The sequence below is a fragment of the Somniosus microcephalus genome, chromosome 3 (genome assembly GCF_052327205.1).
Source record: "Somniosus microcephalus isolate GS21.2 chromosome 3, FLI_Smic_1.0, whole genome shotgun sequence".
NCBI lineage: Eukaryota > Metazoa > Chordata > Chondrichthyes > Squaliformes > Somniosidae > Somniosus > Somniosus microcephalus.
This window is the reverse complement of record NC_140989.1, coordinates 338,288,671-338,360,759: the sequence shown is the minus strand read 5'-3', so window position 1 is coordinate 338,360,759 and position 72,089 is coordinate 338,288,671.

The following is a 72,089-nucleotide window of genomic DNA, read 5'->3' as shown; positions in this document are numbered from 1 at the left end:
AATGTGCAGTTGGGGTACGACCATGTCCATCACATCATGATGCCCGGTATCCTGGCAGCAGTCATGATACCTTCATCCTGCTCCCGTCCGGAGTGCCAGCAATCTTCCAGCCACCATGTAGAACCCGAGGGTGGCTGCTCGGAGACAAGGGCTATCCGCTCTACACCTGGATGATGAGTCCCCTCTGCAACCCCACCACTCGTGGCCAGCAATCATATAATGAGAGCCATGCTGCCACGAGGAACCTCATTGAGCACACCATCGGGGTGCTAAAACAATGGTTCCACTGCTTGTCTGCTTGGAAGGAGCCCTCCAGTACACGCTGGAGTGGGTGTCCCATTTTGTAGTGGTCAGCAGCATTCTCCATAACTTGGCGCAGCCCTTGCCACCATGGATTCCGCGACCACCTCAGGAGGAGGAGGAGGACGAAGAGGAGGAGGAGGAAGAGGAGGAGGAGGAGGAAGGGAGGAGGCAGGCAGCAGACCCCCATTCTGAATGGTCTGTCCATGAGCGCCTCATCAGATTCCAGTTCCCCTGAATGAAACCCCAGATCCCCATTGCCCAACATTGCCCCACCTTATCATCCCTTTGTCACGGAACATCACAGCATCCTCTTGGGCACAAAGCTGAAATGAGAGCCATCACAAATAAAACATTCCAAGCATAATTTATGAATGAATCAATCCAATAACAAAGTCAACTAATCACCCTTGTGCATTCCCTTAGTGTATGTCTTTCCTGTTCCTTTGCCTATTTTAGTGCTCCTACGCAGTGCTACCCCAGTGCTTGCAGCATGGCTGGTAGAATGCTGCCTTTCCATGGGGGACACTCCAGATGGCCTTGGAGGACCACCTTGAGCAGCTCTGGGCCTAGAAGGCCCGGCTGTAGATTGCACCATCTCGGCATGGGTGGCAGCAGTCTGGGCTGGCTGATTGACAGGCAGCAGCAAGGGCAGGGATGGGAGTATGAATGCTGTCATCCTGAGAGAGCACAGCAGGTTCGTGCTCCACAGAGCCACTGCCACCCCCCCCAGGGTGGTACCTCAGCATTCCTAGCCAGCTTTTGGAGCACAGATTGCTGGATTGCTGTGAAACCCTGCAAGCCCCTTTCCTCACTCGTAAACCCAGCCACGATGACATCAGCCTGAGCTTGCATGGCAGCAAACTGATCCTGCATGAGAGCAATCTGAGCTTTCAGTACAGCTCTCAGACTTTGGGTCACTTCCGCTTGTGCTGCAATGAAATCTGCGACATCGCTCATCACACCTAACATCATGGGTCCACAAGTGCTCTAATGGAGTTGCCCATCACTTCCATCCTGAAAATCAAGGACTCCAAGCTCCGCACAAGCCCCATGCAATGTTGGAGCTGAACTCCTCCTTGCTCCTTGACACTGACAAGAGGCTCTCTGGCAGACCTGTCATTGCACTAAGCCTTTCTGTGTGCATGCCCTTCACTCTTCTTCTGATGGCCACCCCATCGAAGAGCTCATCTGAGTCCTGTGCAGCAGAACCCGTGTGTGAACTCGGCCTCCAGGGAGCTGGCACCTGAGCTACCATTTCCCCCCGCCCTGGTTGCAGCCCACACATGCCCGGTGACTCACAACAGGCAGATCCCACCTCTATACTACGCTCTAAAGTACGCACAGTGCCATTTTCTAAGCTGGTGCCTGGGACTGTCAGATCGAGTGACGGTGCCTCTTCTTCTCCATCACTCTAGTTGGTAATGGACTGGCTGAGCTGCTGGCAGTTGTTGGGTATCTGAAAGGAGAAAGGCACAAGAGTTGGGTTGTGGTGAGGTGAAGGGTGGAAAGCAAGATATACATGCTTACACCATCAGCAGCTTGTAAGTGAGAAGAGATTGTGGGATGGGGGTGAAGTGGGATGTGAGGAGGAGGATTAGGTATGAGCAAACAGTCATCAGCAATGCTTTCAACCTCGCCGCTCACCACGGCCTCAGTGACGGCCCCTCCAATGATCTCCAGCACCGTCTCCTCCAGCACAGTAAGGTCTTGAAGACGTGCTTCCCCTCTGCCTGCTGCTGCTCACAATGGTTCTGAGTCAGCTTGGCCTGCAAGAGAAAGGGAAGTGTCTGTGTCAGTGAATGTGGTGCAATGTGTTTGGGTGATGTTCTTGTCATGGTTGAATAACTGACATTGTGTGCAAGGTGTGAGATGTGGGTGTAGGGTTTGCAGCAGTGGTAAGTGTCTAAGGGCGAGGTGAAGCTATGATTGTGAGGTACGAGTCGTGATTGCTAGAGATTGTTGGTAGACGAGTGATGGGGATCTGGTGCATTGAACAGTGTGTGAGGCTAGTGGTGCAGTTGGTGGGATATGGCATTTGAAGATGCATTCACTCACCTTGACCACTCGTGTGACCTCATTAAACTTCTTGCGGCACTGGATCCAGGTCCTGGGGGCAACACACGTGGCACTGACGGCTTGTGCTATTTTCTCCCACTGCCTTCTGGTGTTCTGCCTGGAAGGCCTCCTGCCCTCCGACGGGTTGAAGACTGTCTTCTTCTGTGTACCCCCAGGACCAAGGCCTCAAGTGCTGCATCAGAGAAGTGCCTTGCCCTTTCTCTTCCCTGTTATGACATGACTGCATCCAGAGAGACAATAAGAACATAAGAACATAAGAAATAGGAGCAGGAGTAGGCCAATCAGCCCCTCGAGCCTGCTCCGCCATTCAATAAGATCATGGCTGATCTGATCCTAACCGCCAATCCACTATCACAGAACCATCTCCTGAATCTAACAGAATTAGACAAACGAAATAGGAGCAGGATCAGGCTACACGGCCCCTGGGCCCGCTCCGCTACCCACAGGGCCATGACCGATCCGAACCTAGACTCATGTCCAAATTCCTGCCCGCTCCCCGTAACCCTTAATTCCCTTTACTTCTAGGAAACTGTCTATTTCTGTTTTAAATTTATGTAATGATGTAGCTTCTACAGCTTTTTGGGGCAGCATATTCCATGGACCTACCACCCTCTGAGTGAAGTAGTTCCTCCTCATCTCAGTTTTGAAAGAGCAGCCCCTTATTCTAAGACTATGCCCCCTAGTTCTAGTTTCACCCATCATCGGGAACATCTTCCCCGCATCCACCTGATCCAACCCCTTCACAATCTTATATGTTTCAATAAGATCGCCTCTCATTCTTCTGAACTCCAATGAGTAGAGTCCCAATCTACTCAACCTCTCCTCATATGTCCATCCCCTCATCCCCGGGATTAACCGAGTGAACCTTCTTTGTACTGACTCGAGAGCAAGTATGTCCTTTCTTAAGTATGGACACCAAAACTGTACACAGTATTCCAGGTGCGGTCTCACCAATACCTTGTACAACTGAAGCAATACCTCCCTATTTTTATATTCTATCCCCCAAGCAATGAAAGCCAACATTCCATTGGGCTTCTTAATCACTTGCTGCACCTGCATACTAACCTTTTGAGTTTCGTGCACCAGGACCCCCAGATCCCTTTGTACTTCAGTACTTTCCAGTTTCTTGCCATTAAGATAATAACTTGCTCTACGATTTTTCCTGCCAAAGTGCATAACCTCACACTTTCCAGTATTGTATTCCATCTGCCAAATCTCTGCCCACTTACTTAGCCTGTCTATGTCCCCTTGCAGGTTTTTTATGTCCTCCTCACTCACTACTTTCCCTCCCATCTTAGTATCATCTGCAAACTTTGATATGTTACACTCGGTCCCCTCCTCCAAATCGTTAATATAGATTGTAAAGAGTTGGGGACCCAGCACTGACCCCTGCGGAACACCACTAGTTACTGATTGCCAGTAACAAAGCACCTTTTCTTATATTTGTTTTTATGGGATGTGGGTGTCGCTGGCAAGGCCGGTATTTATTGCCCATCCCTAGTTGCCCTTGAGAAGGTGTTGATGAACCGCCTTCTTGAACCGCTGCAGTCCGTGTGGTGAAGGCACTCCCACAGTGCTGTTAAGGAGGGAGTTCCAAGATTTTGACCTAGCGACTATAAAGAAACGGGGATGTACTTGCAAGTCAGGATGATGTGTGACTTGGGGGGGAACTTGGAGGTGGTGGTGTTCCCATGTGCCTGCTGCCCTTGTCCTTCTAGATGGTAGAGGTCGCGGGTTTGAGAGGTGCTGCCGAAGAAGCCTTGGCGAGATGCTGCAGTTCATCTTGTAGATGGTACACACTGCAGCTACAGTATTGTCATAAATCTCATCATCGAGAAACTACTCGTGAAATAACACTGGACGGCCAGCTGGTGGCGCCGTCCGAGGAGTATAAATACTCGGGCGTTGGCCCCAGCTTGCCAGCGACATTTTGTAAAGACAAAGGAGCTAGTGGATACAACTAGACTTCCATGTTCTGAAACAAGTTGATTAAAGCCTTGCTTTATGCTCAAACCAAGTGCATAGTGAGTTTTATTACGTCAAGTATGCTGGTGGTGAAGGTAGTGAGGTGGTGCATGGGGTGCCAATCAAGTGGGCTGCTTTGTCCTGGATGGTGTCAAGCTTCTTGAGTGTTGTTTGAGCTGCACTCATCCAGGCAAGTGGAGAGTATTCCATCACACTCCTGGCTTGTGCCTTGTAGATGGTGGAAAGGCTTTGGGGAGTCAGGAGGTGAGACACTCGCCACAGAATACCCAGCCTCTGACCTGCTCTTGTAGCCACAGTATTTATGTGGTTGGTCCAGTTAAATTTCTGGTCAATGGTGACCTCCAGGATGTTGATGTTGGGGGATTCAGTGATGGTAATGCCGTTGAATGTCAAGGGGTGGTGGTTAGATGCTCTCCTTTGGAGATAGTCATTGCCTGGCACTTGTGTGGCATGAATGTTACTTGCCATTTATCACCTCTGCTTTAAGAAGTGCAGAGATCCTAGACAATATTTTATTGGCCAATAGACTGCACCTGATATTGGCCCCCTTTTTGAGCACTGAGCCAACCAGCAGTGCATTTAGCGCTGAGCTCAGCACTCCAATCATTATATAATGAGCAGGCGGCACGAATTTTGCCTGCAGCCTGCACTGTGAGGGAAACACCATATTTCAAAAAGATACACCATAATATGAACAGAATACTGTTATTATTAATACATAATATACTGGGTTTAAAAATCTAAATCCTCGGAGACACAGGCTGCAAACAGAATACAGGCTCCTGAGATAAAGATCAGTTGATAAAAAAGTTGTAAACAAGCTTTGAAAAGGGAATTAGTTAAATATACTAAAACAATGAAAGATTGAAGCAAACCATTGGTGCTTCCGAAATGTCTAGAGTGTGGAGGGAACACAATGAGAAGGCCCAGTTTAAAGTGTTAAGAACTAACACGTAGAACAGAAACACAAACATTAAAAGAACCATGTGCCTTTGAAAAGATGACATCAAGTAAAGAAACACCTGTTGGTCAAATAGTTTTTATGTTAAACTTGGATGACAGGAAACATAAGATTAAATATGCAACCAATTGAGATAGCTAGAAATGCATGAACCACTCTGGTCAAAGTGTCTTTAATATATACATAGTAAAAGTCATACCAACAAGACTTTGAAGATATGACTTCAATAGATACACCAAGCAATTGCATTGTGTTTGTATTGAACTTGGAGCAGTAAAGGGAGCCACAATGTCTGCTAAAAATCAGTAAAGCCAATATTAAGAATTGAATGAAGAATCTTCGATAAGAATGGCATCAAACAGAAAAGATAGCTCACACGTTTTTATGATGGTTTTTGGAATACCTAAAGGTAGAGAAATAATTATGCATGCAATAGTTGAATTGACAGTAAGATAGAAAACATTTGAAAGAGGTATCAATAAAGACAATTAGCTGACATCAGCAGAGAATATCAAAGAAGAAACCACTGCCAAAAGGGTATAAAACATAGACCTTTTCAACAGAAAGGCAGAACTCACTGAATGGGCAAAGTGTTTCTCAACTCTTCAGAGGCATCTCTGTAAGTCTTTAACTATGAGTCTCGGGAAGTCAAAGTAATTGATTTTGGTGGATGTTCTGGATTTAGAAATAAGTAAGAAATGTAGAAATGTAACGAAGTAAAGATTTGAAAATAAGCATCTCTGAGAAATAAGAAATGTAAGCTATCTGCATTTTGAATTGTTAATGTTGCGACTGATTCAACAGCTGCTAACTGAATGTCGGTTCTTAAATAAAACGATATATTTTTAGAATTGTCTCAAAGAGTAATTCTGTATAAACTCGTGAACCCAAATTCTGTACACCCTTTTGTAAGTAGTTGCAGAATCCTGGGGGGTATTCTGGACCCTCATAATATCCAGAAGGTTACAGTCTAGTTCAACTTATTAAAAGTACTATCTGGAGGACGGTAACATCGTCAGTCATTCCTTTCCTTTAGGGAGAGATAGCCTAAACCTTTAGACCCATTTAAGCGTCTATGGAATTCGGCTATCTCTAACTTAAGTTGAAGGTGAATGTCTGGGAAATATGCCTGATCTGGGATAGCCCAAAAGGGCTAGGACTGTAATTATCCCTTCAGAACCACTTTGAACAGGCATGGGCATATCGGGCTTCATGCTCCCTCATCCGTTTTCGGGCCCAATCCAATTTTAACCCCATTCTATCATCTGAAATGGCTGAGATCTGACCTTGGCAGGGCGAGTCTGTTAGAGTGTGCGAATTCATGGATAGTTTCAGCATTTTCTTTAAATTGCATCTGGCCCCCCCCACCCCACCTCCCACCACTCGACCTGGTCCTCTCCTGGTTATTTTGAGCCTACATGTCCTGCAGAAAACAGCGAGAGAGTTAATGAGTGGCTGTTGAAATGGATTGTTCAGACATGTCGGTCATATAGAGTGCACGCTGAGCGGGAGAAGCAGCAAGTTGCTAGCAGGATGGGGAGGTGGTCAGGCGTCAGAAAGTGGATCCACTGTGAAACGAGAAAGCAGTCAGCAGAGGAGCGAAATGCTCAGCAGTTGCTACCAGGTAAAAGCAGAATGCTGTTAGTGCCTGTTGTGAGGACAGCAGCAACAGGTGAGTGTATGATTGGAATGAGAAGGAGAATTGGTACACTGAACCCTTATGAACGGTGAAAAAGCATGTGGTGCGGAGCAGGGATTTGTTTCGAGTGCTGTGGGGGGTGGGGTAGTGCTGTGAACAGGTATAATGCAGAAAATAGAGAGAGGAAGACCTCATGCTGTCTGGGTCAGGTCACTGAAGCACTTTGAGCACTGATTCCACATCCTGGGGTGTGATGCTGCAGAAGAATTGAGTAGCATGCAGCTAGAATATACAGTACCATTTTGGGGCTGTACAGCAAAAGCCTTCGGACTGATCCAGGCATAACAATCATTGTTTAAGCCGTCTAATAATGTGCTCTATTTGGCTGCTGGCAGAGGCATGTGACTCATTGGCCGGGATTTTCTGTACCTAGGCGGGTCAGGTGTGGGCGGTCGCAGTGGCAATGCGACCCCGCTCCCCATTCCGCTCCTGAGGTAGCGCCTATTAAGGCAGCCCTGCGCGTTGCCCGGCTCTATTAAATGGTGCGGGTCTGATGACGTCATCGATGACGTGTTTTCAGCTGGGATATTTAAGGGGGCCATGGCCACATTGCATTTGAAGGTTCGTCTAGGATTGTGCAGGCACTGCACTGCACCATTGGAGTGTTGGAAAGACTAGCAAACATGAATGCACAGCGACAGAGGGCTACACCCAGGTTATCAAATGACTCCCTCCATATGCTTGTGGAGGGAGTGAGAGCATGCAGAGAGGTCCTCTTCCCTTCGGATGGGCGGAAGAGACCTCCCCAACAGACCAAAGAAGCCTGGCTCCAAATAGCAGAGGAGGCCAACAGCAGGGATGTGGTCAGGAGGACCTGAGTGCAGTGCCTTAAACATCCTTACTCACACCAACATACCTTGCACGTCCACCCATTCCTCTCTCTCTATCTATATTATCACATCCCCATCTCACAAGCCACTCCTCACACTCACCCTCATCCTAATGCAATCATACCAACTAACACCACAGAAGGAGGCCATTTGGCATTGGCACCCACTCCATCATAGTCACCCTCTAAAGATGTAGCCCATCCATTCCTTACACTCATTCCATCACTTGCACTCAACCGTCTCTTCTTTCCCTCCTGCCAGGAGAAGAGAGCCCACCAAGTTGGATACTGTTGAGGGGGATGACTCACCAGGGGAAGGCAGCAGCAGCCAGCTTCCTGGCACCAGGGACGCTTCTGCTGCTCAGAAAGGGAGGAAAAAGAGTGGGAGAGCAATAGTGGTAGGGGATTCTATCGTAAGGGGAACAGATAGGCGTTTCTGTGGCCGCAAACGTGACTCCAGGATGGTTTGTTGCCTCCCTGGGGCCAGGGTCTGGGATGTCACTGAGCGGCTACAGGGCATTCTTAAGGGGGAGGGTGAGCAGGCAGAGGTCGTGGTCCACATTGGGACCAACGACAAAGGAAGGAAGGGGGATGAGGTCCTGCATCAAGAATTTAGGGAGCTAGGTAACAGATTAAAGAGCAGGACCTCAAAGGTTGTAATCTCTGGATTACTCCCAGTGCCACGTGCTAGTAAGTATAGGAATGGGAGGATAGAGCAGATGAATGCGTGGCTAAAGAGTTGGTGTGGGGGGAGGGTTTTACTTTCCTGGATCACTGGGCCTGCTTCTGGGAAAGGTGGGACTTGTACAAGTCGGACGGGTTGCACCTGAACCAGAGCGGGACAAATATCCTTGCGGGGAGGTTTGCTAGCACTGTTGGGGGGGGTTTAAACTAACTTGGCAGGGGGATGGGATACAGAGGGGAGCTGAAATAGGGGGTGATGTGCTGCCAAATATAGAGAAAAAAACAAGTCAGCTTGGTAGACAGGGCAAATATATAAGGGCAAGGCTGGATGGCATCTATTTTAATGCAAGGAGTCTTGCAAATAAGGTGGATGAACTGAAGGTGTTGATAAACACATGGGAGTATGATATTGTTGCTATCATGGAGACATGGTTGAGGGAGGGGCAAGACTGGCAGCTCAATATTCCGGGGTACAGAATCTTCAGGCGAGACAGAGGGGGAGGTATAAGAGGAGGGGGTGTCGCAATATTAATTAAGGAGTCAATTACTGCAGTAAGGAGGGATGATATATTAGCAGGTTCCTCTAATGAGGCCATATGGGTGGAGCTTAAAAACAAAAAGGGGGCAAGCACTTTGCTGGGAGTGTACTATAGGCCTCCAAACAGTCAGGGGGGAGATAGAGGAACAGATATGTAGGCAAATCTCAGAGAAATGTGCAAATAATAGGGTAATAATAATGGGGGATTTCAACTTCCCCAATATTAACTGGGATAGTCAGAGTGTGAAAGGCTCAGAGGGTGTAGAATTCTTAAAGTGCATCCAGGAGAGCTTTTTGAGCCAGCATGTAGAAAGTCCTACAAGAGAGGGGGCGGTACTGGACCTAATTCTAGGGAATGTGGCCGGCCAAGTGGAAAAAGTGCTAATAGGTGAGCACTTTGGTGATAGTGACCATAATATGGTAAGATTTAAGGTGGTCATGGAAAAGGACAGGGATGGGCCGGAAATAAAGGTTCTAAATTGGGGGAAGGCTGATTTTAATAGGATAAGGCAGGATCTGGCCAAAATGGACTGGGATCAGCTACTTGTAGGAAAATCCGCATCGGAGCAATGGGAGGCTTTCAGAAGGGAGATTGAGATCATACAATGGTAACATGTTCCCGTAAAGGTCAAGGGTGGTTCCAAAAACCACAGGGAACCTTGGATGTCAGGGGATATACGAGAATGGATTAGGAAAAAAAGGAGGGCTTTTGGTAGATACAAAAGGCTAAAGATGGAGGAAGCCCAAGAGGAGTACAAAAAGTGCAGGGGGATACTTAAAAAAGAAATTAGGAGATCAAGGAGGGGCCATGAAATAACACTGGCGAGCAAAATAAAGGAAAATCCTAAGATGTTTTATAAGTATATTAAGGGTAAGAGGATAACTAGGGAAAAAATAGGGCCCATTAGGGACAAAAGTGGCAATCTGTGTGTGGAGCCGGAAGATGTAGGAGGGGTTCTAAATGAATTTTTTGCATCTGTTTTCACTATGGAGAAGGACGATGTAGACATAGAAATAGGGCGGGGGGACTGTGATATGCTCGAACATATTAACATCGAGAGGGAGGAGGTATTGGCGGTTTTAGCTGGCCTAAAAATGGATAAATCCCCAGGCCCGGATGAAATGTATCCCAGGCTGCTGTGTGAGGCAAAGGAAGAGATTGCGGGGGCTCTAACACATATATTCAGGACCTCTCTGGCCACAGGGGATGTGCCAGAGGACTGGAGAACCGCTAATGTAGTACCATTATTCAAGAAGGGTAGTAGGGAAAAACCGGGGAACCACAGGCCAGTGAGCCTAACATCAGTGGTAGGAAAATTATTGGAAAAAATTCTGAGGGACAAAATTTGTCTCCACTTGGAGAGGCAAGGATTAATCAGGGATAGTCAACATGGCTTTGTCAAGGGAAGATCATGTCTGACTAATTTGATTGAATTTTTTGAGGGGGTGACTAGGTGTGTGGATGAGGGTAACGCAGTGGATGTGGTATACATGGATTTCAGTAAGGCCTTCGATAAAGTCCCGCACAGGAGACTGGTCAAGAAGGTAAGAGCCCATGGAATCCAGGGTGCCTTGGCACATTGGATACAAAACTGGCTTAGTGGCAGAAGGCAGAGGGTGATGGTCGAAGGTTGTTTTTGTGACTGGAAGCCTGTGGCCAGTGGAGTACCACAGGGATCGGTGCTGGGTCCCTTGCTGTTTGTGGTCTACATTAATGACTTGGATATGAATGTAAAAGGTATGATCAGTAAGTTTGCGGATGATACAAAAATTGGTAGGGTGGTAAATAGCGAGGAGGGTAGCCTCAGTCTGCAGGACGATATAGATGGGTTGGTCAGATGGGTGGAACAGTGGCAAATGGAATTTAACCTGGAAAAGTGTGAGGTGGTGCACTTTGGGGGGACTAACAAGGCAAGGGAATACACAATGAACGGAAAGACCCTAGGCAAGACGGAGGGGCAGAGGGATCTGGGTGTGCAAGTACACAGATCCCTGAAGGCAGCGGAACAGGTGGATAAGGTGGTAAAAAAGGCATATGGGATACTTGCCTTCATTAGCCGAGGCATTGAATATAAGAGCAAGGAGGTTATGATGGAGCTGTATAAAACACTGGTTAGGCCACAGCTGGAATACTGTGTGCAGTTCTGGTCGCCACACTACAGGAAGGATGTGATCGCGTTAGAGAGGGTGCAGAGGAGGTTCACCAGGATGTTACCAGGGCTGGAGCGCTTCAGCTATGAAGAGAGACTGGGCAGATTGGGTTTGTTTTCCTTGGAGCAGAGGAGGCTGAGGGGGGACATGATTGAGGTGTACAAAATTATGAGGGGCATAGATAGGATGGATGCTGAGGAGCTTTTTCCCTTAGTAGAGGGGTCAATAACTAGGGGGCATAGATTCAATGTAAAGGGCGGGAGGTTTAGAGGGGATTTGAGAAATAACTTTTTCACCCAGAGGGTGGTTGGAGTCTGGAACTCACTGCCTGAAAGGGTTGTGGAGGCAGGAACCCTCACAACATTTAAGAAGCATTTGGATGAGCACTTGAAATGCCATAGCATACAAGGCTACGGACCAAATGCTGGAATATGGGATTAGATTAGACAGGGCTTGATGGCCGGCGCGGACACGATGGGCCAAAGGGCCTCTATCCGTGCTGTATTACTCTATGACTCTATGACTCTAATAAGAGGTAGAGGGAGAGAACCGGAGGTAGCCCTCCATCATTGGCCACCTTCACAACAGCAGAGGAGGTTGCCTTGGATGTGTCAAGAGTCGCAGAGCAGCTGGAGGTGGGAGACGGAAAGGGGGGCATCTCAGCAACTTGGTGACAGAATTACATCTCATATAGCCACATGGCATACAGCAGTCACTCATATGGGCACTGATGTCAGCAGCCAGTGAATGTTCATCATGTACATAATGGTATTGTTACCCATTCTTGATATGACATATCTAACTCATCTCCTTACTGTCCCACAGAGCACCACCCCCCCCTCACTGTCCAGGAGGAAGAGGAATACGACTCCTCAGAGGAGTCTCCAACCTCTGAGGGTGCACCGTCACCAGACATACGCCAACCCAGCACCAGCGCAGATACGCACATCTTGGTGGGTGCCACGCAAGATAGAGTAGTGTTGTCACCTGGTGTCTCTCGAGTCACAAGTGAGCAAGAGGAGATAGTGGAGACAGGGTCAGCAGTGGAGATTCCTCGCCGGAGGGCACAGGACACTCCCAGCTCTGCTCAGCTGCATGCAGACGCAGAGCCTCAGAGGCCATCCAGAAACAGGGTGATCCTGCAGGTGCAGCAAGAAGTGCAGGAGGCTTTGACAGGTTTTGCGAGCATGATGTCTGCAAATGTGCAGAGAGTGGCGGAGTCCATCTCCAACATGATAACCACCAGGCGATGGCGACTCTAGGCTCTTCCATGGATAGGATGGCCACCTGCATGGAGCAGCTAATGTGCCACTCACAGGAGCACATGGTCTCTATGGAGAATAGATGGCTATCTATGGAGAATAGATGGCAGACGCTCATAGACCTCCTGTCTAGGAGGGATGTCAGCATAGACATTGCTTCTCATGGCTCCTCTACTGTGCTAGCAGGGAAGTGTGGGTAGCTTATGAGAGGGATAATGGTGAGAAGGGCCTTGGAAGAGGGCTCCTCTCAAAGCGCTCACACTTCTCCCCTGTTGCCCCCCCTCCCCCCACCAATCAGAGCCCCAGATGGCTCCTCAGATCTTGATGGCTGAGTCTGCCCCACATAGTTGCAGGAGGAACAGACTTTGGCGGGGCCATCACAGGCTTCAAAATCCAGAGGACATCCACCAAGATTGTCTATGCAGTCACAGCAGAGAAGTGAGCAGGCTGCCTCTACCTCTGCTGATGCCACAGGGGTAGCACCTCGTAGAAGCATGCGTAAGAGCAAGATAAAACACAAGTAGATGCACAAGGGTAGCTACTTGGGTGTTTTAATAAATGTTTGTGTAAAATTTCTGTTACTGTGATGTCACAGATAAAAATATTTATTTTCAGCACTTTCTGGTCATGGACAAATTTGTGCGCAACTTTGGAAGTGGCTTAGTGAGTTGGAGTGAATGGTGAGACATAGCGTTACCTCCAGCAAAGGTGGTCAGTGTGAAAGGAATGGCTTGGTCATTGTAGGAATGCTTTATGGTGTTGGGAACCTGGTGCAACATATGGCAGCCATTTGGGTGTAATGCGTGAAGTTAAGTAAATCTGGCCATGATGAGCTCATCCTTGGCCTCCCGGGCAGCTATGTGCTCGGGTGCTGGTGGGATCTGGACCGTAGGTTCCTCCTGCTCCCCCTCCTCTTCAGCTTCCAGCTAGTGCTCCTCCTCCTCCTCCTCTGAAGAGGCTGTGTGCTCAGAGCCTTGCTCCTCATGCAGCGCTTGTTAAGTCTGTGTGTTATAGTGAGAATTACTACACAGACCACAAGAGTAAATTCAACAGGTCTTTACTGGTTGGAGGTCGGACTATACTGAATACAATATTATTACACTGTGCTTATATACCGGTGTGGTCACCACCGGTATTACGTATACAGCAGCCAAAGAAAGTAGTACCTTTCTTAAGGTGGACCAGGCTTAAGTTCTCTTAAGGTGGAACAGGTTACATACACCACAATCCTCCCTTTTTAGCTTAACAGTCATATCCCCAAATAAACATAACATATATACATATATAACTTCAGGTATAACAGTTCAAAGGTTCAGTCTCTCAGGAGGCTTTCTGATTCGGCTTGGATAACGCCTTTCAGTGGTCTCTGATTCTTGTTGTTGAGGTGCCTCCTCTAGTTGGTTGCCAATGTATTGGGTGTCATCATCATCAAATACATTCTCGGCCGCGGTAGATGCTTTAGGTTCATGAACGTCTTCCACAGCTGTCTCTGTCACAACCATGGGTTCGACCCTTGCTCTCGACTCTACCAGTTGATCCGCATGATGCCTTATCACATTATGACCAATATCTACGGTGTACATCAGAGGTCCTTGTCTGGCCCGGATTGTTCCGGACTGCCATTTGTCGTTTCCATAGCCCCTTGCCATCACTGGTTGTCCTACGTCGAATGTTCGAGTGGTCTTGCTGTTAATATGCCGAAACTGTTTGTTTTCCACTTCCCTCCGCACATTTGGTTTTAACAAGTCCAACTTGGACCGCAACCTCCTGTTATAAAACATCATAGCAGGACTTTGGTTAGTCATGGCATGATCGCCGTTTCTATATGACATCAGGAACTTATCGACCTTGTGTTGCAGCGGAATCTGATCATCATTCATGGCCTTAATAGCCTTTTTGAATGTCTGGACAAATCTTTCAGCCAACCCGTTTGTCGCCGGATGATATGGGGCAGAGGTATAATGTTTAACTCCATTCTTCTTTAAGAATTGTTGGAATTCTTCCAATACAAACTGTGGTCCGTTGTCCGAACAGATCTGTTCTGGCAATCCGTTCCTTGCGAATATTGTTCTTAACACCGCAATTGTCTTTTCTGAAGTAGTGGTATTCATCTTGATGACTTCTGGCCATTTGGAATGTGCGTCCACCGCGATTAGGAACATGGAGTCCATGAATGGACCAGCAAAGTCAATGTGTACGCGTTGCCATGGGGCTGAAGGCCATTCCCATGGGTGTAGCGGTGCTATCGGAGGTGCATTTTGCACTTTTTGACACCCAGCGCAGCTTTTTGTTAACTCCTCAATCTGTTGGTCAATACCCGGCCACCATACATAAGCCCTAGCAAGACTTTTCATTTTAACTCCCCCCAGATGACCTTCATGTAGTTCTTTTAAAACTCTTTCCCTTAACTTGGGAGGAATAATCATCCTTGTCCCGTACATCAAAGTACCATGGCAGACGGACAGCTGGTCTCGCCTTGCCGAGAATGCCGGTAACAGAGGATCACCCTGTGTTGGCCATCCTTTCACTGTCACCTCGTAGACTCTGGACAGTGTCGGGTCATTCCTGGTTTCTCTTTCAATACTTGCGTTGGTGACAGGCAAACACTCGATAATGGTCGAATGAAATAACTCAACAGGGTCAACTTCCATCGTGTCTTCATCTTCAGGTAGTGGCAGGCGCGACAGGCCATCAGCATTGCCATGCTGTTTCGTACCTTTGAATTCTATCTGATATTGATGTGCCCCTAAGAAAAGAGACCATCTCTGGAGACGCTGTGCTGTCATCACCGAAACACCCTTCTTAGGGTTAAAAATGGACACCAACGGTTGATGGTCCGTCAGAAGTGTGAATTTTTGGCCCTGTAGGTAATGATTAAACTTCTTCACTCCCCATACAAGGCTAAGGGCCTCCCTATCGATCTGCGCATAGTTGCGCTCAGCGGAGGTCAATGATCTGGATGCAAACGCGACTGGCCTTTCCGTGCCATTTGGCAATTTATGTGAGAGTACTGCCCCAATACCATATGGAGAAGCATCACAAGCCAACCGAATAGGCAGTGTCGGGTTGAAGTGAGCCAACACTTCCTCTGAGGTGATCAATTCTTTGCTTTTGCGAAATGCCTTCTTACAGTTTTCGCCCCAGTCCCATGGTACCCCTTTCTGTAAAAGAGTGTTCAATGGATGCAACACCGTGGATAGATTTGTCAGAAATTTATGGTAGTAGTTAATTAATCCTAGAAACGACCTCAACTGAGAGACATTCTCCGGAGCGGGAGCCTTTACAACTGCCGCTATCTTGTCAGGAGACTTATGAAGCCCCTCCCGGTCAATGACATGACCACAGTACGAGATCCACTTCTGGAAGAACTCACATTTCTGCAGATTTACCCTAAGTCCATACTCTTTCAGTCTGTTGAGCACCAGTTCCAAGTTAGCGAGATGCTGTTCATCACCATCACCTGTGATCAGAATGTCATCCAGGTAACATTGTGTGCCTGGAATTCCCTGTAATACCTGCTCCATGGCCCTCTGCCAAATTGCTGGAGCTGATGCCACACCAAAAACCAGCCTATTGTACCGGTACAACCCTCGATGCGTGTTGATCGTGAGGTATTGGCGTGACTCTTCTTCAACCTCCATCTGCAAGTACGCCTGCGCCAGGTCTATCTTGGTGAAGTGTTTCCCGCCAGACAGTGAAGCGAAAATATCCTCAATCCGTGGAAGCGGATACTGCACCGTGTGAAGCACCGGATTAACGGTGATCTTGAAATCTCCACAGATGCGAACCTTCCCTGGATCTCCTGGCTTATTGTTCGCAGGCCGTTTCATAATGGGAACAATGGGCGTAGCCCACTCACTCCAATCTACTTTAGACAGTACCCCTGAACGTTTTAGTGCTTCCAGCTCCGCTTCAACCGCAGTTCGTATTGCATAGGGTACCGGTCTGGCTTTAAAAAATTTTGGTTGTGCATGTTCATCAATCTTGATGTTTGCCGTAATTCCTCTCAGTGTTCCCAGTCCCGGCTGGAACACCTCTTTAGCCTCATCCAATATTCTGGACAATCGTTTAGGTTTGACAGCTGTTTCCCCGGAATCTACCGTTAGTGCTTTCAAGGAGTGCCAGTCCATATTCATTTTCCTAATCCACTCCCGTCCTAGTAGTGGTGGACCTCCTTCAGGTAGCACATATAAGTCCATTACTTGGCTTCCTTCGCCCTTGTGGACCACTTCTACCTCTATTTTTCCGATGGGGTACACTCTTTGCCCCGTGTACGTTTTCAATATAATCTCCGTATCCTGTAAGGGAATATGTTGGAATAACCTTCTGTAATCTTTCTTATTCATGACCGTCAATGCCGATCCAGTGTCCAATTCCATTTTTACTTGGACTCCTGCTATCTTAAGAGTGACCCAAATTGTCTGGAGGTCTGTATCCTTACCAACGTTGTGTATTCTTAAGCTATCCAGTTCATTACTGCTAGCGTCTGAATCTGACTTCTGTTCAGTCAAACTGTTCTTTGTCACCTTGTGTACCTTTGCATATTTTCCTTGCGGTGACTTTTTATTGCTGGTCTTCTTTCCTGACCGGCATACTTTAGCTATGTGGCCAAACCTGCCACACGTTCTGCATTCTTGGTTTTTAAACCAACACTGGTTCTGATCGTGCGTTGTCTTTCCACAACGATAACATTTGACAGAACCCAAACCCAATTTGTTTGTACCGAGTTCCGGTGGCCGTAGCTGCATTACTGCCGTGCCTCTCGCTGCGGCCTCGTGTGCTGCTGCCATAGTGACCGCCTTCTCGAGAGACAGCTCATTCTCCTCGAGCAGTCGCCTTTGTGTATCCTGTTTAAATAAACCACACGCAAATCTATCTCGAAGTGCCTCTGTCAGTCCCGTTCCAAACTGACAATATTTTGCTAGCTTACGTAATTCCATCAAATATTCAGCATTGCTTTCATTTTGCCGCTGTCTTCTATCATAAAATTTAAATCGTTCCGCTAGCATCAGCGGCGTGGGGCTAAGATGATTTTTTAGGACAGTAACAATCTGTTCGAACGTCTTATCCGCCGGTTCATCTGGTGATAACAGGTGTTTCAATTGCCCGTATGTCTTCGCACCCATTAAGTTTAGTAATGTTAGTGCTTTATCTGTCTCAGGAATTTTATTTGCCTTACAGTAGTTTTGTATGCGTTCTACATACATAGCCCAGTCTTCTATATCACTGTCGAAGGCATTAATGTTCCCATGTTTAGGCATCGTAGCAATTTATCGTATTTTTAATGTTATCTAAGATGGCGGCTTCCCGCTCTTGCCGTCGTCCTCCGCCCACAAAATGGCGGTTTTCCCACGCTTGGCGGTCTTCACCCATCCCCCGACGCTGTCTCCGCTTCACCGCGGCTCTCGCGCCTTCAGTTTCCCCAGATGCTGCGCCTTTAGCCCGAATGCAGCCCTTATCTCCGGTCGCGATCGATGTCCCGCGCTGCGCCTCTCGCTCGAAAGCGGCCCGGCCCTTATCTCTGGTCGCGATCGACCTTACCGCCCTTATTCCTCCGTCTTCCCAGCCCCGTCTGTACAGCCAACGCGGTTGACTTTCTGTCGCGTCGCTGCCCGGCTTACCCACCACGAGGTAGTAGAAGAAGCTGACAGTCGCTGATGGAGGCTTCGAGGTCAGGATGTCTTCTGCACTCCGGTTGCTCGATGCCTGCCGCTCGACGTGTCTTCCCGTAGGTGATGAGGGTGGAAACCTCTCTTCGATGTCCTGTCTGTGGACGAAGTCGCCGTGGAAATTACTGCAGCAGGGTAAGAATCGGACTCGTCGCCACTGTTAAGTCTGTGTGTTATAGTGAGAATTACTACACAGACCACAAGAGTAAATTCAACAGGTCTTTACTGGTTGGAGGTCGGACTATACTGAATACAATATTATTACACTGTGCTTATATACCGGTGTGGTCACCACCGGTATTACGTATACAGCAGCCAAAGAAAGTAGTACCTTTCTTAAGGTGGACCAGGCTTAAGTTCTCTTAAGGTGGAACAGGTTACATACACCACAGCGCTAATCCTCACTGCTGCGCTATGTTGTGCAGGGTGCAGCAGGCCACGATGATTCTGGAGACCCTGGCTGGTGCTTACTGAAGGGCTCCTCCAGATCTGTCCAGGCATCTGAAGCACATTTTTAGCATGCCTATTGTCTGCTCTATGACACATCTGGTGTAAATGTGGCTTTCAATATATCTTTTCTGGGCCTCAGTACTTGGCCTCCTCAAGGGTGTTCTGAGCCACGTCTTCAGTAGATAGCCCTTGTCTCCAAGCAGCCAGCCGGAAAGTCTGTTTGGAGGAGCAAAGAGCCGAAGGAGGGTGGACCAGCGCAGGACGAGTCATGACAGCTGCCAGGGAATTCGACGCATACATGCATGATGATCTTACTATGGTTGCAGATGAGCTGCACATTGAGGGAGTGGAAAACCTTGCGATTGACAAAGACTCCTGGGTGGTGATGGAATGCCCTGATGGCCTCACGTGTGCAGTCAATGACGCCCTGCACCCATGAGAAGCCAGCCAGAGTGGCAAAGGCCAATGCCCGCTCAGTGACACTGGCTTCATCAGTGGCAACGTTGATATAATTGGCTGACTTGTCAAAGAGGGCATCGGTGACCTCTGTGATGCATGTGTGTGTGGCCGACTGCAAGATACCACAAAGGCCTGCTGCAGATCCCTGGAAGGAGCCTGAGGCAAAGAAGTTGAGGGCGCTGGTGACTTTGACAGCTGGTAAGGCATGTCCACCCGCTCCTCTGGGCTGCAGGTCTTGCTCCAGCAATCTGCAAATGTCTGCAATGACCTGGCATGATAGCCTGAGCCTCCTTTGGCACTGCTGCTCAGTCATGTTGAGGAAGCTCATCCTCTGCCTGTATACCCTGTGTTTGGGGTATCAACTCCAGCGCGGTGCATCCCTGCGCTGATGCCCTCTGTCCTGTGTTGCATCAGGTGGTTGAGGAAAATGTTGGTGGTGTTGTTGGTGGTGCTGCTGGTGTGCCTGGTGCTGCTGGTGTTGGGGCTCATCGTGGTCTGATGCTGAGGACCAAGTTGAGACAGTATAAATGGTACAGATGCTGATGTAATAGATGGCAGGGCAAGTAGAGATGACAGAAGCAACCTGTCAATGGTGTGATAGGTTCTACCAATGAGATGACAGTGGATCCCGACTTTGCTGAAAAGATTTGCAACCTCGAGAAAGCTAAATCTGTGCTGACAATGCACTCAGCAACAGCATCTGCCTTAGGAAAGTGGCCAGCTGTCAAGTGGGAGTTTTTATTGTACTTTTCATGTTGTGCACTAATGAGCAGGATCAATGGCCACTTAACTTCTGCCTCAGGTTGACAGACGTGGTTCCCGAGCTGCGTGATTCCCGTGGCCATCCAGGGAAATTTGAAAGGTAGGCTTAAAAAGAGGTTTAAGGGCCTGATAAGTACCTAATAATCATCTAAATTACCTCGGCCACCTCTGCTGTTTGGATCTCTGCCGCACTGGCAAATGCACCCGAGGGAAAGGCGCGAGGGGTCGGGATGGCGGTCGGTTTCCGACCCACTCCAAGGTATTTCAAATTTCCCACCCGACCTACTTCCAATCCCGCCTGCAAGGACCCCAGAAAACTCCGGCCATTGTATTTTCTTTCAGCTAATGCTCTAGCATTCAGTGCTGGGGTCACCAACCAGAGCTACAGAGGATATCCCTGGTCTCCAAGGATCTATCTATTTAAGTTAGAATGACCTTGAAACAATGGTGGGGCTGCAGACTGCCCTAAGATGAATGAATCTTAGCAACTTCCAGAGTACCTGGCATCTACCTGCATGATGCAGTTCTGATGATCACATAGTGACGTAAGAAAACTACTAGGCACTTGGTCAGAGTATTAAACAAGAGTTTCACAACATGGAAGTCTAGTTATCCTTCACTAGTTCCTGTTTACAAAATGTCCCTGAGCAAGCTGGGCCCGTGCCCGAGTATTTATACTCTCCCTGAACAGCGCCACCAGCAGGCTGCCCAGTATATTTCATAAGTCCTTTCTACATGAATGGCACGATTTATGTCACATATGAACTGCACATTAATAGAATGCAATCCCATAGTGTGTATTAATGCCATGGCATTATTGCAAGCTGTCCATATTGCACCTTGAGGAATCCAGCTACTCTGAAAAAGTGAAGTGCCCTCTCCTGTTGATGTTCTTCATTCTTCAGAAAATTGATGAAGTTGTTGGCCATGTCAAACAATGCGTCATTTATCTGATGGATACAGCATTGCACTGCATATTGGTTGAATTTGTCACCTGTGCCCTCCCCGCCACCCCAAAAAGGTATGAAATTCAAATCAGTCGTGAATTTCGCAGCCCTCAGCAAAAGTGCTACAGTTGTGGAAGTGAGGATTGCTAAATCTCACCAAAGATTAGGCTGTGCAGCTTTAAACTGCTTAACGCTCACCTCCACCACACCCATTCTAAATTTGTGCCCTGAGTTAAAATCAGGACTTAAGAGTTTTTGTAACAGTACACAGTTTAGCCCATGCATAGCTATGAGCTCTATGTAGCTTTTTAAATCTACCAAGATTCCAGATACGAGAATTTCCTGCACATTCGCAGTTCAGAATTTGGGGGGCTTCTGAAAAATGTCAAGAAATTGACATAGACTGTTTCAGGATCACAGTATTGCAGATAGAAGAAGTTTCAACATTTTGGGATTGGTTCATTTTTTTGTTTGTAGCTAGATTTTATCTATAATATCATAGAATCATAGAATGATACAGCACAGAAGGAGGCCATTCGGCACTTCGTGCTTGTGCCAGCTCTTTTAAAGAGCTATCCAATTAGACCCTTAAAGTGGAATTCTTAAAGTGCATCCAGGAGAGCTTTTTGAGCCAGCATGTAGAAAGTCCTACAAGAGAGGGGGCGGTACTAGACCTAATTCTAGGGAATGTAGCCGGGCAAGTGGTAGAAGTGCCAGCGGGAGAGCATTTTGGTGACAGTGACCATAATTCGGTGAGATTTAAGGTAGTCATGGAAAAGGACAAAGATGGACCGGAAATAAAGGTTCTAAATTGGGGGAAGGCCGATTTTAATATGATAAGGCAGGATCTGGCCAAAGTGGACTGGGATCAACTACTTGTAGGAAAATCCACATCAGAGCAGTGGGAGTCATTCAGAAAGAGAGTACAGCGCCAACATGTTCCCGTAAAGGTTAAGGGTGGGACCAACAAGTCCAGGGAACCCTGGATGTCAAGGGATATACAAGAATGGATTAGGAAAAAAGGGAGACTTTTGGCAGATACAAAGGACTAAAAACAATGGAAGCCCTAGAGGAGCATAGAAAGTGCAGGGGGGTATTAAAAAAGAAATTAGGAGTGCAAAGAGGGGGCATGAAAAAACACTGGCGGGCAAAATAAAGGAAAACCCCAAGGTGTTTTATAAGTATATTAAGGGCAAGAGGATAACCAGGGAAAGAGTAGGGCCCATTAGGGACCAAAGTGGCAATCTGTGTGTAGAGCTGGAAGATGTATGTGAGTTTTTAAATGAATATTTTGCATTTGTGTTCACTATGGAGAAGGACGATGTAGGCATAGAAATCAGGCAGGGGGATTGTGATATACTTGAACAAATTAGCATTGAGAGGGAGGAGGTACTAGTGGTTTTAGCGGGCTTAAAAGTGAATGAATCCCCAGGCCCAGACGAGATGTAACCCAGGTTGCTGTGTGAGGCAAGGGAGGAGATTGCAGGGGCTCTGACATAAATTTTCAGAACCACTCTGGCCACAGGGGAGGTGCCAGAGGACTGGGGGACAGTTAACGTAGTACCATTATTCAAGAAGGGTAGTAGGGATAAACCAGGGAATTACAGGCCAGTGAGCCTAACATCAGTGGTAGGGAAATTATTGGAAAAAATTCTGAGGGACAGAATTAGTCTCCACTTGGAGAGGCAAGGATTAAACAAGGATAGTGATCATGGCTTTGTCAGGGGGAGATCATGTCTAACCAATTTGATTGAATTTTTTGAGGGGGTGACTAGGTGTGTGGATGAGGGTATTGCAGTTGATGTAGTCTACATCGACTTCAGTAAGGCTTTTGACAAAGTCCCGCATGGGAGACTGGTAAAGAAGGTAAGAGCCCACGGGATCCAGGGCAATTTAGCACATTGGATCCAAAATTGGCTTAGTGGCAGGGTGCACAGGGTGATGGTTGAAGGTTGTTTTTGTGACTGGAAGCCTGTGTCCAGTGGTGTACCACAGGGATCAGTACTGGGTCCTTTGCTGTTTGTAGTGTACATTAATGATTTAGATATGAATGTAGGAGGTATGATCAGTAAGTTCGCAGATTGCACGAAAATTGGTGGAGTGGTAAATAGCGAGGAGGGAAGCCTCAGGCTACAGGACGATATAGATGTGTTGGTCAGATGGGCAGAACAGTGGCAAATGGAATTTAACCCTGAAAAGTGTGAGGTGATGCATTTTGGGAGGACTAACAAGGCAAGGGAATACACAATGAATGGTAGGACCCTAGGAAGGACAGAGGATCAGAGGGACCTTGGTGTGCATGTACATAGATCCCTGAATGCAGCAGGACAGGTAGATAAGGTGGCTAAGAAGGCATATGGGATACTTGCCTTCATTAGCCAAGGCATAGAGTATAAGAGCAGGGAGGTTATGATGGAGCTGTACAAAACGCTAGTTGGGCCACAGCTGGAATGCTGTGTGCAGTTCTGGTCACCACACTATAGGAAGGATGTGATTGTATTGGAGAGGGTGCAGAGGAGATTCACCAGGGTGTTACCCGGGCCGGAGCGTTTCAGCTTTGAAGAGAGACTGGACAGGCTGGGGTTGTTTTCCTTAGAGCAGAGAAGGCTGAGTGGGGACCTGATTGAGGTGTACAAAATTATGAGGGGCATAGATAGGGTAGATAGAAAGGAACTTTTCCCCTTAGTAGAGGGGTCAATAACCAGGGGGAATAGTTTCAAGGTAAGGGGCAGGAGGCTTAGAGGGGATTTGAGGAAAAACTTTTTCACCCAAGGGTGGTTGGAATCTGGAACTCACTGCCTGAAAGGGTGGTAGAGGCAGGAACCCTCACAACATTCAAGAAGCATTTAGGTGAGCACTTGAAATGCCATAGCATACAAGGCTATGGACCAAGTGCTGGAAAATGGGATTAGAATAGACACGGCTTGATGGCCGGCGCAGACACGATGGGCCGAAGGGCTTCTTTCTGTGCTGTATAACTCTATGACTCTATGACCCACTCCCCTGCCCTTTCCCTGTAGCTCTGCAAATTATTCCCCTTTAAGTCTTATACATCCAACATCAACATGCACTTCCTGTCTACAAAACCTTACTTCCTGTTGTCAAGTTTCTATTATACTTTAGTGTCAATTTTTACCATTATAAATTCCTATGGCTATACTTATAATGAAACTGTAGATGAAAAATGGTCATGGTGTAGTTACATTCTCCCACCAGAGGTGGCGCTGTAAAGCCTCCATTTGGGGCCTCCCAGCTCTTAAGCCTGTACTGCAAAGAAATAATTCTAACCAACTCTATTTATCTGCTTCCCAAATTGCTGTATGTTTTGCTATTTAACTATCAACAATTATGTAAAATCAAAATATTACTTAAAAATAAGAATGTATGGCCTAGAAATTGGGTTGGGGCGCCAAAGTGGCGCAAATGTCGCCTGAGCGCAGGATTTAGCGCAGCGATCGGTGTAATACCGATCGCCAGAAATTCAGTTTCAGTGCCGCTCGAGGGACACGGGGCGAGGCTCGAGGTGCTCCGCGTCCCTCTTAGGGCACTGAAACTGATTATCGCAGCGCAACGTGCCGCAGCGACGGCACGCTGCGGTACTGCAGGCCTTCCTCCCACTGTTAAGGGGGAGGTGCCTGCAACAGCGCGATCCCCACTCGCGAGTGCCAGCAAATGAGCCCGGCACCAAGGAGAAGTGCCGGGCTCTCTGGAAACAGCCGGCAATGCCGCAGGGGTGGGGGGTGGTTAGGAGGCCAGGGACGGAGGTGCTGGCAGGCGGCCGCCGAAAAAGCGGCTGCCCCGCACCGCCACCTTAACTTGCGCCGCTGCCGGCACAGTAAGGCCCCGTGAACCGGGCGCGGGTAGCGAACGGCGCAACTGCTACCAAATATCGCGAACGGGGCACGAATGGGGCGCTGCGCACACCGATGATGTCATCGGTGGCGGCGCAGCGCAAATGCCTAACGCCACCATTAGCGCCCCTGCTGAATATCGTGGGAGACGCAGCCAGTGGCGCTACAGCCACTGACTGCCTCTTCAGGTGTTAACAGGTGGCGCTACTCACCCAATTTCTCCCCCATATGACTTTAACATAGTAACTAAATTAAGTCTGACCATCCTTATACAATTATCCCCCGCCCTCTAATCCCACTTCACAGTTGGTCTTGAGTCCCATGGGCAATATCACGAGAGATTGATCAGTAATAATTTATATCAATTATTTTGGAATGAACAATAGGAGCCCTTCAAAGAGGAGATGGTTTGGGGTACAGAGTAGACACATACCCATGTGGGGGGAAAGGAAGGGTATCCAAAGCTAGAGTTCCCTGGATGACTAAAGATATAGAGGCTTATGACAAATGTAAGGTTCATAATACAGCAGAGAACCAAGCTGAATATAGAAAGTACAGAGGTGATCTAAAAAAGGGAACAAGAGGGGTAAAAAGAGAGAGTATGAGAATAGATTAGCGGCTAACATAAAAGGGAACCGAAAAGTCTTTTATAAATACATAAAGAGTAAAAGAGTGGTCAAAGGAAGGGTGGGGCCGATTAGGGGCCAAATAGGAGATATTCTTGTGGAGGCAAAGGGTATGGCTGAGGTACTAAATGAATACTTTGGATCTGCCTTCACTAGAGAAAAGGATGCTGCCAATGTAGCTGTAAAGGAGGAGGCAGTAGCGATATTGGATAGGATAAAAATAAAGAGGAGGTTGTGGCGTACCGATCACAGAAAGGACACAATCCGCTTTCCGGTCCGTAGACTATAAATCAGGCATCATGCCTTTAAGAAGGATCACACCTTTAAGAAACTCGATCTGCAACATAGTTAAGCCCAGGGCGGGGGAGGGGCAGTCGAAGCTGTGCACTGATGAAAGGCAGTCGTACTTTGTGTAGTCTCTGACTCCATTTTGTGTTCAGCATGCAGCCTCAACAATTAAACCTTTTCTGTTGAACCTCTCCGAGTTCAGTGTTTTTTGCTAGGAGTACGTAGACTCCTACAAGGTACTCAAAAGGTTGGCAGTCCTCAAAGTAGAAAAGTCACCCAGTCCGGATGAAATCCATCCTAGGTTACTCAAGTGGAAATTGCGGAGGCTCTGGCCACAATCTTCTAATCCTTCTTGGATATGGGGGTCATAGAGTCATAGAGTCATAGAGTTTTACAGCACAGAAAGAGGCCCTTCGGCCCATCGTGTCTGCGCCGCCCATCCATCCCTGTCCAGTCTAATCCCATTTTCCAGCATTTGGTCCATAGCCTTGTATGCAATGGCATTTCAAGTGCTCATCCAAATGCTTCTTGAATGTTGTGAGGGTTCCTGCCTCCACCACCCTTTCAGGCATTGAGTTCCACATTCCAACCACCCTCTGGGTGAAAAAGTTCCTCCTCAAATCCCCTCTAAATCTCCTGCCCCTTACCCTGAATCTATGCCCCCTTGTTATTGACCCCCCCACTAAGGGGAAAAGTTCCTCTTTATCTACCCTATCTATGCCCCTCATTATTTTGTACACCTCAATCAAGGATGTCTTGCTGCAGTTGTACAGGGCCTTGGTGAGACCACATCTTGAGTATTGTGTGCAGATTTGTTCGCCTTATCTGAGGAAGGATGTTCTTGCCATGGAAGGAGTTCAGTGAAGATTCACCAGGCTGATACCTGGGATGGCAGGAATGACGTATGAGGAGAGATTAGGTCGATTGGGCTTATACTCGCTGGAGTTTAGAAGAATGAGAGGGGATCTCATTGAAGCTTATAAAATTCTGACAGGACTGGACAGACTAGATGCAGGAAGGATGTTCCCGATGGTCGGGGAGTCCAGAACCAGGGGTCACAGTCTAAGGATAAGGGGTAAGCCATTTAAGACAGAAATGAGGAGGAATTTCTTCACCCAGAGAGTGGTGAACCTATGGAATTCTCTACCACAGAAGGCAGTAGAGGCCAATTCATTAAATATATTCAAGAAGGAGTTGGATATATTTCTTAAGGCTAAAGGGATCAAGGGATATGGGGAGAAAGCAGGGACAGGGTACTGAATTTGGATGATCGGCCATGATCACATTGAATGGTGGAGCAGGCTCGAGGGGCCGAATGGCCTACTCCTGCTCCTATCTTCTATGTTTCTATGGTAGTGGGGAAACTTTTAGAGGCAATAATCTGGGACAAAATTAATCGGCATTTGGAAAAGTGTAAGCTAATAAATTAAAATCACCATGGATTTGTTAATTAAAGCTCATGGGATTAAAGGGACAGTGGCAGCATGGATATAAAATTGGCTAAGGGACAGAAAGCAGAGTGTAGTGGTGAATGGTTGTTTTTCAGACTGGAGGGAGGTGTACAATGGTGATCCCCAAGGATCGGTATTAGGACCACTGCTGTTTTTGATATATATTAATGACCTGGACTTGGGTATGCAGGGCATAATTTCAAAGTTTGCAGATGACACAAAACTCGGAAATGTAGTGAACAATGAGGAGGATAGTGACAGACCTCAGGAGGACATAGGCAGACTGGGGAAATGGACAGACACATGGCAGATGGAATTTAATGTAGAGAAGTGTGAAGTGATAGATTTTGGTAGGAAGAATGAGGAGAAGCAATATGAATTAAATGGTACAATTTTAAAGGGAGTTCAGGAACAGAGAGGCCAAGGGGTGTATGTACACAAATCTTTGAAGGTGGCTGAACAAGTTGAGAAGGCTGTTAAAATAAAGCATGTGAGATTCTTGGCTTTATTAATAGAGGAGTTGAGTACAAAAGCAAGGAAGTAATGCTAAACCTTTATAAAACACAGGTTAGGCCTCAGCTGGTGTATTGTGTTCAATTCCGGGCACCACACCTATAGGAAGGATGTCAAAGCCTTGGAGAGGGTGCAGAAGAGATTTACTTCAATGGTACCAGGGATGAGGGGCTTCAGTTGTTGTTGCTTCATATGAGGGGAAAAGCTTATAATGGGTTGTTTAGTTTGGCTGACCATTCAATGGCCTCCTGAGATGCCGAGTGGAGAAATGAGGTGCCTCTCGCAACAGATCTTAATGAGCAGGTTGATGTGAAGTATTCCATGGTTTGGGACTCAGGGCCACAGTCGCACTTTGGGTTGTCCCTCATTTTCCACTTGTGGAGTAGGTGGTCTCACTGTCCGTGCCCTGTGCAGATTCGGTTGAGCGCTGTCCACTGTCTTCGAGAGAGGTCGAAGCCAGGGACCTCTGCTGTTGGGTCAGTGATGAGGTGTTGGTTCATTATGTTGCATACATCCCATGAGTCCATCCATCTGGATAGTGGGCCGATACCAGCTGCGTGAATATTGGCTGCTGTTTCCCAGAATGGCCGGCGCGATTTTAAATGCTTTCGTGGTGGGTTTTTCAAGCCTTCGTGAATGGGAAGTTCGATGTTGCTCATTATTTTTTCCATCTCATGGAGTATGGTGGCATTGTGGCGAATGGCAGGTGGGGTAATGTGGGACAGCACTGGGAGCCACTCAATTGGAGTGGACTTGAGTTATGTGGAGAGACTGGAGAAGCTGGGGTTGTTCTCCATAGAGCAGAGAGGGTTAAGGCAAAATTTGATAGAGGTGGTTTGAACAGTCAGGAACAGTTTTGATAGAGTAAATAAAGAGTGACTGTTCCAAGTGACAGAAGATTTGGTAACCAGAGGACACAGATTTATGGTGATTGGCAAAAGAACCAAGGGCAACATGAAGAAACATTTTTTTATGCTGCAAGTTGTTGTGATCTGGAATGCACTGCCTGAAAGGTTGGTGAAAGCAGATTCAATCGTAACATTTAAAAGAGAATTGGACGAATACTTGAAGGGAAAAAAATGATGGGGCTATACGGAAAGAGCCGGGGAGTGGGACTACTTAGATAGCTCTACCAAAGAGCCAGTTCAGGCACGTTGGCCCGAATAGCCTCCTTCTGTGCTGTATGATTCTATGATTCTATGCACAGTAATGTACTGTCATGTTAAATACAACAATGTTTCCATTGACAATAATGCAACATTTACCAAAATTACCTGTATTTTTAACACTCTATCATAATGGATTACTGCATGGTGACTAAACCACCAATTAATTCAATTATAGGGGACATATCTGACTAAGCTAAGGTATACTGCCATTCTCTGTGCTAAATGTCACATTTAATGTAAGGTTTAATATCTTCAATTGTCATACTGAAACATAGTCAGACATATTACATATATTTTCAGTTACATATAAATCTGCTGTGATTTCTACAATTATAGGGAATGATTAACATTCAGTTCGATGTAATCTGCAATACATTTGTTTTTCTAACATTTTAAGTAACTTGTGATTATTTTAAACTACTATCTATAATTACATTGATTTAGTGGGGGACTAACCAATGTAACATAAATTGTAAAATAAATTGGCATTTGGAAAGCCACCTTCTACAGGAAAATCACCTTGCAGCAAACTCTACCTATAAACAGATTGACAAGTTCATTTATTATCAACACTCCAATTATTACAGCTCAACATGCTCTACCTTCCTTCTTAATTTAATACATAGCCCCAGGACAGCAACTAAGAACTCAAACCTTATGATAGGCTCTCCATGCAGAGGGAACTCCAAAGGGACAGCAGCCCTACTTACAGTCCATCGTAGAGAAATAGCAGGCACATCCTCAAAAGCTCAACACACCTGGTTATACCGATGGGTCGGATTCTTGGATTAAATGGCTCAGCACAGGCCTAACCAACAATGAGCAAAATAACAGTTTGCAGGCATGAATAGGTTTTAGTTTTCACCAACTTGGCTTGAATATGGTTTGACATAGCTGATGAAGATCAGGATGTTGAACTTGTTGCCTGATGACTGCTTCCAGCATTGTCAGAACTGACTGAACTGGAGGCGAGGCTGCTAGGTATCTGTCAGTTGCCATTCTCTAATGACAACAGGAGATTGAGAAGAAGTGTTCTGGACAATTCACGGAGCAGATAATGGTCCCAACATGGCAAATAGAAGCAGCTGAGAGCACAACGGATAGAAACAGCTGTGTACCTAGAAAAGTGAGTAATTAAATTGTGATGTGTAAATCAAGAGTCTGGTGGAATACCCACCACTTGTCCGGATGAGTGCAGCCATAAAAACAGTCAAGAAGCTTGGCTTCTTCCAGGAGAGAGCAGTTTGCTTGAGTGTTGCCCCTGCCATTGGACTCAATATCCACCTGCTCCACCACCAGTGCATTGTGGCTGTAGTATGTACCATCTAGAGGATTCGCTGCAGCAACTCACCAAGATTACTTTGACAGCACTTCTCTCCCCCTACGATCTCTGCCACTGTAAAGGGTAGGAGCAGGAATGTCGTGGGAACAACATCACCTCTACATTTCCCTCCAAATCACACACCATCTTGACTTGGAAATATATCACCATTCCTTCACTGTCATTGGGTCAAGATCCAGGAATTCTTTGCCGACCACCATCATGGGAGCACTATCACCTTAAAGACTGCTGTGGTTTAAGGAGAACGCCCAGTTAAGGAGAATTTGTTCATCCTTGTTTGGCATCAAAATAAAACAAAAATGGTGACTCAACCATGGCTAATAAGGGAAATTAGGGATAGCATAAGATCCAAGGAGAGGTCATATAATTTGGCCAGAAAAAGCAGCAAACCTGAGGATTGGGAGCAGTTTAGGATTCAGCAAAGGAGGACAAAGGGATTAATTAAGAGGGGGAAAATAGATTATGAGAGTAAGCTATCAGGGAACATAAAAACTGACTGTAAAAGCTTCGATAGATATGTGAAGAGAAAAAGATTGGTGAAGTCAAGCGTAGGTCCCTTGCAGTCAGAATCAGGGGAATTCATAATGGGGAACAAAGAAATGGCAGACCAATTAAATACATACTTTGGTTCTGTCTTCACAAAGGAGGACACAAATAACCTCCCAGAGATGTCAAGGAACATAGGGTCTAATAAGAGGGAGGAATTGAAAGAAATCAGTATTTGTAGGGAAATGGTGTTAGGGAAATTGACGGGATTGAAGGCCGATAAATCCCCAGGGCCTGATAATCTACATCCTAAGGAAGTGGCCCTAGAAATAGTAGATGCATTGCTGGTCATCTTCCAAAATTCTATAGACTCTGGAACAGTTCCCATGGATTGGAGGATAGCTAATGTAACCCCACTATTTAAAAAGGGTGGTAGAGAGAAAACGGGGAATTATAGACCAGTAAGCCTGACATCGGTAGTGGGGAAAATGCTAGAGTCCATTATAAAAGATGTAATAACAGAGCACTTGGAAAACAGTGACAGGATTGGACAAAGTCAACATGGATTTACAAAAGGTAAATCATGCTTGACTAATCTACTGGAATTTTTTGAGGATGTAACTGGTAGAATAGATAAGGGAGAACCAGTGGATGTGGTGTATTTGGACTTTCAGAAGGCTTTCGATAAGGTCCCGCACAAGAGATTAGCGTGCAAGCAGACAGGAAGCAAAGAGTTGGAATAAACGGGTCTTTTTCTGAGTGGCAGGCAGTGACTAGTGGGGTACCGCAGGGATCGGTGCCAGGACCCCAGCTATTCACAATATATATAAATGATCTAGACGAGGGAACTAGATGTATATCTCCAACTTTGCAGATGACACAAAGCTGGGTGGGCATGTGTGCTGTGAGGAGGATGCAGAGAAACTCCAGTATGATTTGGACAGGTTGGGTGATTGGGCAGATGCATGGCAAATGCAGTATAATGTGGATAAATGTGAGGTTATCCACTTTGGTGGCAAAAACAGGAAGACAGATTATTATCTGAACGGCAATAGATTGGGAAAAGGGGAGGGTGCAACGAGACTTGGGTGTCCTTGTGCACCAGTCGCTGAAGGTAAGCATGCAGGTGCAGCAGGCGGTTAAGAAGGCAAATGGTATGTTGGCCTTCATATTGAGAGGATTCGAGTACAGGAGCAAGGATGTCTTGCTGCAGTTGTAGAGGGCCTTGGTGAGGCCACACCTTGAGTATTGTGTGCAGTTTTGGTCGCCTTATCTGAGGAAGGATGTTCTTGCCATGGAGAGAGTGCAGCAAAGATTCACCAGACTGATACCTGGGATGGCAGGAATGATGTATGAGGAGAGATTGGGTCGATTAGGCTTATATTCGCTGGAGTTTAGAAGAATGAGAGGGGATCTCATTGAAACTTATAAAATTCTAGACAGACTAGATGCAGGAAGGATGTTCCTGATGGCGGGGGAGTCCAGAACCAGGGGTCACAGTCTAAGGATAAGGGGTAAGCCATTTAGGACTGAGATGAGGAGGAATTTCTTCACCCAGAGAGTGGTGAACCTGTGGAATTCTCTACCACAGAAGGCAGTTGAGGCCAATTCATTAAATATATTCAAGAAGGAGTTAGATATATTTCTTAAGGCTAAAGGGATCAAGGGATATGGGGAGAAAGCAGGGACAGGGTACTGAATTTGGATGATCAGCCATGATCACATTAAATGGCGGAACAGGCGCGAGGGGCCGAATGGCCTGCTCCTGCTCCTATCTTCTATGTTTCTATGTTTCTATGCCCCTCACCACCTTCTTAGGGCAACTGGGGATGGAGAATAAATGTGGCCTTGCCAGCATTGCTCACATCCCAAGAACAAATAAAAAAAATGCTAATTAATTTCAATAAGTCACTTTAACCTTTGGATTCAAACTAGATACTAATTTTGCCTGTTTGCATAGGTCAAAATGATTCATGACAGATAGTTAAGCCTGTTGAATCTGTATATTACAGGCAAATTCTAATTAGATGTTGCAAGGACTTAATGATGTTGCGGATAATGTCAAATAGATTTTTTTCCCTCAAAATTCACCAACATCCCACTATATTTTAAAGTAACATAAATGCACAAGAATTTTAGTTGTAATTTAATAATGCTGGCTGCCTAGCAGAATGCAAAGACAGCATTACACAGGGATGCAGACCAGGAGCATTAAAGAAATCCAATGCTTAGGGTACGAAGGAGATCACCATTCAACTCACACGCTTTCTTTCCTTGACTATCTTGCTCCCTTGAACCCTCTCTAGAATTATGGTACGCTCTCTATTACAAGATAGGCTCTAATGTGGATTGCCCGAATGTAGAAGGCCCTTTGACCCATTTGATCTCATTCTTTCTGAATACTGATCCTACTGTTACAACATCTTGGCCTAGAAATTCGGTAGGCTTAGCGCCGCTTTTGAGGCGCTAGAGGGCCTAGCGCCGGAGTTATGGCCAGTTTGGAAATTGAGTGGGTTCCTAAATCGGCGTTAGGCCGTTAGCGCTGCGCCGGCACCGATGACGTCATCGGTGTGCGCAGCGTCCCGGTTGCCATGGTAACCCGCCCGAACTCCGAAATTGACTTGCGGCCGCCTCGCCCGTGGCAGCCGCAAGCAACGTTCTGGCAGAGGTGCCTTACTGGACTTTGCGCCAGCGCATTAAAGGCCCCGCGGCGGCCGGCCGCTTTCCCGCCGGCCGCCTGGCCGCAGCTCCCTCCCCGGACTTCTCCCCCCCCCCCCGGGACAGATGCAAGCCCGGCACTTGTCCGAGGTGCTGGGCTCATTTTTACAATGATTTTCGCAGGCCGCGGCCGGGTGCAGGCAGCTCCTCCTTAAGGGAAGGAGGAGGCCTGCACTTCCCGAACCTGCCGCACCGCAGCGGGCGCCGCAGCGCCGGAATAGCGCCGCAATTTAGCGCATAGCGCCAGTTTTCAGGCGCAAACAGCTTTCAGCAGCGCCGGCAGCCGTTTGGGCGCAGAACTAGTGAATTTTTGGCCCGCCCAGCGCGACTTAGCCCCGGCACTAACTTCCGGCGCTAAAGCCGTCGCTGCGCCAAAACCCAATTTCTAGGCCCTTGTTTCTTAAAGTAATCCTGTGCAATGGCCTCAACCACCTTTCCATCAAGGGATTCTAGATGTTGATTATTTGTGTAAAGAATTAGCCTCAAATTACTTTTTGTGTAGTGTTTGGGGTCGCCAGTCGAACCATAAACACTGCTTGACCACTTTAATTGCTAAACCCTATATCCAGCTAATGATTAACCCTAACCCTAATCTTTAACCCATAAACGCTTACTTTCTTTGCTCATCTCAATCCCAAAAGCCAATGTGGTGATCACTGTTCAATGTACAAATGTTTACTTTTCAATCATCATGATCTCTAAACCCTATATAGACCAGGAGGCAAGTTTTTACTCAGAACTACTTGCTCTCATTGATCAGCACAAGGAAAGTACTTCTTTTATGACCTCAATGACATAAACATGCAGAGCATGTTTGCAATGAAATAGCCTTCTCTATCTACTTTATATAGAGTTTGGCTTCACTTTTCAACCCATAAAAACTGTCTTTGGATCAGTTCAATCCATAAATTCCATCTATAACGAAGGGTTAGTATGAAAGTTACAAACACTTGCTATCAATCAGCTTGATACCAAATCCCTTTAAAGTATTTTTTGGGATGGGAGTAACTTTTCAACTTATGTAGTCTTGCCCGCATGATCAGCCTGACTCCATAACATGTGTAGAATTAGGGGTCACCACTCAAACCTAACATTAGCTTTCTTTGATTAGCTCAATCCCAAAAACCTCGGGCCCGTAAATCTGTGGAGGAACGGTGTAAGCGCCAAGATGCACCCTATTTTGCATGGCAATGGAGAGCACCCGCATCACTAGGGGGGCATCTATGGCACTGGCCTGCTAAAGAGAGCGGAAAGTCCAGTTGAAGAGTAGCCAGCTAGGGGTGGAAAGGGTAGGCTCTTCTGCCACAAGACCAAATGGCAACTCCCACGCTAAGCCAGGACTCGCCGTATCCAAGTGATTGCATAATTCCCAGTCCTTTCTATATATTTCTGCCAAATTTGTGGTGGGAGTGTGCTGGAAGGACAGTGGATTTTCAGGACTGAGCCATGTGTGTCATCAATCAACCCAGAAAAAAATAAACAAAAAAAGCAACTGTATTATATTATAAAAAACACACTTTATCAAAACAATACTACAGGAAACTTTCGATTTACCGGCACCTAAATAACCGGAAATCTCGGTTAACCGGCAAAATGCAGGAGTAGGTTTTATTTCATATTGTACTTGCGTTCCTCCATCTGTTGCTGTGCAAGGGTATGGCTGCAGCTGTTGCTAAGCTGCAAAGACGCTTGCAACTTGTGGCCATTGTTCTGAACTTGTTGCTAAGCAACAGGGTTTGTTGCTAAGCAACAGGGTTTGTTGCTTTATACGGAGCTGTCAGCTCTCCGTATCTTTTACTATAATGTTCAGTTATCCGGAATTTTTGATGAACCGGCACCACGTCGGTCCCGTCCATGCCGGATAAAAAAAAGTTTCCTGTAAGTTGATACCACCTGAATCACGCTGAAAATTGGGTTGATTGCCAGAAGAATTTTTTTTTAAAAATCTCCCATTCATCCACTGGCTGCCCGAGGCCCAACCCACTCAATTTTTGTTCGGCTCCCGAAATGGCTGGTCAGAGTTCCTGCCCAAAATATTTAAATTGGGGTCCTAGGCCTCCAACACTATTTTCGTGTACCAGTGGAACTGAGTAGTGAGTGGCCTAACCAGCGATCCTGAAAGGGAACATGGGAGGATGCTCCTGAAACAGGTAGGTAACACATTTTTTGAAAGATTTCTGTGGGGCTGAAATAAAGAATAGATTTGCCTTTCTAATCTAGGCTTTATTAACTTTAAAAATCCAGTAGCACATCTTTCAACACCAGTCTCCAACCATGACTGGAGAGAACTGAATTTAAGATGGCCACCACAAATCACCTGACATCCACTACCAATGAGTTTACAGCATATATCTCAAGGTAGAAACAAACAACCAATTACAATACTTCTTACTAACACAGAGAACAACCACCCCATTCACCAATCACAATACTTCTTATTAAACATAGGAAATAATCACCACATTCACCCCTCCTTTTAAAACATGCTCCAACCTAAAATAACCTTTACAATTTATAATTAATTTATTTACAACTAAAATACAAATATAATATTTCAACAATTTTAAAACATTGCTATCAATTTAAAAGTCCATTTTCAATCGGTCGACCAGATATCTTGTTCGTGTCGACCTTCTTAACCTTGGTGAAATTCCTTGCCCTCCCACACCCGGAAACACCGAAGTATCTTCTGCAGGAAGGCTATCCATATCCCGATTATCAACGGTTTCCGGATTGGAAATCCCATCAGGAAGTAAACTAGGACGGTTATGAACATCCATCAAAGGCTGACTAATAGAAGTATAATTATCTGCAATAGGATTGGAAATATTCGTAGTATCTATAACAACATCCACATTATCTGAATCATGATTATTATTAGTATCCTTGGAAGAGGGCTGGACACCACAAGGAGCCAAGTCTTTAATTGAAACAGGGGCTGAGAGGAGCGTTCCTTCCCCGCGCCCCCCACAATTGGCTCACCCTCTTTAACTCATTTGGGGGAGTTTTAATCCCCAAGGACGTGTGAGTTGGGGACAGGTGGGAAGTAAAAATTCTAAAAATTTCAAGCGTGACCGCATCCCGCCTCCAACGTGACCACTTACGGGATTAACGGAGATGCATTTGGCTGCTTGCGAGTAACCTGCTCGTTGGAGGCACTTTGATCATTAGCACATGATAATGAGGTGATTTTCAAATGATTTCAACAGGGATTTGAATTTAACGCCTCTAGCATGGCTTTCCCAGGGCTCGGGAAACTTGCCTGTGAAACAGAGGTGAGATTGAACGGCACTTCATGGGGGTGCTTAAAAGCTCAGTGCTTACAGCTGCTTTCGCAGTTCCCTCTGGCAAATGTTTTGCAGAGAGTTCTTGTGAATATTGACATTTTTGAGAAGTTTGGAGGCATTCAAAAGGACAACTTCAGGATGGGGAGGGTCCATAGATGTTTTCGATAGGTCATCGGAGGAGTAAGAGAAACACCAACCACGGCAGCGACCTTGTGCTGTGGTGGGATCAGCAGTTGCACAGGAGTGAGGTGCACAAGAGAGAGGTGCACATCAGAGACCTGGAGAACAAAGTGGAGAACAGCAGAGAGGAGAACAGAGTGGAGAACAGCAGAGAGAACAGAGTGGAGAACAGCAGAGAGAACAGAGTGGAGAACAGCAGAGAGAACAGAGTGGAGAACAGCAGAGAGAACAGAGTGGAGAACAGCAGAGAGAACAGAGTGGAGAACAGCAGAGAGAATAGAGTGGAGAACAACAGAGAGAACAGAGTAGAGAACAACAGAGAGAACAGAGTGGAGAACAACAGAGAGAACAGAGTGGAGAATAGCAGAGAGAATAGAGTGGAGAACAGCAGAGAGAACAGAGTGGAGAACAACAGAGAGAACAGAGTGGAGAACAACAGAGAGAACAGAGTGGAGAACAACAGAGAGAACAGAGTGGAGAACAACAGAGAGGGGAACAGAGTGGAGAACAGCAGAGAGGAGAACAGAGTGGAGAACAGCAGAGAGGAGAACAGAGTGGAGAACAGCAGAGAGGAGAACAAGGTGGAGAACAGCAGAGAGGAGAATAGAGTGGAGAACAGCAGAGAGGAGAATAGAGTGGAGAACAGCAGAGAGAACAGAGTGGAGAACAGCAGAGAGAACAGAGTGGAGAACAGCAGAGAGGAGAATAGAGTGGAGAACAGCAGAGAGGAGAATAGAGTGGAGAACAGCAGAGAGAACAGAGTGGAGAACAGCAGAGAGAACAGAGTGGAGAACAGCAGAGAGAACAGAGTGGAGAACAGCAGAGAGAAGAATAGAGTGGAGAACAGCAGAGAGAACAGAGTGGAGAACAGCAGAGAGAACAGAGTGGAGAACAGCAGAGAAAACAGAGTGGAGAACAACAGAGAGAACAGAGTGGAGAACAGCAGAGAGAACAGAGTGGAGAACAGCAGAGAGAACAGAGTGGAGAACAGCAGAGAGAACAGAGTGGAGAACAACAGAGAGAACAGAGTGGAGAACAGCAGAGAGAACAGAGTGGAGAACAGAGTGGAGAACAGCAGAGAGGAGAATAGAATGGAGAACAGCAGAGAGGAGAACAGAGTGGAGAACAACAGAGAGGAGATTAGAGTGGAGAACAGCAGAGAGAACAGAGTGGAGAACAGCAGAGAGAACAGAGTGGAGAACAGCAGAGAGAACAGAGTGGAGAACAGCAGAGAGAAGAATAGAGTGGATAACAGCAGAGAGAACAGAGTGGAGAACAACAGAGAGGTGAACAGAGTGGAGAACAGCAGAGAGAACAGAGTGGAGAACAGCAGAGAGAACAGAGTGGAGAACAGCAGAGAGGACAACAGAGTGGAGAACAGCAGAGAGGAGAACAGAGTGGAGAATAGCAGAGAGGAGAACAGAGTGGAGAACAGCAGAGAAAACAGAGTGGCGAACAACAGAGAGAACAGAGTGGAGAACAGCAGAGAGAACAGAGTGGAGAACAGCAGAGAGAACAGAGTGGAGAACAGCAGAGAGAACAGAGTGGAGAACAGCAGAGAGAACAGAGTGGAGAACAACAGAGAGAACAGAGTGGAGAACAGCAGAGAGAACAGAGTGGAGAACAGAGTGGAGAACAGCAGAGAGGAGAATAGAATGGAGAACAGCAGAGAGGAGAACAGAGTGGAGAACAACAGAGAGGAGAATAGAGTGGAGAACAGCAGAGAGAACAGAGTGGAGAACAGCAGAGAGAACAGAGTGGAGAACAACAGAGAAAACAGAGTGGAGAACAACAGAGAGGAGAACAGAGTGGAGAACAGCAGAGAGGAGAACAGAGTGGAGAACAGCAGAGAGAACAGAGTGGCGAACAACAGAGAGAACAGAGTGGAGAACAGCAGAGAGAACAGAGTGGAGAACAGCAGAGAGAACAGAGTGGAGAGCAGCAGAGAGAACAGAGTGGAGAACAGCAGAGAGAACAGAGTGGAGAACAGCAGAGAGAACAGAGTGGAGAACAGCAAAGAGAACAGAGTGGAGAACAACAGAGAGAACAGAGTGGAGAACAAGAGAGAGAACAGAGTGGAGAACAGCAGAGAGAACAGAGTGGAGAACAGCAGAGAGAACAGAGTGGAGAACAACAGAGAGAACAGAGTGGAGAACAACAGAGAGAACAGAGTGGAGAACAACAGAGAGAACAGAGTGGAGAACAGCAGAGAGAACAGAGTGGAGAACAGCAGAGAGAACAGAGTGGAGAACAACAGAGAGAACAGAGTGGAGAACAACAGAGAGAACAGAGTGGAGAACAACAGAGAGAGCAGAGTGGAGAACAGCAGAGAGAACAGAGTGGAGAACAACAGAGAGAACAGAGTGGAGAACAACAGAGAGAACAGAGTGGAGAACAGCAGAGAGAACAGAGTGGAGAACAACAGAGAGAACAGAGTGGAGAACAGCAGAGAGAACAGAGTGGAGAACAGCAGAGAAAACAGAGTGGAGAACAACAGAGAGAACAGAGTGGAGAACAGCAGAGAGAAAAGAGTGGAGAACAGCAGAGAGAACAGAGTGGAGAACAGCAGAGAGAATAGAGTGGAGAACAACAGAGAGAACAGAGTGGAGAACAGCAGAGAGAACAGAGTGGAGAACAGCAGAGAGAAGAGAGTGGAGAACAACAGAGAGAACAGAGTGGAGAACAGAGTGGAGAACAGCAGAGAGGAGAATAGAATGGAGAACAGCAGAGAGAACAGAGTGGAGAACAGCAGAGAGAACAGAGTGGAGAACAACAGAGAAAACAGAGTGGAGAACAACAGAGAGGAGAACAGAGTGGAGAACAGCAGAGAGAACAGAGTGGAGAACAGCAGAGAGAACAGAGTGGAGAACAGCAGAGAGAACAGAGTGGAAAACAGCAGAGAGAAGAATAGAGTGGAAAACAGCAGAGAGAACAGAGTGGAGAACAACAGAGAGGAGAACAGAGTGGAGAACAGCAGAGAGAACAGAGTGGAGAACAGCAGAGAGAACAGAGTGGAGAACAGCAGAGAGGAGAACAGAGTGGAGAACAGCAGAGAGGAGAACAGAGTGGAGAACAGCAGAGAGGAGAACAGAGTGGAGAACAGCAGAGAAAACAGAGTGGCGAACAACAGAGAGAACAGAGTGGAGAACAGCAGAGAGAACAGAGTGGAGAACAGCAGAGAGAACAGAGTGGAGAACAGCAGAGAGAACAGAGTGGAGAACAGCAGAGAGAACAGAGTGGAGAACAGCAGAGAGAACAGAGTGGAGAACAGCAAAGAGAACAGAGTGGAGAACAACAGAGAGAACAGAGTGGAGAACAACAGAGAGAACAGAGTGGAGAACAGCAGAGAGAACAGAGTGGAGAACAACAGAGAGAACAGAGTGGAGAACAACAGAGAGAACAGAGTGGAGAACAACAGAGAGAACAGAGTGGAGAACAGCAGAGTGAACAGAGTGGAGAACAGCAGAGAGAACAGAGTGGAGAACAACAGAGAGAACAGAGTGGAGAACAACAGAGAGAACAGAGTGGAGAACAACAGAGAGAACAGAGTGGAGAACACCAGAGAGAACAGAGTGGAGAACAACAGAGAGAACAGAGTGGAGAACAGCAGAGAGAACAGAGTGGAGAACAGCAGAGAAAACAGAGTGGAGAACAGCAGAGAGAACAGAGTGGAGAACAGCAGAAAGAAGAGAGTGGAGAACAACAGAGAGAACAGAGTGGAGAACAGCAGAGAGAACAGAGTGGAGAACAGCAGAGAGAAGAATAGAGTGGAGAACAGCAGAGAGAACAGAGTGGAGAACAACAGAGAGGAGAACAGAGTGGAGAACAGCAGAGAGAACAGAGTGGAGAACAGCAGAGAGAACAGAGTGGAGAACAGCAGAGAGGACAACAGAGTGGAGAACAGCAGAGAGGAGAACAGAGTGGAGAACAGCAGAGAGGAGAACAGAGTGGAGAACAGCAGAGAAAACAGAGTGGCGAACAACAGAGAGAACAGCGTGGAGAACAGCAGAGAGAACAGAGTGGAGAACAGCAGAGAGAACAGAGTGGAGAACAGCAGATAGAACAGAGTGGAGAACAGCAGAGAGAACAGAGTGGAGAACAGCAGAGAGAACAGAGTGGAGAACAGCAAAGAGAACAGAGTGGAGAACAACAGAGAGAACAGAGTGGAGAACAACAGAGAGAACAGAGTGGAGAACAGCAGAGAGAACAGAGTGGAGAACAGCAGAGAGAACAGAGTGGAGAACAACAGAGAGAACAGAGTGGAGAACAACAGAGAGAACAGAGTGGAGAACAACAGAGAGAACAGAGTGGAGAACAGCAGAGAGAACAGAGTGGTGAAGAGCAGAGAGAACAGAGTGGAGGACAACAGAGAGAGCAGAGTGGAGAACAGCAGAGAGAACAGAGTGGAGGACAACAGAGAGAACAGAGTGGAGAACAACAGAGAGAACAGAGTGGGGAACAGCAGAGAGAACAGAGTGGAGAACGACAGAGAGAACTGAGTGGAGAACAGCAGAGAGAACAGAGTGGAGAACAGCAGAGAAAACAGAGTGGAGAACAACAGAGAGAACAGAGTGGAGAACAGCAGAGAGAACAGAGTGGAGAACAGCAGGGAGAACAGAGTGGAGAACAGCAGAGAGAACAGAGTGGAGAACAGCAGAGAGAACAGAGTGGAGAACAGCAGAGAGGAGAACAGAGTGGAGAACAGCAGAGAGGAGCACAGAGTGGAGAACAGCAGAGAGGAGAACAGAGTGGAGAACAGCAGAGAAAACAGAGTGGCGAACAACAGAGAGAACAGAGTGGAGAACAGCAGAGAGAACAGAGTGGAGAGCAGCAGAGAGAACAGAGTGGAGAACAGCAGAGAGAACAGAGTGGAGAACAGCAGAGAGAACAGAGTGGAGAACAGCAAAGAGAACAGAGTGGAGAACAACAGAGAGAACAGAGTGGAGAACAACAGAGAGAACAGAGTGGAGAACAGCAGAGAGAACAGAGTGGAGAACAGCAGAGAGAACAGAGTGGAGAACAGCAGAGAAAACAGAGTGGAGAACAACAGAGAGAACAGAGTGGAGAACAGAGAGAACAGAGTGGAGAACAACAGAGAGAACAGAGTGGAGAACAGCAGAGAGAACAGAGTGGAGAACAGCAGAGAGAACAGAGTGGAGAACAACAGAGAGAACAGAGTGGAGAACAACAGAGAGAACAGAGTGGAGAACAACAGAGAGAGCAGAGTGGAGAACAGCAGAGAGAACAGAGTGGAGAACAACAGAGAGAACAGAGTGGAGAACAACAGAGAGAACAGAGTGGAGAACAGCAGAGAGAACAGAGTGGAGAACAACAGAGAGAACAGAGTGGAGAACAGCAGAGAGAACAGAGTGGAGAACAGCAGAGAAAACAGAGTGGAGAACAACAGAGAGAACAGAGTGGAGAACAGCAGAGAGAAAAGAGTGGAGAACAGCAGAGAGAACAGAGTGGAGAACAGCAGAGAGAATAGAGTGGAGAACAACAGAGAGAACAGAGTGGAGAACAGCAGAGAGAACAGAGTGGAGAACAGCAGAGAGAAGAGAGTGGAGAACAACAGAGAGAACAGAGTGGAGAACAGAGTGGAGAACAGCAGAGAGGAGAATAGAATGGAGAACAGCAGAGAGAACAGAGTGGAGAACAGCAGAGAGAACAGAGTGGAGAACAACAGAGAAAACAGAGTGGAGAACAACAGAGAGGAGAACAGAGTGGAGAACAGCAGAGAGAACAGAGTGGAGAACAGCAGAGAGAACAGAGTGGAGAACAGCAGAGAGAACAGATTGGAAAACAGCAGAGAAAAGAATAGAGTGGAGAACAGCAGAGAGAACAGAGTGGAGAACAACAGAGAGGAGAACAGAGTGGAGAACAGCAGAGAGAACAGAGTGGAGAACAGCAGAGAGAACAGAGTGGAGAACAGCAGAGAGGAGAACAGAGTGGAGAACAGCAGAGAGGAGAACAGAGTGGAGAACAGCAGAGAGGAGAACAGAGTGGAGAACAGCAGAGAAAACAGAGTGGAGAACAACAGAGAGAACAGAGTGGAAAACAACAGAGAGAACAGAGTGGAGAACAGCAGAGAGAACAGAGTGGAGAACAGCAGAGAGAACAGAGTGGAGAACAACAGAGAGAACAGAGTGGAGAACAACAGAGAGAACAGAGTGGAGAACAACAGAGATAACAGAGTGGAGAACAACAGAGAGAACAGAGTGGAGAACAGCAGAGAGAACAGAGTGGAGAACAGCAGAGAAAACAGAGTGGAGAACAGCAGAGAGAACAGAGTGGAGAACAGCAGAGAGAAGAGAGTGGAGAACAACAGAGAGAACAGAGTGGAGAACAGCAGAGAGAACAGAGTGGAGAACAGCAGAGAGAAGAATAGAGTGGAGAACAGCAGAGAGAACAGAGTGGAGAACAACAGAGAGGAGAACAGAGTGGAGAACAGCAGAGAGAACAGAGTGGAGAACAGCAGAGAGAACAGAGTGGAGAACAGCAGAGAGGACAACAGAGTGGAGAACAGCAGAGAGGAGAACAGAGTGGAGAACAGCAGAGAGGAGAACAGAGTGGAGAACAGCAGAGAAAACAGAGTGGCGAACAACAGAGAGAACAGCGTGGAGAACAGCAGAGAGAACAGAGTGGAGAACAGCAGAGAGAACAGAGTGGAGAACAGCAGATAGAACAGAGTGGAGAACAGCAGAGAGAACAGAGTGGAGAACAGCAGAGAGAACAGAGTGGAGAACAGCAAAGAGAACAGAGTGGAGAACAACAGAGAGAACAGAGTGGAGAACAACAGAGAGAACAGAGTGGAGAACAGCAGAGGGAACAGAGTGGAGAACAACAGAGAGAACAGAGTGGAGAACAGCAGAGAGAACAGAGTGGAGAACAACAGAGAGAACAGAGTGGAGAACAGAGTGGACAACAGCAGAGAGGAGAATAGAATGGAGAACAGCAGAGAGAACAGAGTGGAGAACAGCAGAGAGAACAGAGTGGAGAACAACAGAGAAAACAGAGTGGAGAACAACAGAGAGGAGAACAGCGTGGAGAACAGCAGAGAGAACAGAGTGGAGAACAGCAGAGAGAACAGAGTGGAGAACAGCAGAGAGAAGAATAGAGTGGAGAACAGCAGAGAGAACAGAGTGGAGAACAACAGAGAGGAGAACAGAGTGGAGAACAGCAGAGAGAACAGAGTGGAGAACAGCAGAGAGAACAGAGTGGAGAACAGCAGAGAGGAGAACAGAGTGGAGAACAGCAGAGAGGAGAACAGAGTGGAGAACAGCAGAGAGGAGTTCAGAGTGGAGAACAGCAGAGAAAACAGAGTGGCGAACAACAGAGAGAACAGAGTGGAGAACAGCAGAGAGAACAGAGTGGAGAACAGCAGAGAGAACAGAGTGGAGAACAGCAGAGAGAACAGAGTGGAGAACAGCAGAGAGAACAGAGTGGAGAACAGCAGAGAGGAGAACAGAGTGGAGAACAGCAGAGAGAACAGAGTGGAGAACAGCAGAGAGAACAGAGTGGAGAACAGCAGAGAGGAGAACAGAGTGGAGAACAGCAGAGAGGAGAACAGAGTGGAGAACAGCAGAGAGGAGAACAGAGTGGAGAACAGCAGAGAAAACAGAGTGGCGAACAACAGAGAGAACAGAGTGGAGAACAGCAGAGAGAACAGAGTGGAGAACAGCAGAGAGAACAGAGTGGAGAACAGCAGAGAGAACAGAGTGGAGAACAGCAGGGAGAACAGAGTGGAGAACAGCAGAGAGAACAGAGTGGAGAACAGCAAAGAGAACAGAGTGGAGAACAACAGAGAGAACAGAGTGGAGAACAACAGAGGGAACAGAGTGGAGAACAACAGAGAGAACAGAGTGGAGAACAGCAGAGAGAACAGAGTGGAGAACAGCAGAGAGAACAGAGTGGAGAACAACAGAGAGAACAGAGTGGAGAACAACAGAGAGAACAGAGTGGAGAACAACAGAGAGAACAGAGTGGAGAACAGCAGAGAGAACAGAGTGGAGAACTGCAGAGAGGAGAACAGAGTGGAGAACAGCAGAGAGAACAGAGTGGAGAACAGCAGAGAGAACAGAGTGGAGAACAGCAGAGAGGAGAACAGAGTGGAGAACAGCAGAGAGGAGCACAGAGTGGAGAACAGCAGAGAGGAGAACAGAGTGGAGAACAGCAGAGAAAACAGAGTGGCGAACAACAGAGAGAACAGAGTGGAGAACAGCAGAGAGAACAGAGTGGAGAGCAGCAGAGAGAACAGAGTGGAGAACAGCAGAGAGAACAGAGTGGAGAACAGCAAAGAGAACAGAGTGGAGAACAACAGAGAGAACAGAGTGGAGAACAACAGAGAGAGCAGAGTGGAGAACAGCAGAGAGAACAGAGTGGAGAACAACAGAGAGAACAGAGTGGAGAACAACAGAGAGAACAGAGTGGAGAACAGCAGAGAGAACAGAGTGGAGAACAACAGAGAGAACAGAGTGGAGAACAGCAGAGAGAACAGAGTGGAGAACAGCAGAGAAAACAGAGTGGAGAACAACAGAGAGAACAGAGTGGAGAACAGCAGAGAGAAAAGAGTGGAGAACAGCAGAGAGAACAGAGTGGAGAACAGCAGAGAGAATAGAGTGGAGAACAACAGAGAGAACAGAGTGGAGAACAGCAGAGAGAACAGAGTGGAGAACAGCAGAGAGAAGAGAGTGGAGAACAACAGAGAGAACAGAGTGGAGAACAGAGTGGAGAACAGCAGAGAGGAGAATAGAATGGAGAACAGCAGAGAGAACAGAGTGGAGAACAGCAGAGAGAACAGAGTGGAGAACAACAGAGAAAACAGAGTGGAGAACAACAGAGAGGAGAACAGAGTGGAGAACAGCAGAGAGAACAGAGTGGAGAACAGCAGAGAGAACAGAGTGGAGAACAGCAGAGAGAACAGATTGGAAAACAGCAGAGAAAAGAATAGAGTGGAGAACAGCAGAGAGAACAGAGTGGAGAACAACAGAGAGGAGAACAGAGTGGAGAACAGCAGAGAGAACAGAGTGGAGAACAGCAGAGAGAACAGAGTGGAGAACAGCAGAGAGGAGAACAGAGTGGAGAACAGCAGAGAGGAGAACAGAGTGGAGAACAGCAGAGAGGAGAACAGAGTGGAGAACAGCAGAGAAAACAGAGTGGCGAACAACAGAGAGAACAGAGTGGAGAACAGCAGAGAGAACAGAGTGGAGAACAGCAAAGAGAACAGAGTGGAGAACAACAGAGAGAACAGAGTGGAGAACAACAGAGAGAACAGAGTGGAGAACAGCAGAGAGAACAGAGTGGAGAACAACAGAGAGAACAGAGTGGAGAACAACAGAGAGAACAGAGTGGAGAACAACAGAGAGAACAGAGTGGAGAACAGCAGAGAGAACAGAGTGGAGAACAGCAGAGAGAACAGAGTGGAGAACAACAGAGAGAACAGAGTGGAGAACAACAGAGAGAACAGAGTGGAGAACAACAGAGAGAACAGAGTGGAGAACAACAGAGAGAACAGAGTGGAGAACAGCAGAGAGAACAGAGTGGAGAACAGCAGAGAAAACAGAGTGGAGAACAGCAGAGAGAACAGAGTGGAGAACAGCAGAGAGAAGAGAGTGGAGAACAACAGAGAGAACAGAGTGGAGAACAGCAGAGAGAACAGAGTGGAGAACAGCAGAGAGAAGAATAGAGTGGAGAACAGCAGAGAGAACAGAGTGGAGAACAACAGAGAGGAGAACAGAGTGGAGAACAGCAGAGAGAACAGAGTGGAGAACAGCAGAGAGAACAGAGTGGAGAACAGCAGAGAGGACAACAGAGTGGAGAACAGCAGAGAGGAGAACAGAGTGGAGAACAGCAGAGAGGAGAACAGAGTGGAGAACAGCAGAGAAAACAGAGTGGCGAACAACAGAGAGAACAGCGTGGAGAACAGCAGAGAGAACAGAGTGGAGAACAGCAGAGAGAACAGAGTGGAGAACAGCAGATAGAACAGAGTGGAGAACAGCAGAGAGAACAGAGTGGAGAACAGCAGAGAGAACAGAGTGGAGAACAGCAAAGAGAACAGAGTGGAGAACAACAGAGAGAACAGAGTGGAGAACAACAGAGAGAACAGAGTGGAGAACAGCAGAGGGAACAGAGTGGAGAACAACAGAGAGAACAGAGTGGAGAACAGCAGAGAGAACAGAGTGGAGAACAACAGAGAGAACAGAGTGGAGAACAGCAGAGAGAACAGAGTGGAGAACAGCAGAGAGAACAGAGTGGAGAGCAACAGAGAGAACAGAGTGGAGAACAACAGAGAGAACAGAGTGGAGAACAACAGAGTGAACAGAGTGGAGAACAACAGAGAGAACAGAGTGGAGAACAGCAGAGAGAACAGAGTGGAGAACAACAGAGAGAACAGAGTGGAGAACAGCAGAGAGAACAGAGTGGAGAACAGCAGAGAAAACAGAGTGGAGAACAACAGAGAGAACAGAGTGGAGAACAGCAGAGTGAAAAGAGTGGAGAACAGCAGAGAGAACAGAGTGGAGAACAGCAGAGAGAAGAGAGTGGAGAACAACAGAGAGAACAGAGTGGAGAACAGCAGAGAGAACAGAGTGGAGAACAGAGTGGACAACAGCAGAGAGGAGAATAGAATGGAGAACAGCAGAGAGAACAGAGTGGAGAACAGCAGAGAGAACAGAGTGGAGAACAACAGAGAAAACAGAGTGGAGAACAACAGAGAGGAGAACAGCGTGGAGAACAGCAGAGAGAACAGAGTGGAGAACAGCAGAGAGAACAGAGTGGAGAACAGCAGAGAGAAGAATAGAGTGGAGAACAGCAGAGAGAACAGAGTGGAGAACAACAGAGAGGAGAACAGAGTGGAGAACAGCAGAGAGAACAGAGTGGAGAACAGCAGAGAGAACAGAGTGGAGAACAGCAGAGAGGAGAACAGAGTGGAGAACAGCAGAGAGGAGAACAGAGTGGAGAACAGCAGAGAGGAGAACAGAGTGGAGAACAGCAGAGAGAACAGAGTGGAGAACAGCAGAGAGAACAGAGTGGAGAACAGCAGAGAGAACAGAGTGGAGAACAGCAGAGAGAACAGAGTGGAGAACAGCAGAGAGAACAGAGTGGAGAACAGCAGAGAGGAGAACAGAGTGGAGAACAGCAGAGAGAACAGAGTGGAGAACAGCAGAGAGAACAGAGTGGAGAACAGCAGAGAGGAGAACAGAGTGGAGAACAGCAGAGAGGAGAACAGAGTGGAGAACAGCAGAGAGGAGAACAGAGTGGAGAACAGCAGAGAAAACAGAGTGGCGAACAACAGAGAGAACAGAGTGGAGAACAGCAGAGAGAACAGAGTGGAGAACAGCAGAGAGAACAGAGTGGAGAACAGCAGAGAGAACAGAGTGGAGAACAGCAGGGAGAACAGAGTGGAGAACAGCAGAGAGAACAGAGTGGAGAACAGCAAAGAGAACAGAGTGGAGAACAACAGAGAGAACAGAGTGGAGAACAACAGAGGGAACAGAGTGGAGAACAACAGAGAGAACAGAGTGGAGAACAGCAGAGAGAACAGAGTGGAGAACAGCAGAGAGAACAGAGTGGAGAACAACAGAGAGAACAGAGTGGAGAACAACAGAGAGAACAGAGTGGAGAACAGCAGAGAGAACAGAGTGGAGAACAACAGAGAGAACAGAGTGGAGAACAACAGAGAGAACAGAGTGGAGAACAACAGAGAGAACAGAGTGGAGAACAGCAGGGAGAACAGAGTGGAGAACAGCAGAGAGAACAGAGTGGAGAACAACAGAGAGAACAGAGTGGAGAACAACAGAGAGAACAGAGTGGAGACCAACAGAGAGAACAGAGTGGAGAACAGCAGAGAGAACAGAGTGGAGAACAACAGAGAGAACAGAGTGGAGTACAGCAGAGGGAACAGAGTGGAGAACAGCAGAGAAAACAGAGTGGAGAACAACAGAGAGAACAGAGTGGAGAACAGCAGAGAGAAAAGAGTGGAGAACAGCAGAGAGAACAGAGTGGAGAACAGCAGAGAGAATAGAGTGGAGAACAACAGAGAGAACAGAGTGGAGAACAGCAGAGAGAACAGAGTGGAGAACAGCAGAAAGAAGAGAGTGGAGAACAACAGAGAGAACAGAGTGGAGAACAGCAGAGGGAACAGAGTGGAGAACAGAGTGGAGAACAGCAGAGAGGAGAATAGAATGGAGAACAGCAGAGAGAACTGAGTGGAGAACAGCAGAGAGAACAGAGTGGAGAACAACAGAGAAAACAGAGTGGAGAACAACAGAGAGGAGAACAGAGTGGAGAACAGCAGAGAGAACAGAGTGGAGAACAGCAGAGAGAACAGAGTGGAGAACAGCAGAGAGAACAGAGTGGAGAACAGCAGAGAGAACAGAGTGGAGAACAGCAGAGAGAACAGAGTGGAGAACAGCAAAGAGAACAGAGTGGAGAACAACAGAGAGAACAGAGTGGAGAACAACAGAGAGAACAGAGTGGAGAACAGCAGAGAGAACAGAGTGGAGAACAGCAGAGAGAACAGAGTGGAGAACAACAGAGAGAACAGAGTGGAGAACAACAGAGAGAACAGAGTGGAGAACAACAGAGAGAACAGAGTGGAGAACAGCAGAGAGAACAGAGTGGAGAACAACAGAGAGAACAGAGTGGAGAACAACAGTGAAAACAGAGTGGAGAACAACAGAGAGGAGAACAGAGTGGAGAACAGCAGAGAGAACAGAGTGGAGAACAGCAGAAAGAACAGAGTGGAGAACTGCAGAGAGGAGAACAGAGTGGAGAACAGCAGAGAGAACAGAGTGGAGAACAGCAGAGAGAACAGAGTGGAGAACAGCAGAGAGGAGAACAGAGTGGAGAACAGCAGAGAGGAGCACAGAGTGGAGAACAGCAGAGAGGAGAACAGAGTGGAGAACAGCAGAGAAAACAGAGTGGCGAACAACAGAGAGAACAGAGTGGAGAACAGCAGAGAGAACAGAGTGGAGAACAGCAGAGAGAACAGAGTGGAGAGCAGCAGAGAGAACAGAGTGGAGAACAGCAGAGAGAACAGAGTGGAGAACAGCAGAGAGAACAGAGTGGAGAACAGCAAAGAGAACAGAGTGGAGAAAAACAGAGAGAACAGAGTGGAGAACAACAGAGAGAACAGAGTGGAGAACAGCAGAGAGAACAGAGTGGAGAACAGCAGAGAGAACAGAGTGGAGAACAACAGAGAGAACAGAGTGGAGAACAACAGAGAGAACAGAGTGGAGAACAACAGAGAGAACAGAGTGGAGAACAGCAGAGAGAACAGAGTGGAGAACAGCAGAGAGAACAGAATGGAGAACAACAGAGAGAACAGAGTGGAGAACAACAGAGAGAACAGAGTGGAGTACAACAGAGAGAGCAGAGTGGAGAACAGCAGAGAGAACAGAGTGGAGAACAACAGAGAGAACAGAGTGGAGAACAACAGAGAGAACAGAGTGGAGAACAGCAGAGAGAACAGAGTGGAGAACAACAGAGAGAACAGAGTGGAGAACAGCAGAGAGAACAGAGTGGAGAACAGCAGAGAAAACAGAGTGGAGAACAACAGAGAGAACAGAGTGGAGAACAGCAGAGAGAAAAGAGTGGAGAACAGCAGAGAGAACAGAGTGGAGAACAGCAGAGAGAATAGAGTGGAGAACAACAGAGAGAACAGAGTGGAGAACAGCAGAGAGAACAGAGTGGAGAACAGCAGAGAGGAGAGAGTGGAGAACAACAGAGAGAACAGAGTGGAGAACAGAGTGGAGAACAGCAGAGAGGACAATAGAATGGAGAACAGCAGAGAGAACAGAGTGGAGAACAGCAGAGAGAACAGAGTGGAGAACAACAGAGAAAACAGAGTGGAGAACAACAGAGAGGAGAACAGAGTGGAGAACAGCAGAGAGAACAGAGTGGAGAACAGCAGAGAGAACAGAGTGGAGAACAGCAGAGAGAACAGAGTGGAAAACAGCAGAGAGAAGAATAGAGTGGAGAACAGCAGAGAGAACAGAGTGGAGAACAACAGAGAGGAGAACAGAGTGGAGAACAGCAGAGAGAACAGAGTGGAGAACAGCAGAGAGAACAGAGTGGAGAACAGCAGAGAGGAGAACAGAGTGGAGAACAGCAGAGAGGAGAACAGAGTGGAGAACAGCAGAGAGGAGAACAGAGTGGAGAACAGCAGAGAAAACAGAGTGGCGAACAACAGAGAGAACAGAGTGGAGAACAACAGAGAGAAGAATAGAGTGGAGAACAGCAGAGAGAACAGAGTGGAGAACAACAGAGAGGAGAACAGAGTGGAGAACAGCAGAGAGAACAGAGTGGAGAACAGCAGAGAGAACAGAGTGGAGAACAGCAGAGAGAACAGAGTGGAGAACAGCAGACAGAACAGAGTGGAGAACAGCAGAGAGAACAGAGTGGAGAACAGCAGAGAGAACAGAGTGGAGAACAGCAAAGAGAACAGAGTGGAGAACAACAGAGAGAACAGAGTGGAGAACAACAGAGAGAACAGAGTGGAGAACAACAGAGAGAACAGAGTGGAGAACAACAGAGAGAACAGAGTGGAGAACAGCAGAGAGAACAGAGTGGAGAACAGCAGAGAGAACAGAGTGGAGAACAACAGAGAGAACAGAGTGGAGAACAACAGAGAGAACAGAGTGGAGAACAACAGAGAGAACAGAGTGGAGAACACCAGAGAGAACAAAGTGGAGAACAACAGAGAGAACAGAGTGGAGAACAGCAGAGAGAACAGAGTGGAGAACAGCAGAGAAAACAGCGTGGAGAACAGCAGAGAGAACAGAGTGGAGAACAGCAGAGAGAAGAGAGTGGAGAACAACAGAGAGAACAGAGTGGAGAACAGCAGAGAGAACAGAGTGGAGAACAGCAGAGAGAAGAATAGAGTGGAGAACTGCAGAGAGAACAGAGTGGAGAACAACAGAGAGGAGAACAGAGTGGAGAACAGCAGAGAGAACAGAGTGGAGAACAGCAGAGAGAACAGAGTGGAGAACAGCAGAGAGGACAACTGAGTGGAGAACAGCAGAGAGGAGAACAGAGTGGAGAACAGCAGAGAGGAGAACAGAGTGGAGAACAGCAGAGAAAACAGAGTGGCGAACAACAGAGAGAACAGCGTGGAGAACAGCAGAGAGAACAGAGTGGAGAACAGCAGATAAAACAGAGTGGCGAACAACAGAGAGAACAGAGTGGAGAACAGCAGAGAGAACAGAGTGGAGAACAGCAGATAGAACAGAGTGGAGAACAGCAGAGAGAACAGAGTGGAGAACAGCAGAGTGAACAGAGTGGAGAACAGCAAAGAGAACAGAGTGGAGAACAACAGAGAGAACAGAGTGGAGAACAACAGAGAGAACAGAGTGGAGAACAGCAGAGGGAACAGAGTGGAGAACAGCAGAGAGAACAGAGTGGAGGACAACAGAGAGAACAGAGTGGAGAACAACAGAGAGAACAGAGTGCAGAACAACAGAGAGAACAGAGTGGAGAACAGCAGAGAGAACAGAGTGGAGAACAGCAGAGAGAAGAGAGTGGAGAACAACAGAGAGAACAGAGTGGAGAACAACAGAGAGAATAGAGTGGAGAACAACAGAGAGAACAGAGTGGAGAACAGCAGAGAGAACAGAGTGGAGAACAACAGAGAGAACAGAGTGGAGAACAACAGAGAGAACAGAGTGGAGAACAACAGAGAGAACAGAGTGGAGAACAACAGAGAGAACAGAGTGGAGAACAGCAGAGGGAACAAAGTGGAGAACAACAGAGACAACAGAGTGGAGAACAGCAGAGAGAACAGAGTGGAGAACAGCAGATAGAACAGAGTGGAGAACAGCAGAGAGGAGAACAAGGTGGAGAACAGCACAGAGGAGAATAGAGTGGAGAACAGCAGAGAGGAGAATAGAGTGGAGAACAGCAGAGAGAACAGAGTGGAGAACAGAGAGAACAGAGTGGAGAACAACAGAGAGAACAGAGTGGAGAACAACAGAGAGAACAGAGTGGAGAACAACAGAAAGAACAGAGTGGAGAACAGCAGAGAGAACAGAGTGGAGAACAGCAGAGAGAAGAGAGTGGAGAACAACAGAGAGAACAGAGTGGAGAACAGCAGAGAGAACAGAGTGGAAAACAGCAGAGAGAAGAATAGAGTGGAAAACAGCAGAGAGAACAGAGTGGAGAACAACAGAGAGGAGAACAGAGTGGAGAACAGCAGAGAGAACAGAGTGGAGAACAGCAGAGAGAACAGAGTGGAGAACAGCAGAGAGGAGAACAGAGTGGAGAACAGCAGAGAGGAGAACAGAGTGGAGAACAGCAGAGAGGAGAACAGAGTGGAGAACAGCAGAGAAAACAGAGTGGCGAACAACAGAGAGAACAGAGTGGAGAACAGCAGAGAGAACAGAGTGGAGAACAGCAGAGAGAACAGAGTGGAGAACAGCAGAGAGAACAGAGTGGAGAACAGCAGAGAGAACAGAGTGGAGAACAGCAGAGAGAACAGAGTGGAGAACAGCAAAGAGAACAGAGTGGAGAACAACAGAGAGAACAGAGTGGAGAACAACAGAGAGAACAGAGTGGAGAACAGCAGAGAGAACAGAGTGGAGAACAACAGAGAGAACAGAGTGGAGAACAACAGAGAGAACAGAGTGGAGAACAACAGAGAGAACAGAGTGGAGAACAGCAGAGAGAACAGAGTGGAGAACAGCAGAGAGAACAGAGTGGAGAACAACAGAGAGAACAGAGTGGAGAACAACAGAGAGAACAGAGTGGAGAACAACAGAGAGAACAGAGTGGAGAACACCAGAGAGAACAGAGTGGAGAACAACAGAGAGAACAGAGTGGAGAACAGCAGAGAGAACAGAGTGGAGAACAGCAGAGAAAACAGAGTGGAGAACAGCAGAGAGAACAGAGTGGAGAACAGCAGAAAGAAGAGAGTGGAGAACAACAGAGAGAACAGAGTGGAGAACAGCAGAGAGAACAGAGTGGAGAACAGCAGAGAGAAGAATAGAGTGGAGAACAGCAGAGAGAACAGAGTGGAGAACAACAGAGAGGAGAACAGAGTGGAGAACAGCAGAGAGAACAGAGTGGAGAACAGCAGAGAGAACAGAGTGGAGAACAGCAGAGAGGACAACAGAGTGGAGAACAGCAGAGAGGAGAACAGAGTGGAGAACAGCAGAGAGGAGAACAGAGTGGAGAACAGCAGAGAAAACAGAGTGGCGAACAACAGAGAGAACAGCGTGGAGAACAGCAGAGAGAACAGAGTGGAGAACAGCAGAGAGAACAGAGTGGAGAACAGCAGATAGAACAGAGTGGAGAACAGCAGAGAGAACAGAGTGGAGAACAGCAGAGAGAACAGAGTGGAGAACAGCAAAGAGAACAGAGTGGAGAACAACAGAGAGAACAGAGTGGAGAACAACAGAGAGAACAGAGTGGAGAACAGCAGAGAGAACAGAGTGGAGAACAGCAGAGAGAACAGAGTGGAGAACAACAGAGAGAACAGAGTGGAGAACAACAGAGAGAACAGAGTGGAGAACAACAGAGAGAACAGAGTGGAGAACAGCAGAGAGAACAGAGTGGTGAAGAGCAGAGAGAACAGAGTGGAGGACAACAGAGAGAGCAGAGTGGAGAACAGCAGAGAGAACAGAGTGGAGGACAACAGAGAGAACAGAGTGGAGAACAACAGAGAGAACAGAGTGGAGAACAGCAGAGAGAACAGAGTGGAGAACGACAGAGAGAACTGAGTGGAGAACAGCAGAGAGAACAGAGTGGAGAACAGCAGAGAAAACAGAGTGGAGAACAACAGAGAGAACAGAGTGGAGAACAGCAGAGAGAACAGAGTGGAGAACAGCAGGGAGAACAGAGTGGAGAACAGCAGAGAGAACAGAGTGGAGAACAGCAGAGAGAACAGAGTGGAGAACAGCAGAGAGGAGAACAGAGTGGAGAACAGCAGAGAGGAGCACAGAGTGGAGAACAGCAGAGAGGAGAACAGAGTGGAGAACAGCAGAGAAAACAGAGTGGCGAACAACAGAGAGAACAGAGTGGAGAACAGCAGAGAGAACAGAGTGGAGAGCAGCAGAGAGAACAGAGTGGAGAACAGCAGAGAGAACAGAGTGGAGAACAGCAGAGAGAACAGAGTGGAGAACAGCAAAGAGAACAGAGTGGAGAACAACAGAGAGAACAGAGTGGAGAACAACAGAGAGAACAGAGTGGAGAACAGCAGAGAGAACAGAGTGGAGAACAGCAGAGAGAACAGAGTGGAGAACAGCAGAGAAAACAGAGTGGAGAACAACAGAGAGAACAGAGTGGAGAACAGAGAGAACAGAGTGGAGAACAACAGAGAGAACAGAGTGGAGAACAGCAGAGAGAACAGAGTGGAGAACAGCAGAGAGAACAGAGTGGAGAACAACAGAGAGAACAGAGTGGAGAACAACAGAGAGAACAGAGTGGAGAACAACAGAGAGAGCAGAGTGGAGAACAGCAGAGAGAACAGAGTGGAGAACAACAGAGAGAACAGAGTGGAGAACAACAGAGAGAACAGAGTGGAGAACAGCAGAGAGAACAGAGTGGAGAACAACAGAGAGAACAGAGTGGAGAACAGCAGAGAGAACAGAGTGGAGAACAGCAGAGAAAACAGAGTGGAGAACAACAGAGAGAACAGAGTGGAGAACAGCAGAGAGAAAAGAGTGGAGAACAGCAGAGAGAACAGAGTGGAGAACAGCAGAGAGAATAGAGTGGAGAACAACAGAGAGAACAGAGTGGAGAACAGCAGAGAGAACAGAGTGGAGAACAGCAGAGAGAAGAGAGTGGAGAACAACAGAGAGAACAGAGTGGAGAACAGAGTGGAGAACAGCAGAGAGGAGAATAGAATGGAGAACAGCAGAGAGAACAGAGTGGAGAACAGCAGAGAGAACAGAGTGGAGAACAACAGAGAAAACAGAGTGGAGAACAACAGAGAGGAGAACAGAGTGGAGAACAGCAGAGAGAACAGAGTGGAGAACAGCAGAGAGAACAGAGTGGAGAACAGCAGAGAGAACAGATTGGAAAACAGCAGAGAAAAGAATAGAGTGGAGAACAGCAGAGAGAACAGAGTGGAGAACAACAGAGAGGAGAACAGAGTGGAGAACAGCAGAGAGAACAGAGTGGAGAACAGCAGAGAGAACAGAGTGGAGAACAGCAGAGAGGAGAACAGAGTGGAGAACAGCAGAGAGGAGAACAGAGTGGAGAACAGCAGAGAGGAGAACAGAGTGGAGAACAGCAGAGAAAACAGAGTGGAGAACAACAGAGAGAACAGAGTGGAAAACAACAGAGAGAACAGAGTGGAGAACAGCAGAGAGAACAGAGTGGAGAACAGCAGAGAGAACAGAGTGGAGAACAACAGAGAGAACAGAGTGGAGAACAACAGAGAGAACAGAGTGGAGAACAACAGAGATAACAGAGTGGAGAACAACAGAGAGAACAGAGTGGAGAACAGCAGAGAGAACAGAGTGGAGAACAGCAGAGAAAACAGAGTGGAGAACAGCAGAGAGAACAGAGTGGAGAACAGCAGAGAGAAGAGAGTGGAGAACAACAGAGAGAACAGAGTGGAGAACAGCAGAGAGAACAGAGTGGAGAACAGCAGAGAGAAGAATAGAGTGGAGAACAGCAGAGAGAACAGAGTGGAGAACAACAGAGAGGAGAACAGAGTGGAGAACAGCAGAGAGAACAGAGTGGAGAACAGCAGAGAGAACAGAGTGGAGAACAGCAGAGAGGACAACAGAGTGGAGAACAGCAGAGAGGAGAACAGAGTGGAGAACAGCAGAGAGGAGAACAGAGTGGAGAACAGCAGAGAAAACAGAGTGGCGAACAACAGAGAGAACAGCGTGGAGAACAGCAGAGAGAACAGAGTGGAGAACAGCAGAGAGAACAGAGTGGAGAACAGCAGATAGAACAGAGTGGAGAACAGCAGAGAGAACAGAGTGGAGAACAGCAGAGAGAACAGAGTGGAGAACAGCAAAGAGAACAGAGTGGAGAACAACAGAGAGAACAGAGTGGAGAACAACAGAGAGAACAGAGTGGAGAACAGCAGAGGGAACAGAGTGGAGAACAACAGAGAGAACAGAGTGGAGAACAGCAGAGAGAACAGAGTGGAGAACAACAGAGAGAACAGAGTGGAGAACAGAGTGGACAACAGCAGAGAGGAGAATAGAATGGAGAACAGCAGAGAGAACAGAGTGGAGAACAGCAGAGAGAACAGAGTGGAGAACAACAGAGAAAACAGAGTGGAGAACAACAGAGAGGAGAACAGCGTGGAGAACAGCAGAGAGAACAGAGTGGAGAACAGCAGAGAGAACAGAGTGGAGAACAGCAGAGAGAAGAATAGAGTGGAGAACAGCAGAGAGAACAGAGTGGAGAACAACAGAGAGGAGAACAGAGTGGAGAACAGCAGAGAGAACAGAGTGGAGAACAGCAGAGAGAACAGAGTGGAGAACAGCAGAGAGGAGAACAGAGTGGAGAACAGCAGAGAGGAGAACAGAGTGGAGAACAGCAGAGAGGAGTTCAGAGTGGAGAACAGCAGAGAAAACAGAGTGGCGAACAACAGAGAGAACAGAGTGGAGAACAGCAGAGAGAACAGAGTGGAGAACAGCAGAGAGAACAGAGTGGAGAACAGCAGAGAGAACAGAGTGGAGAACAGCAGAGAGAACAGAGTGGAGAACAGCAGAGAGGAGAACAGAGTGGAGAACAGCAGAGAGAACAGAGTGGAGAACAGCAGAGAGAACAGAGTGGAGAACAGCAGAGAGGAGAACAGAGTGGAGAACAGCAGAGAGGAGAACAGAGTGGAGAACAGCAGAGAGGAGAACAGAGTGGAGAACAGCAGAGAAAACAGAGTGGCGAACAACAGAGAGAACAGAGTGGAGAACAGCAGAGAGAACAGAGTGGAGAACAGCAGAGAGAACAGAGTGGAGAACAGCAGAGAGAACAGAGTGGAGAACAGCAGGGAGAACAGAGTGGAGAACAGCAGAGAGAACAGAGTGGAGAACAGCAAAGAGAACAGAGTGGAGAACAACAGAGAGAACAGAGTGGAGAACAACAGAGGGAACAGAGTGGAGAACAACAGAGAGAACAGAGTGGAGAACAGCAGAGAGAACAGAGTGGAGAACAGCAGAGAGAACAGAGTGGAGAACAACAGAGAGAACAGAGTGGAGAACAACAGAGAGAACAGAGTGGAGAACAACAGAGAGAACAGAGTGGAGAACAGCAGAGAGAACAGAGTGGAGAACTGCAGAGAGGAGAACAGAGTGGAGAACAGCAGAGAGAACAGAGTGGAGAACAGCAGAGAGAACAGAGTGGAGAACAGCAGAGAGGAGAACAGAGTGGAGAACAGCAGAGAGGAGCACAGAGTGGAGAACAGCAGAGAGGAGAACAGAGTGGAGAACAGCAGAGAAAACAGAGTGGCGAACAACAGAGAGAACAGAGTGGAGAACAGCAGAGAGAACAGAGTGGAGAGCAGCAGAGAGAACAGAGTGGAGAACAGCAGAGAGAACAGAGTGGAGAACAGCAAAGAGAACAGAGTGGAGAACAACAGAGAGAACAGAGTGGAGAACAACAGAGAGAGCAGAGTGGAGAACAGCAGAGAGAACAGAGTGGAGAACAACAGAGAGAACAGAGTGGAGAACAACAGAGAGAACAGAGTGGAGAACAGCAGAGAGAACAGAGTGGAGAACAACAGAGAGAACAGAGTGGAGAACAGCAGAGAGAACAGAGTGGAGAACAGCAGAGAAAACAGAGTGGAGAACAACAGAGAGAACAGAGTGGAGAACAGCAGAGAGAAAAGAGTGGAGAACAGCAGAGAGAACAGAGTGGAGAACAGCAGAGAGAATAGAGTGGAGAACAACAGAGAGAACAGAGTGGAGAACAGCAGAGAGAACAGAGTGGAGAACAGCAGAGAGAAGAGAGTGGAGAACAACAGAGAGAACAGAGTGGAGAACAGAGTGGAGAACAGCAGAGAGGAGAATAGAATGGAGAACAGCAGAGAGAACAGAGTGGAGAACAGCAGAGAGAACAGAGTGGAGAACAACAGAGAAAACAGAGTGGAGAACAACAGAGAGGAGAACAGAGTGGAGAACAGCAGAGAGAACAGAGTGGAGAACAGCAGAGAGAACAGAGTGGAGAACAGCAGAGAGAACAGATTGGAAAACAGCAGAGAAAAGAATAGAGTGGAGAACAGCAGAGAGAACAGAGTGGAGAACAACAGAGAGGAGAACAGAGTGGAGAACAGCAGAGAGAACAGAGTGGAGAACAGCAGAGAGAACAGAGTGGAGAACAGCAGAGAGGAGAACAGAGTGGAGAACAGCAGAGAGGAGAACAGAGTGGAGAACAGCAGAGAGGAGAACAGAGTGGAGAACAGCAGAGAAAACAGAGTGGCGAACAACAGAGAGAACAGAGTGGAGAACAGCAGAGAGAACAGAGTGGAGAACAGCAAAGAGAACAGAGTGGAGAACAACAGAGAGAACAGAGTGGAGAACAACAGAGAGAACAGAGTGGAGAACAGCAGAGAGAACAGAGTGGAGAACAACAGAGAGAACAGAGTGGAGAACAACAGAGAGAACAGAGTGGAGAACAACAGAGAGAACAGAGTGGAGAACAGCAGAGAGAACAGAGTGGAGAACAGCAGAGAGAACAGAGTGGAGAACAACAGAGAGAACAGAGTGGAGAACAACAGAGAGAACAGAGTGGAGAACAACAGAGAGAACAGAGTGGAGAACAACAGAGAGAACAGAGTGGAGAACAGCAGAGAGAACAGAGTGGAGAACAGCAGAGAAAACAGAGTGGAGAACAGCAGAGAGAACAGAGTGGAGAACAGCAGAGAGAAGAGAGTGGAGAACAACAGAGAGAACAGAGTGGAGAACAGCAGAGAGAACAGAGTGGAGAACAGCAGAGAGAAGAATAGAGTGGAGAACAGCAGAGAGAACAGAGTGGAGAACAACAGAGAGGAGAACAGAGTGGAGAACAGCAGAGAGAACAGAGTGGAGAACAGCAGAGAGAACAGAGTGGAGAACAGCAGAGAGGACAACAGAGTGGAGAACAGCAGAGAGGAGAACAGAGTGGAGAACAGCAGAGAGGAGAACAGAGTGGAGAACAGCAGAGAAAACAGAGTGGCGAACAACAGAGAGAACAGCGTGGAGAACAGCAGAGAGAACAGAGTGGAGAACAGCAGAGAGAACAGAGTGGAGAACAGCAGATAGAACAGAGTGGAGAACAGCAGAGAGAACAGAGTGGAGAACAGCAGAGAGAACAGAGTGGAGAACAGCAAAGAGAACAGAGTGGAGAACAACAGAGAGAACAGAGTGGAGAACAACAGAGAGAACAGAGTGGAGAACAGCAGAGGGAACAGAGTGGAGAACAACAGAGAGAACAGAGTGGAGAACAGCAGAGAGAACAGAGTGGAGAACAACAGAGAGAACAGAGTGGAGAACAGCAGAGAGAACAGAGTGGAGAACAGCAGAGAGAACAGAGTGGAGAGCAACAGAGAGAACAGAGTGGAGAACAACAGAGAGAACAGAGTGGAGAACAACAGAGTGAACAGAGTGGAGAACAACAGAGAGAACAGAGTGGAGAACAGCAGAGAGAACAGAGTGGAGAACAACAGAGAGAACAGAGTGGAGAACAGCAGAGAGAACAGAGTGGAGAACAGCAGAGAAAACAGAGTGGAGAACAACAGAGAGAACAGAGTGGAGAACAGCAGAGTGAAAAGAGTGGAGAACAGCAGAGAGAACAGAGTGGAGAACAGCAGAGAGAAGAGAGTGGAGAACAACAGAGAGAACAGAGTGGAGAACAGCAGAGAGAACAGAGTGGAGAAAAGAGTGGACAACAGCAGAGAGGAGAATAGAATGGAGAACAGCAGAGAGAACAGAGTGGAGAACAGCAGAGAGAACAGAGTGGAGAACAACAGAGAAAACAGAGTGGAGAACAACAGAGAGGAGAACAGCGTGGAGAACAGCAGAGAGAACAGAGTGGAGAACAGCAGAGAGAACAGAGTGGAGAACAGCAGAGAGAAGAATAGAGTGGAGAACAGCAGAGAGAACAGAGTGGAGAACAACAGAGAGGAGAACAGAGTGGAGAACAGCAGAGAGAACAGAGTGGAGAACAGCAGAGAGAACAGAGTGGAGAACAGCAGAGAGGAGAACAGAGTGGAGAACAGCAGAGAGGAGAACAGAGTGGAGAACAGCAGAGAGGAGAACAGAGTGGAGAACAGCAGAGAGAACAGAGTGGAGAACAGCAGAGAGAACAGAGTGGAGAACAGCAGAGAGAACAGAGTGGAGAACAGCAGAGAGAACAGAGTGGAGAACAGCAGAGAGAACAGAGTGGAGAACAGCAGAGAGGAGAACAGAGTGGAGAACAGCAGAGAGAACAGAGTGGAGAACAGCAGAGAGAACAGAGTGGAGAACAGCAGAGAGGAGAACAGAGTGGAGAACAGCAGAGAGGAGAACAGAGTGGAGAACAGCAGAGAGGAGAACAGAGTGGAGAACAGCAGAGAAAACAGAGTGGCGAACAACAGAGAGAACAGAGTGGAGAACAGCAGAGAGAACAGAGTGGAGAACAGCAGAGAGAACAGAGTGGAGAACAGCAGAGAGAACAGAGTGGAGAACAGCAGGGAGAACAGAGTGGAGAACAGCAGAGAGAACAGAGTGGAGAACAGCAAAGAGAACAGAGTGGAGAACAACAGAGAGAACAGAGTGGAGAACAACAGAGGGAACAGAGTGGAGAACAACAGAGAGAACAGAGTGGAGAACAGCAGAGAGAACAGAGTGGAGAACAGCAGAGAGAACAGAGTGGAGAACAACAGAGAGAACAGAGTGGAGAACAACAGAGAGAACAGAGTGGAGAACAGCAGAGAGAACAGAGTGGAGAACAACAGAGAGAACAGAGTGAAGAACAACAGAGAGAACAGAGTGGAGAACAACAGAGAGAACAGAGTGGAGAACAGCAGGGAGAACAGAGTGGAGAACAGCAGAGAGAACAGAGTGGAGAACAACAGAGAGGACAGAGTGGAGAACAACAGAGAGAACAGAGTGGAGACCAACAGAGAGAACAGAGTGGAGAACAGCAGAGAGAACAGAGTGGAGAACAACAGAGAGAACAGAGTGGAGTACAGCAGAGGGAACAGAGTGGAGAACAGCAGAGAAAACAGAGTGGAGAACAACAGAGAGAACAGAGTGGAGAACAGCAGAGAGAAAAGAGTGGAGAACAGCAGAGAGAACAGAGTGGAGAACAGCAGAGAGAATAGAGTGGAGAACAACAGAGAGAACAGAGTGGAGAACAGCAGAGAGAACAGAGTGGAGAACAGCAGAAAGAAGAGAGTGGAGAACAACAGAGAGAACAGAGTGGAGAACAGCAGAGGGAACAGAGTGGAGAACAGAGTGGAGAACAGCAGAGAGGAGAATAGAATGGAGAACAGCAGAGAGAACTGAGTGGAGAACAGCAGAGAGAACAGAGTGGAGAACAACAGAGAAAACAGAGTGGAGAACAACAGAGAGGAGAACAGAGTGGAGAACAGCAGAGAGAACAGAGTGGAGAACAGCAGAGAGAACAGAGTGGAGAACAGCAGAGAGAACAGAGTGGAGAACAGCAGAGAGAACAGAGTGGAGAACAGCAGAGAGAACAGAGTGGAGAACAGCAAAGAGAACAGAGTGGAGAACAACAGAGAGAACAGAGTGGAGAACAACAGAGAGAACAGAGTGGAGAACAGCAGAGAGAACAGAGTGGAGAACAGCAGAGAGAACAGAGTGGAGAACAACAGAGAGAACAGAGTGGAGAACAACAGAGAGAACAGAGTGGAGAACAACAGAGAGAACAGAGTGGAGAACAGCAGAGAGAACAGAGTGGAGAACAACAGAGAGAACAGAGTGGAGAACAACAGTGAAAACAGAGTGGAGAACAACAGAGAGGAGAACAGAGTGGAGAACAGCAGAGAGAACAGAGTGGAGAACAGCAGAAAGAACAGAGTGGAGAACTGCAGAGAGGAGAACAGAGTGGAGAACAGCAGAGAGAACAGAGTGGAGAACAGCAGAGAGAACAGAGTGGAGAACAGCAGAGAGGAGAACAGAGTGGAGAACAGCAGAGAGGAGCACAGAGTGGAGAACAGCAGAGAGGAGAACAGAGTGGAGAACAGCAGAGAAAACAGAGTGGCGAACAACAGAGAGAACAGAGTGGAGAACAGCAGAGAGAACAGAGTGGAGAACAGCAGAGAGAACAGAGTGGAGAGCAGCAGAGAGAACAGAGTGGAGAACAGCAGAGAGAACAGAGTGGAGAACAGCAGAGAGAACAGAGTGGAGAACAGCAAAGAGAACAGAGTGGAGAAAAACAGAGAGAACAGAGTGGAGAACAACAGAGAGAACAGAGTGGAGAACAGCAGAGAGAACAGAGTGGAGAACAGCAGAGAGAACAGAGTGGAGAACAGCAGAGAGAACAGAGTGGAGAACAGCAGAGAGAACAGAATGGAGAACAACAGAGAGAACAGAGTGGAGAACAACAGAGAGAACAGAGTGGAGTACAACAGAGAGAGCAGAGTGGAGAACAGCAGAGAGAACAGAGTGGAGAACAACAGAGAGAACAGAGTGGAGAACAACAGAGAGAACAGAGTGGAGAACAGCAGAGAGAACAGAGTGGAGAACAACAGAGAGAACAGAGTGGAGAACAGCAGAGAGAACAGAGTGGAGAACAGCAGAGAAAACAGAGTGGAGAACAACAGAGAGAACAGAGTGGAGAACAGCAGAGAGAAAAGAGTGGAGAACAGCAGAGAGAACAGAGTGGAGAACAGCAGAGAGAATAGAGTGGAGAACAACAGAGAGAACAGAGTGGAGAACAGCAGAGAGAACAGAGTGGAGAACAGCAGAGAGGAGAGAGTGGAGAACAACAGAGAGAACAGAGTGGAGAACAGAGTGGAGAACAGCAGAGAGGACAATAGAATGGAGAACAGCAGAGAGAACAGAGTGGAGAACAGCAGAGAGAACAGAGTGGAGAACAACAGAGAAAACAGAGTGGAGAACAACAGAGAGGAGAACAGAGTGGAGAACAGCAGAGAGAACAGAGTGGAGAACAGCAGAGAGAACAGAGTGGAGAACAGCAGAGAGAACAGAGTGGAAAACAGCAGAGAGAAGAATAGAGTGGAGAACAGCAGAGAGAACAGAGTGGAGAACAACAGAGAGGAGAACAGAGTGGAGAACAGCAGAGAGAACAGAGTGGAGAACAGCAGAGAGAACAGAGTGGAGAACAGCAGAGAGGAGAACAGAGTGGAGAACAGCAGAGAGGAGAACAGAGTGGAGAACAGCAGAGAGGAGAACAGAGTGGAGAACAGCAGAGAAAACAGAGTGGCGAACAACAGAGAGAACAGAGTGGAGAACAACAGAGAGAAGAATAGAGTGGAGAACAGCAGAGAGAACAGAGTGGAGAACAACAGAGAGGAGAACAGAGTGGAGAACAGCAGAGAGAACAGAGTGGAGAACAGCAGAGAGAACAGAGTGGAGAACAGCAGAGAGAACAGAGTGGAGAACAGCAGACAGAACAGAGTGGAGAACAGCAGAGAGAACAGAGTGGAGAACAGCAGAGAGAACAGAGTGGAGAACAGCAAAGAGAACAGAGTGGAGAACAACAGAGAGAACAGAGTGGAGAACAACAGAGAGAACAGAGTGGAGAACAACAGAGAGAACAGAGTGGAGAACAACAGAGAGAACAGAGTGGAGAACAGCAGAGAGAACAGAGTGGAGAACAGCAGAGAGAACAGAGTGGAGAACAACAGAGAGAACAGAGTGGAGAACAACAGAGAGAACAGAGTGGAGAACAACAGAGAGAACAGAGTGGAGAACACCAGAGAGAACAAAGTGGAGAACAACAGAGAGAACAGAGTGGAGAACAGCAGAGAGAACAGAGTGGAGAACAGCAGAGAAAACAGCGTGGAGAACAGCAGAGAGAACAGAGTGGAGAACAGCAGAGAGAAGAGAGTGGAGAACAACAGAGAGAACAGAGTGGAGAACAGCAGAGAGAACAGAGTGGAGAACAGCACAGAGAAGAATAGAGTGGAGAACTGCAGAGAGAACAGAGTGGAGAACAACAGAGAGGAGAACAGAGTGGAGAACAGCAGAGAGAACAGAGTGGAGAACAGCAGAGAGAACAGAGTGGAGAACAGCAGAGAGGACAACTGAGTGGAGAACAGCAGAGAGGAGAACAGAGTGGAGAACAGCAGAGAGGAGAACAGAGTGGAGAACAGCAGAGAAAACAGAGTGGCGAACAACAGAGAGAACAGCGTGGAGAACAGCAGAGAGAACAGAGTGGAGAACAGCAGATAAAACAGAGTGGCGAACAACAGAGAGAACAGAGTGGAGAACAGCAGAGAGAACAGAGTGGAGAACAGCAGATAGAACAGAGTGGAGAACAGCAGAGAGAACAGAGTGGAGAACAGCAGAGTGAACAGAGTGGAGAACAGCAAAGAGAACAGAGTGGAGAACAACAGAGAGAACAGAGTGGAGAACAACAGAGAGAACAGAGTGGAGAACAGCAGAGGGAACAGAGTGGAGAACAGCAGAGAGAACAGAGTGGAGGACAACAGAGAGAACAGAGTGGAGAACAACAGAGAGAACAGAGTGCAGAACAACAGAGAGAACAGAGTGGAGAACAGCAGAGAGAACAGAGTGGAGAACAGCAGAGAGAAGAGAGTGGAGAACAACAGAGAGAACAGAGTGGAGAACAACAGAGAGAATAGAGTGGAGAACAACAGAGAGAACAGAGTGGAGAACAGCAGAGAGAACAGAGTGGAGAACAACAGAGAGAACAGAGTGGAGAACAACAGAGAGAACAGAGTGGAGAACAACAGAGAGAACAGAGTGGAGAACAACAGAGAGAACAGAGTGGAGAACAGCAGAGGGAACAAAGTGGAGAACAACAGAGACAACAGAGTGGAGAACAGCAGAGAGAACAGAGTGGAGAACAGCAGATAGAACAGAGTGGAGAACAGCAGAGAGGAGAACAAGGTGGAGAACAGCACAGAGGAGAATAGAGTGGAGAACAGCAGAGAGGAGAATAGAGTGGAGAACAGCAGAGAGAACAGAGTGGAGAACAGAGAGAACAGAGTGGAGAACAACAGAGAGAACAGAGTGGAGAACAACAGAGAGAACAGAGTGGAGAACAACAGAAAGAACAGAGTGGAGAACAGCAGAGAGAACAGAGTGGAGAACAGCAGAGAGAAGAGAGTGGAGAACAACAGAGAGAACAGAGTGGAGAACAACAGAGAGAATAGAGTGGAGAACAACAGAGAGAACAGAGTGGAGAACAGCAGAGAGAACAGAGTGGAGAACAACAGAGAGAACAGAGTGGAGAACAACAGAGAGAACAGAGTGGAGAACAACAGAGAGAACAGAGTGGAGAACAACAGAGAGAACAGAGTGGAGAACAGCAGAGGGAACAAAGTGGAGAACAACAGAGACAACAGCGTGGAGAACAGCAGAGAGAACAGAGTGGAGAACAGCAGAGAGAACAGAGTGGAGAACAGCAGAGAGGAGAACAAGGTGGAGAACAGCAGAGAGGAGAATAGAGTGGAGAACAGCAGAGAGGAGAATAGAGTGGAGAACAGCAGAGAGAACAGAGTGGAGAACAACAGAGAGAACAGAGTGGAGAACAACAGAGAGAACAGAGAGGAGAACAGCAGAGAGGAGAACAGAGTGGAGAACAGCAGAGAGAACAGAGTGGAGAACAGCAGAGAGAGCAGAGTGGAGAACAGCAGAGAGAACAGAGTGGAGAACAACAGAGAGAACAGAGTGGAGAAAAACAGAGAGAACAGAGTGGAGAACAGCAGAGAGAACAGAGTGGAGAACAGCAGAGAGAACAGAGTGGAGAACAGCAGAGAGAAGAATAGAGTGGAGAACAGCAGAGAGAACAGAGTGGAGAACAGCAGAGAGAAGAATAGAGTGGAGAACAGCAGAGAGAACAGAGTGGAGAACAACAGAGAGGAGAACAGAGTGGAGAAAAGCAGAGAGAACAGAGTGGAGAACAGCAGAGAGAACAGAGTGGAGAACAGCAGAGAGGAGAACAGCAGAGAGGAGAACAGAGTGGAGAACAGCAGAGAGGAGAACAGAGTGGAGAACAGCAGAGAAAACAGAGTGGCGAACAACAGAGAGAACAGAGTGGAGAACAGCAGAGAGAACAGAGTGGAGAACAGCAGAGAGAACAGAGTGGAGAACAGCAGAGAGAACAGAGTGGAGAACAGCAGAGAGAACAGAGTGGAGAACAGCAGAGAGGAGAACAGAGTGGAGAACAGCAGAGAGAACAGAGTGGAGAACAGCAGAGAGAACAGAGTGGAGAACAGCAGAGAGGAGAACAGAGTGGAGAACAGCAGAGAGGAGAACAGAGTGGAGAACAGCAGAGAGGAGAACAGAGTGGAGAACAGCAGAGAAAACAAAGTGGCGAACAACAGAGAGAACAGAGTGGAGAACAGCAGAGAGAACAGAGTGGAGAACAGCAGAGAGAACAGAGTGGAGAACAGCAGAGAGAACAGAGTGGAGAACAGCAGGGAGAACAGAGTGGAGAACAGCAGAGAGAACAGAGTGGAGAACAGCAAAGAGAACAGAGTGGAGAACAACAGAGAGAACAGAGTGGAGAACAACAGAGGGAACAGAGTGGAGAACAACAGAGAGAACAGAGTGGAGAACAGCAGAGAGAACAGAGTGGAGAACAGCAGAGAGAACAGAGTGGCGAACAATAGAGAGAACAGAGTGGAGAACAACAGAGAGAACAGAGTGGAGAACAACAGAGAGAACAGAGTGGAGAACAGCAGAGAGAACAGAGTGGAGAACAACAGAGAGAACAGAGTGGAGAACAACAGAGAGAACAGAGTGGAGAACAACAGAGAGAACAGAGTGGAGAACAGCAGGGAGAACAGAGTGGAGAACAGCAGAGAGAACAGAGTGGAGAACAACAGAGAGAACAGAGTGGAGAACAACAGAGAGAACAGAGTGGAGACCAACAGAGAGAACAGAGTGGAGAACAGCAGAGAGAACAGAGTGGAGAACAACAGAGAGAACAGAGTGGAGTACAGCAGAGGGAACAGAGTGGAGAACAGCAGAGAAAACAGAGTGGAGAACAACAGAGAGAACAGAGTGGAGAACAGCAGAGAGAAAAGAGTGGAGAACAGCAGAGAGATCAGAGTGGAGAACAGCAGAGAGAATAGAGTGGAGAACAACAGAGAGAACAGAGTGGAGAACAGCAGAGAGAACAGAGTGGAGAACAGCAGAAAGAAGAGAGTGGAGAACAACAGAGAGAACAGAGTGGAGAACAGCAGAGGGAACAGAGTGGAGAACAGAGTGGAGAACAGCAGAGAGGAGAATAGAATGGAGAACAGCAGAGAGAACTGAGTGGAGAACAGCAGAGAGAACAGAGTGGAGAACAACAGAGAAAACAGAGTGGAGAACAACAGAGAGGAGAACAGAGTGGAGAACAGCAGAGAGAACAGAGTGGAGAACAGCAGAGAGAACAGAGTGGAGAACAGCAGAGAGAACAGAGTGGAGAACAGCAGAGAGAACAGAGTGGAGAACAGCAGAGAGAACAGAGTGGAGAACAGCAGAGAGAACAGAGTGGACAACAGCAAAGAGAACAGAGTGGAGAACAACAGAGAGAACAGAGTGGAGAACAACAGAGAGAACAGAGTGGAGAACAGCAGAGAGAACAGAGTGGAGAACAGCAGAGAGAACAGAGTGGAGAACAACAGAGAGAACAGAGTGGAGAACAACAGAGAGAACAGAGTGGAGAACAACAGAGAGAACAGAGTGGAGAACAGCAGAGAGAACAGAGTGGAGAACAACAGAGAGAACAGAGTGGAGAACAACAGAGAAAACAGAGTGGAGAACAACAGAGAGGAGAACAGAGTGGAGAACAGCAGAGAGAACAGAGTGGAGAACAGCAGAAAGAACAGAGTGGAGAACTGCAGAGAGGAGAACAGAGTGGAGAACAGCAGAGAGAACAGAGTGGAGAACAGCAGAGAGAACAGAGTGGAGAACAGCAGAGAGGAGAACAGAGTGGAGAACAGCAGAGAGGAGCACAGAGTGGAGAACAGCAGAGAGGAGAACAGAGTGGAGAACAGCAGAGAAAACAGAGTGGCGAACAACAGAGAGAACAGAGTGGAGAACAGCAGAGAGAACAGAGTGGAGAACAGCAGAGAGAACAGAGTGGAGAGCAGCAGAGAGAACAGAGTGGAGAACAGCAGAGAGAACAGAGTGGAGAACAGCAGAGAGAACAGAGTGGAGAACAGCTAAGAGAACAGAGTGGAGAAAAACAGAGAGAACAGAGTGGAGAACAACAGAGAGAACAGAGTGGAGAACAGCAGAGAGAACAGAGTGGAGAACAGCAGAGAGAACAGAGTGGAGAACAACAGAGAGAACATAGTGGAGAACAACAGAGAGAACAGAGTGGAGAACAACAGAGAGAACAGAGTGGAGAACAGCAGAGAGAATAGAGTGGAGAACAGCAGAGAGAACAGAATGGAGAACAACAGAGAGAACAGAGTGGAGAACAACAGAGAGAACAGAGTGGAGAACAACAGAGAGAGCAGAGTGGAGAACAGCAGAGAGAACAGAGTGGAGAACAACAGAGAGAACAGAGTGGAGAACAACAGAGAGAACAGAGTGGAGAACAGCAGAGAGAACAGAGTGGAGAACAACAGAGAGAACAGAGTGGAGAACAGCAGAGAGAACAGAGTGGAGAACAGCAGAGAAAACAGAGTGGAGAACAACAGAGAGAACAGAGTGGAGAACAGCAGAGAGAAAAGAGTGGAGAACAGCAGAGAGAACAGAGTGGAGAACAGCAGAGAGAATAGAGTGGAGAACAACAGAGAGAACAGAGTGGAGAACAGCAGAGAGAACAGAGTGGAGAACAGCAGAAAGAAGAGAGTGGAGAACAACAGAGAGAACAGAGTGGAGAACAGCAGAGGGAACAGAGTGGAGAACAGAGTGGAGAATAGCAGAGAGGAGAATAGAATGGAGAACAGCAGAGAGAACTGAGTGGAGAACAGCAGAGAGAACAGAGTGGAGAACAACAGAGAAAACAGAGTGGAGAACAACAGAGAGGAGAACAGAGTGGAGAACAGCAGAGAGAACAGAGTGGAGAACAGCAGAGAGAACAGAGTGGAGAACAGCAGAGAGAACAGAGTGGAGAACAGCAGAGAGAACAGAGTGGAGAACAGCAGAGAGAACAGAGTGGAGAACAGCAGAGAGAACAGAGTGGAGAACAGCAAAGAGAACAGAGTGGAGAACAACAGAGAGAACAGAGTGGAGAACAACAGAGAGAACAGAGTGGAGAACAGCAGAGAGAACAGAGTGGAGAACAGCAGAGAGAACAGAGTGGAGAACAACAGAGAGAACAGAGTGGAGAACAACAGAGAGAACAGAGTGGAGAACAACAGAGAGAACAGAGTGGAGAACAGCAGAGAGAACAGAGTGGAGAACAACAGAGAGAACAGAGTGGAGAACAGCAGAGAGAACAGAGTGGAGAACAGCAGAAAGAACAGAGTGGAGAACTGCAGAGAGGAGAACAGAGTGGAGAACAGCAGAGAGAACAGAGTGGAGAACAGCAGAGAGAACAGAGTGGAGAACAACAGAGAGAACAGAGTGGAGAACAGCAGAGAGAAAAGAGTGGAGAACAGCAGAGAGAACAGAGTGGAGAACAGCAGAGAGAATAGAGTGGAGAACAACAGAGAGAACAGAGTGGAGAACAGCAGAGAGAACAGAGTGGAGAACAGCAGAGAGAAGAGAGTGGAGAACAACAGAGAGAACAGAGTGGAGAACAGAGTGGAGAACAGCAGAGAGGACAATAGAATGGAGAACAGCAGAGAGAACAGAGTGGAGAACAGCAGAGAGAACAGAGTGGAGAACAACAGAGAAAACAGAGTGGAGAACAACAGAGAGGAGAACAGAGTGGAGAACAGCAGAGAGAACAGAGTGGAGAACAGCAGAGAGAACAGAGTGGAGAACAGCAGAGAGAACAGAGTGGAAAACAGCAGAGAGAAGAATAGAGTGGAGAACAGCAGAGAGAACAGAGTGGAGAACAACAGAGAGGAGAACAGAGTGGAGAACAGCAGAGAGAACAGAGTGGAGAACAGCAGAGAGAACAGAGTGGAGAACAGCAGAGAGGAGAACAGAGTGGAGAACAGCAGAGAGGAGAACAGAGTGGAGAACAGCAGAGAGGAGAACAGAGTGGAGAACAGCAGAGAAAACAGAGTGGCGAACCACAGAGAGAACAGAGTGGAGAACAGCAGAGAGAACAGAGTGGAGAACAGCAGAGAGAACAGAGTGGAGAACAGCAGAGAGAACAGAGTGGAGAACAGCAGAGAGAACAGAGTGGAGAACAGCAGAGAGAACAGAGTGGAGAACAGCAAAGAGAACAGAGTGGAGAACAACAGAGAGAACAGAGTGGAGAACAACAGAGAGAACAGAGTGGAGAACAACAGAGAGAACAGAGTGGAGAACAACAGAGAGAACAGAGTGGAGAACAGCAGAGAGAACAGAGTGGAGAACAGCAGAGAGAACAGAGTGGAGAACAACAGAGAGAACAGAGTGGAGAACAACAGAGAGAACAGAGTGGAGAACAACAGAGAGAACAGAGTGGAGAACACCAGAGAGAACAAAGTGGAGAACAACAGAGAGAACAGAGTGGAGAACAGCAGAGAGAACAGAGTGGAGAACAGCAGAGAAAACAGAGTGGAGAACAGCAGAGAGAACAGAGTGGAGAACAGCAGAGAGAAGAGAGTGGAGAACAACAGAGAGAACAGAGTGGAGAACAGCAGAGAGAACAGAGTGGAGAACAGCAGAGAGAAGAATAGAGTGGAGAACTGCAGAGAGAACAGAGTGGAGAACAACAGAGAGGAGAACAGAGTGGAGAACAGCAGAGAGAACAGAGTGGAGAACAGCAGAGAGAACAGAGTGGAGAACAGCAGAGAGGACAACTGAGTGGAGAACAGCAGAGAGGAGAACAGAGTGGAGAACAGCAGAGAGGAGAACAGAGTGGAGAACAGCAGAGAAAACAGAGTGGCGAACAACAGAGAGAACAGCGTGGAGAACAGCAGAGAGAACAGAGTGGAGAACAGCAGATAAAACAGAGTGGCGAACAACAGAGAGAACAGAGTGGAGAACAGCAGAGAGAACAGAGTGGAGAACAGCAGATAGAACAGAGTGGAGAACAGCAGAGAGAACAGAGTGGAGAACAGCAGAGTGAACAGAGTGGAGAACAGCAAAGAGAACAGAGTGGAGAACAACAGAGAGAACAGAGTGGAGAACAACAGAGAGAACAGAGTGGAGAACAGCAGAGGGAACAGAGTGGAGAACAGCAGAGAGAACACAGTGGAGGACAACAGAGAGAACAGAGTGGAGAACAACAGAGAGAACAGAGTGGAGAACAACAGAAAGAACAGAGTG